Source organism: Gastrolobium bilobum, unplaced genomic scaffold (assembly GCF_033153095.1).
Source record: "Gastrolobium bilobum isolate Gb01-03AN ecotype WA unplaced genomic scaffold, APGP_CSIRO_Gbil_v1 utg31892, whole genome shotgun sequence".
Taxonomy (NCBI): Eukaryota; Viridiplantae; Streptophyta; class Magnoliopsida; order Fabales; family Fabaceae; genus Gastrolobium; species Gastrolobium bilobum.
This window is the reverse complement of record NW_026895430.1, coordinates 8,843-80,931: the sequence shown is the minus strand read 5'-3', so window position 1 is coordinate 80,931 and position 72,089 is coordinate 8,843. Positions and strand designations below refer to the sequence as shown.

At 35.7% G+C, this 72,089-nt stretch overlaps 3 protein-coding genes across 3 annotated transcripts; 1 reads left to right on the top strand and 2 right to left on the bottom strand.

Annotated features, from left to right (window-relative positions):
• Window positions 1-40,064: 40,064 nt before the first annotated feature.
• On the bottom strand, window positions 40,065-41,489 carry LOC133310812 (uncharacterized). Its single transcript, XM_061511800.1, has 3 exons — window positions 41,330-41,489; window positions 40,848-41,260; window positions 40,065-40,748 (listed from the first exon to the last, which is right to left on the bottom strand). The coding sequence occupies exons 1-3, from the start codon at window positions 41,487-41,489 to the stop codon at window positions 40,065-40,067; spliced, it is 1,257 nt and encodes a 418-aa protein (XP_061367784.1).
• A 92-nt stretch (window positions 41,490-41,581) lies between these two features.
• Window positions 41,582-53,642, top strand: LOC133310773 (uncharacterized). The gene is made up of 3 exons (XM_061511764.1): window positions 41,582-41,597; window positions 52,373-52,884; window positions 53,607-53,642. The coding sequence occupies exons 1-3, from the start codon at window positions 41,582-41,584 to the stop codon at window positions 53,640-53,642; spliced, it is 564 nt and encodes a 187-aa protein (XP_061367748.1).
• An 8,041-nt stretch (window positions 53,643-61,683) lies between these two features.
• LOC133310783 (transcription factor IIIA-like) lies at window positions 61,684-64,472 on the bottom strand. Its single transcript, XM_061511775.1, has 6 exons — window positions 64,228-64,472; window positions 63,857-63,991; window positions 62,913-63,204; window positions 62,552-62,787; window positions 62,297-62,440; window positions 61,684-62,190 (listed from the first exon to the last, which is right to left on the bottom strand). Exons 1-6 carry the CDS (start codon window positions 64,354-64,356, stop codon window positions 62,041-62,043), a joined length of 1,086 nt encoding a protein of 361 aa, XP_061367759.1. The 5' UTR covers window positions 64,357-64,472; the 3' UTR covers window positions 61,684-62,040.
• Window positions 64,473-72,089: the final 7,617 nt, after the last annotated feature.

Sequence of the window (72,089 nt, the reverse complement as noted above, 5' to 3'; positions counted from 1 at the left end):
GATGGTGGTGGAACCCACCCCACTTAAGTCAACTTAAGCCACATAAGCTACCACTATTCATCATCACCCTTCTCTCCCCTCCTTGTGCCAAAACCGCGCCCCTCCCCCAAATAACCCCATTTTTCATGCAATTTTCATTCCTTGCTAAATCCATCATTTCTTAACCAAATCAAGTGATTTTTGTGTTGAAATTTGTTGGAAACAACCTTTCCAACACATTGGCGGTATCCATTAACCTTGAAACCCTCTCATTGGTGAGTTATAGGCAATATTCAGTCACGAATTTGGTGGGAATTGTGATGTTCATGGAGTTGTTTGGAGCTCCAATGGTTTAGGATAGCTTGGAGAAGTCTTGTGCCAAGATTTTGAGTAAGTTTCCTTGTATTCCAATGGTTTAATCTTGTGATTGGTTTCAGGAACCCTAAATGGGGATTTTGTGATTTGTGTATAGAGAGCTCAATTGGAAAATGTGTATTAGATGATAATGTCTTAGAATGATATGTTAGAGCTATAAATGCAATGAAAATTATTGGTGAAAAGTATGATTTTTAACTTAGAAAATTGGAGAAGTTTCATGACTTTGAGTTTTGAAAATTTGTTAGGATTAGATTGGTGAGTTGTTGTATGATTATATGATGATATAATAGGATTGTACGAGGTGTGAAGTAGTTAGAATTGATGGAAATTCCTTGGGATTACACCATTGTGCAATTTGGCCATTAGACAAAAGAGGGGAATTTATGTTGTTGAAATTGATTGTATGATGTATTATGTGTTATATGGTAATTAGATGGGTTGTGTGGTGGTTGGAAGGTTGGAGAATCAATGAAAAATAATAAATGGTGTTGAGAGTCATAAAGGATCCTAGAGTGAAATATTAAGCAAAACGACGTCTAAAAGGCGTAAAATGAGAAACGACACTTGATATGGCCTTTTGGCAACCTAAGGATGCTTAGGAAAATGAGAAAGAAAATTTAGAAAAATAAATCTCAAAATTTCACTACTTTAGCCGAACCTACAAGGGTGTAGGGGAGGCTTTTGACGTTTTTCGCGTTTTGATAGAATTGTCGTGTACTGACGATTCATACATGGTTATTGTAAGTTGCCATACGTCGATTTGAACCTCGAACCGTGAGTCGGTGGAGTGCCCTTGGTCCTGGGCCAAGTGGGATTGAGGTAAGTGATTGAATCATGCTTGTATAATTGGTAACTGGCATGTGTCCGTATGAGTTTTCAGTAATTCGGAATGTCCTCTGTGTAGGCATTCTGTTGAGTAACGAGCTCGGAGAGTATATTGTTGTGGAGCTAAGTGAAGAGGCTTATTAAGGTAACCTCTTGGTATTGGAGCTTGATCCCCTTGTGTGTTCCTCCATACCCGTTGAGGGTGATGGTAGGAAATGTATATGAGTAGTGTAGAATAACATGATCATGCATGTAGTATGTATGTTGGTACGTAGGTACCAAGTCTCTGGCCAGTAGACAGTTTTTGCCTTTAGGCGTTTCAGACTTCCACTGGATAGGTCTCCGAGAGGGAGTTCCAGTTGATCCAGGGTCGTGGTGTGTGATCCGGATAGGAGCACACTAGGAAGTCTCGGGTGTATGCGGATGGGAGGGGTAGCTTGGTTGGATGTTCTTGGAACACGCCTTGGATAAGACCCGTAGGCTTATATGCCGAGCCATTAGGCAGGGCGTTGCGTGGTATTGGTAGCTACCATTCCAGCTTCGTCGTATTTTGTATCCCTATATTCCTCCAGTTTCTCTAAATCCCTTTCTATATCCCGTTTTTCAAGATGTTATTGTATATTATTTATACGCATCGAAGTGAACCATTGGGCGGAGTTTTCTCCAGAACCTCTAGGTTACTGAGATATATTCGTATATCTCACCCCGTCTTGGGGGCTTTATTTCAGGAGGTAGCAGTGTCACAGGAGCGGCAGGCAAGAGGCTCGTAGGATGAGTGTTGGAGGACATTTTTATATTTTTCATTTTGATGGCCCTTGGGCCTAGGCTAGACTTAGGGCATGAACATTGTATATGTGGTTAGGATGAGTTTCATGTCATATTTGTTTATGCTATTTTTGCCTAAGTCTAGGTACATGTTGTATATATCATTTTAAGCTTTATGTTTCAAGTTGTAATTTAAAGTTATGAATTTGTAAGTTGTAATATGTAATTGAGATTTTGTAATTGTACAATGAATAATTGATGTAATATAATGGAAGGGCTTTAAGCCTATTTTAGGATTATGATTATTTGTATGTTTAGAAAATGCATGTAAATGGACATTGGTGATTGAAATAAGTCAAGGATTAATAAAGTGAGCAATATGATATGAATTGTGTAATAACTATAAACTGAGTTGGGTTATAAGTTTCCCAAGGCATTGTTGGTTCTTGTGTGTGCCACCCATTGGTTATTAGGTACATTTGAGGTATTAGAAAGCATTTGCAAACTTTGGGATTTTTGTAAAAACAAAGGAAACTCTGGCGAATTTTCTCTAGAATTGGCAGAATTTAGGCAAACTTCGGGAGAACATATCTCCCTCCACAGAGGTCTGATAGGGACGTTCCATATGCCATTTTGAAGCTTGAGATGTCCTCTATCTTTTGATAAATTTTGATAGAATTATGGGTTGTACGCCGGTCTGGAGAAGGCAGATAGTGAAGACTGCCCATTTGCTCACTGCAAATGTGGCAGTTCTGGACCAGTTTTGGGAAATTTATTCCCGCTTCCTTTTTTAGTCAAATTAAGTGTATGATATGTCAAATTGAATATTGAGGTGTCTAGTTTATGGTATAAAAATTTTAGAGTAATTGGTTGAGTGGATTTTCTGCAGTAATTCGTGGAGTGGGGGATGTTTGGAGCTGTTTTGGGGTTGACTGGCAGCTTTGCTTGTCCAACTTCAAACGGCGATAACCGGAGCAAACGAGATCTAAATAATTCATGTGATAGCTTCCTAGAAGTTTAATTGAGTGTAGAATAACATATCAAAATATGGGAGGCTTGTAGAATGCGGTTTGTCGGCAGAAAAATAAAGACCGAACCATGTTCGGATAGGTAGAAAACGTAAAATTGTGAAATTAGCTAAGTGAGTTTATGGGAACCCCTTAGTGACTTGTAGTAACTAAAATAAGTTATAAAAGTAGTCTAAATAGGTATTCCGCAAAGATTTTACAGTTACGGTCACAGCTTTTGATTATTACGCTTGTTATTGTTTTAAATGCTCGCGTAATAAACGGAAAAAGTTTACTTGCCTTTTTATAAATGAATTGTTGTGATTGTAACTGCGCTTAATATCATAATTAATGTTAACAATACCGGTGTACAACGGGCTGTTACAGGATCGATGTATCTAGGTGAAAGATGGTATTTAATTGGATAATTTTGTGATAGGCTACTATTTTTGGCCCCTGTTGTGAAATATCCGGATATGATATGCGGATATTGCGACAGCAGCAAACCTATTTTAGTAAAAATTTGATATCTCGAGCTACAGAGTTCCAAATTGAATGAGATTTGAACCTATATGAATCTAACATATAGGAATATAACCCATAAAATTTCGTAGCCATTGGATCAGTGGATTGATCGCAATTTAAGTTTGAAGTTGCGACTTGGTTGCTAAAAATTCAGTTTACAGTAGTCACTTTGCGAAAAACATAACCGAGGTTATACAACTCCAATTGATACATATATATGTCGTTGGAAAGCTTGAGATGTCTAGTTTAACATATTAAAATCTTCAAATTTTTGGTAAAGAGTTGCAATTCCAGTTTTAAAAATGGTAAACAAGGTTTGTTGTCATATTCACAAATAGATTTAGTTTCGTTGGAATGAATTCCAAGGAAATGATTTAAAGACTCTATTGTGCGTGTAAGTGAGGTTTTATTGCTGTGGGATCTTACGGAGTTGAATTAGTTCCTCCACCTTGAGTTGATGTCCCTATGTAAAGAACGACTATATAAAAGACAATATTGAAATAAACGTCATAAACTAGTATATTTGCTAATTGTTGTTACATCTTTAAAATAAGTTGTGATTTTGTGAGGGCCTATGATTGTGGTCCTTTGGATACTGAGAGTACATTAGAGTATGTTGCGGATAAAGGTAAGTTTTCGGTTCTCAGGATTAATCCCAGTTTGTTCCACCAAACTCCATGAGAGGTTAGTTTATATGCATGGTATACTTTTAGAAAATGATTTATGCACTGATATTTATCTGATATACTTGGAAATGAATGATAGCATGATGTGTTGATATATATATGTCTTGTGGTAATAGTGTGTTCCTACATAAAATGGTGTGATGCCTAAGTGTAGGGCATGAAGGTGATCCTTATGCAATTGGTATGCTCCAGACATGCGTAGAGGATATTGTTCTCTATCTAGTAGACTTGACATTGCATCTATTACATACTATATCTCACATGATGCATATGATATACATATATTGATGCATTATATTGCTTTTATATTGTTCATACTTATATTATACCTATAAGTGAACTTGGCGTGGAGTAATCCTTTGAGAACCCCAGTTTACTGAGATTTGTCAAAATCTCACCCCGTCTAGGGAACATTTTTCAAGTACTAAGATTATTGATATTAATGCATCTCAAGGCAAGAGGTCGGAGTAGAGATTCTAACATGACATGAGACATGCATTGCTAGCATTGATGTTTATATACTACCATGAGATAGGATTACCTTTTTACATGATATGTGTTGTTCGTATTTTGGAAGAGCATATGGGTTGTTTATGCCTTCTTGAACAAGCTTGTTTATTTCTGTCAGGCAACATGTATAAATTTATGTTATTGAGTATTTGTAGTTTGTAATGTGATGTGTATGTGAGATGACCTAAGTAACGAATTGCTAGGTGCTAAGATGTATGCATGTATCACTTAATCCAATCCTCTTAGATATGACGACTTAGGTGCCAAGAAAGGTACTATATAGCTTAATTAAACCACGTATATGGTCAACACTTGTTGTATGTCTTATGTGAGGACAACTAAGTACAAGATGAAGTGATATAGGGCAAGGGGTTGAATGCTAAACCCCCAACCTAAAGAGAGATATTCCATTTCGTCACTGTTATGAAATATCCGGATATTGGTGATTTAATATCTGGATATTTGTTATCCGGATATGGCATATCCAGATATGGCATATCCGGATATAGGGGTGTTAACGGGCCGGGCCGAGCCGAGCTTTGATCTTAAAAGGCTAAGCCTGTGTTTAAATGTGTCGGCCTTACAAAGCCTGTTACCTGTTATGATTATAATTATCGGCCTGTGGCCTGCCTTATTTACAAAAAAATAAAAGCTTGATTTAGCCTGTTAGCTTGTAAAAAAAAATAAGACAACAAAAATTTATCCAAACAGAATATACAATCAACAACACTAGTAATTCCATAAATATTCATAAATTCAATGTATATCCAAACAACATAATATAGAACAAAATCATTCAAAAAGTCTGTTTAACTAATAAAATAGGGGTGAAATGGATTGAGAGGAGAGAGAGGGCTATTACAAATAGTATAAAAAAATATAAATAAAAATAAAAATTAATATACTAGGCCAGCCTGAGAGGCTCCAAGGCCGAGCTTTTGAATTGGAGCCTGAGGTCTTTTTACTAAACGAGCTTTTATACAAGTCCAAGCCTGGTCCCAACAACCAATATTAGGCATGTAAGCTCATGCCTTCACGAGCCGAGTCAAAGGCCCCTGGCTCGTTTATCACCTCTATCCGAATATGTCCCCTAAAAATATCTGGATATTTTGGGCGAACAGAAGCAAAAATGAACGTTTGAAAAGAAATGCTTGTAGGCCTTATGAAATTTAAATAGGAAAGTTTTAAATCCATCTCTACAGAGTGCGGTGCCTTAATAAATTTTAAGAAAAATGAGAGTAGTTAAAATAAATAAACTAAATGTGATTGGACGTTCTAGGGTGTGTAATTGTTGAGACGATACGTTGAAGAGCGCTCTCCCATAGTTCATAATTCAAGTAGTGTGTAACTAAGCAAGAAAGTAATTAGTAAATAAGATAATTGGAAGAACAAGTAACATAGAATGAAATTAACTTGACATCCCAGTAGCTATTATAAAGTAATATAGAATGAAAAAAGTTTATTCATATTTTTACATGAGCTTAATTACAAATTAAAATGATTAGCTTTCGTATTTATTTGATTAACTAGTTGCACTTAATACCATTCTGATGTTAACAAACCGGGTGGACACGGGGTGTTACAGATAGACCGCATAATACTTTATTCAAATTTTTAAAATTATTAAGTCCTAATAAAATCCAATCATGCTTATCTGGTGGGGCTTCACATGATTATTTTATTGATAAGCCCACAATGCGCCTAGAGGTTAAGTTAATTTCTTAATTTAAATCTCCTCCCATGATATAAGTTCATTCTAATAAAATTTAATCATGCATATTCGTTGAGACTTCACATGATTATTTTATTAATGGTCCTATAGTGCGCTTGGAGGTTAATTTAATTTCTTAATTTAAATCTCCTTCCATTCAACATAAGTAATTTTCCAATTTCCAAGAATTGTTCAAGTGAGAGTAACATTTGTTTGATTTCAAAAACTATGTAAGCAAGCGTGCTGATTAACGTGTATCGTTGAGCTTATCATAATTCTGAAATCAATAAGGTCCTAAAGTTTGATCTTGATAGGCATCGTGTGCTTCACACAATTATGATACATGATTGTGGTATGCAGCGTGTGTTTAACAACTGATCACTTTAGAAGACTCACAATTTTACTCGCAAAATAAACAATTTTATTAGAAAATTTTCTCAATTATTTATCTAGATTTAAATTATCCTAAATAATTGACTTCATTGTTAATCTAGATTTTAGGAATCATAATAATTGTCATTTATAAGGATAATTTGAAATCAAAATAATTGTCATAACAACCATTTACCATTAAATTCATAATAAATTAATTTCCATAATGACTATTAATCTAGTCGTTCAAACATAACAGTCGATTGTATAAAAAAAAAAAAACATAACAGTCGTTAATGTAATTAACAAGTCATGCAACAATATGACACCATTTATTTTATATGACATGTTATCACATAAAACATGTTATCAAACATATAATTCATCCATTCATAAAAATAATGCAATTATAAATTAGACTTTAATCTATGGTTCCCTAGAAAAAAAAATGAAATAAAAAATTACAAATAAGAAAAAAAAAATCTTCAGCCCTTCTTGTCCTTCCTTTTGGTCCATAGGGATCTAGTTCAAGCCTCTTTATGGTAACCATGGGTCTAAAAGCCCAAAATACCAAATTTTGACAAGAAACCCTAACATCTTTCTTGGAAACCCTAGCCGTCACGTGCACTGTAGTGTCACCTGAACTCATCTCAATACGAAACTCTAGGGAAAGGATCACCATGAAGAGACGAACACGATTGCGCTGGAACCACCAGAAACTGAGCCTCCACGTGCCGGATTTGTACTAGTGACTGAAACCTAAGCGCAACCACTTCAGGGGCGCGTGGCAGGGCATCCGGTGCTCTCTCCTGCTGTTCGTGCCATCATTCTTCTCGTATTTCTGTCCCCCTTCAGGTCATGTGGTTGGTTTCTAAGATCAGTCACCAGAAAGTCACGAACACGTCCAAACAAATCTGGATCTCCTTATTTTTGACTTCTCTTGGACTTCTTTTCATTATAATTTTGTAATACAACAAAAAATATACAAAATTTGAAATAAAAATCAAGGAAGAAACCTAATCATATGGGATTAGCCTCCTTGTTACAACCCAAGAAAATATAAAGAAATTTCTTAAAGTCAAAAATCAAATAAAGCATCATTTTTTAATGAAAAGAATTATAAGGATACACATTCAAAATACTTACAAATAAACATAGAACCCTAGGTGTCATATTTCATGAATCCTAGGCTCGGAATTTTTTTTGCATTTCTTATAGATTCATATATCATGTGAGTTTCCTTAAGTTCTATTATTGTGTTTAATCACATATTTATTTTCCTTTTGTGATTTCTACAACACAGATTATTCACACACATGATCCGGTTTTGATTCTTAATCACATTTTCGCTAACAGTTACTTTATCTAGGATTATCTTATTTTAACTTCAAATAAAAATAACTTATTAAGATATTTGACCCTATAAATAAACTAACGGTGTAAATAGTTGAGATATATACTTTTAATGATTATATGACTTGATATTGTTCAGGGAGTATATGATATTTGAATCCCAATGAGCTCGTTGTCCTAAAACAGTGCACGAAATTTTAAAGAGAAATACCATGCAATATATTTTTAATGGGGTAGGATAATCTTAGTAACAGTTAGAAGTCTTAGTAATTTGGCGCTGGCTTAGAAGGTTTGGATATGTGTTCGATTCCTGTTGAATGCTTTTTTGGGGAGGGGGCTGAACCTTTAGCCATCACTGCTCCCCCGCACTCAGGATTAGTCCCATAGCCGGCTCAAAGAGTCGAAGCTCGTGGGGATACTGGAGGGAGTCAACTCGCCTCAAAGAGGTAATTAGGGTTGGGTAACTCCAAAAAAAGAGTTAGAAGTCTTACACTCAATCTTGACCATTAATCCACTTATATTCAATGGCTCACATTACTAAAAAATTTGAACCGTTAGATATAAGTGCAATCAATGGACAAGATTGAGAGTATAACTTACAATGATGTAAAATGATCCTAACCCATTTTTAATACATATAAGTTGTTAATTAAGTAATCACTTTAAGAAAGATACAACTCTTTATTAGTGTATTTGTGTTTTGCTTCTTCTTTTCTGCCCTCGTGAACATAATCTTGTTTGTGTCGTCTAAATCTCATGACTAGTCACGCTCAAAGTCATTGCAATTTACTCCGCAAAAATGTAGAATTCAAATGAAGACTTTTTTTTTTTAATTGCGTCATAGTAAACAAAGTCCGAATTGTTTCTGTGCAAAATTTGAATTTATGGCCATTGTATTTTGGTTCAATGTTCTTATCTATTTACTGTTGTACCTTCTTACCTATTCACCAAGAAGGCCATTCGGTGGGCTAAAAAGCAAAACCAGAAAGAGTAGCGCTTGTAGATCTTGCTTTCTTTTCATCACATTGACACACATATTTGGAAAGTGTGAATTCCTCGTTTACATGCTAATTGCTATCACTTTTTATGGAACAAATGTGCATTGTTTGAAAATTTTAAATTTTATGTACTATTAGCATAAAACATTTTTACATTATTATTAAATTTATATTAGATTCTCATTTAATAAATTAATTATCTTAACAATTATTTAAAATATTAATTTTATTAAATGATATAATAATACATTATTATGAATCTATAAAAATGTTTTTCACTAATAATATATCAAAATTAAATTCACGTTTGATAACATTTACAAATAAAATGACATAAAAAATTACTCCGGTAATTAAAGATTTCAAAATTTTAAACAAAAGAATATGAACTGATGAGTAATTTTAAACAGTGCATCTTAAGGAAGCTACTAAATCCACGAATGATATTTTTTTAACAAAGAAAGCAACTATATATACAAGCTAAGACAAATGAAAGAATTATTTAGCCAAAAAAAAAAGACAAATGAAAGAATCACTCTGCTATATAGAGATTTGGTAGATAGCCATCGTGATTTCCTTTCACTCGTGTATTGAAGATGCGGATAGTGTGCGACAAAAATTCCAAATCAACAGACTAAAATTTAATCACATTTTTATACAGGCGAATACAAATCTCATGTTATAGGAGATTTGTTATCTCATACCATAGACATAAAGAATGTGAGGCTCACTCTTTTAAATAAATAAATATTAATACAATTTTTAATATATGAGTAGGAGGTGTATGTTATCTCATGTAACATGAGAAAAACATAACCTTTTATATAATTAGATTTATTTTTAATTGTATGCAAGTTATACTTCACATGCAATTCAACAACTTTATTCCTTCGTTGTCTCTGTTTGGTTCTCCCAAAGTTATATTGAATGTGTGGTTTGTGGAAAGGTAGAAGGGTTACTGATGGGACGAGAAATTTTTTCCATCTAAGCTCATTTTGATAGCAAAATATCATCTGTTTCCTCATCTGATGACTAACTTTTACATTAAAAGCACATGTTTAAATCTTTGTGACAAAAATACAGTGGAGAACGGATGATGATATAGTCATTTGAGAAATATAGAAAAAGGGGAACGGAATGGGAACATTTAATACACCTGCTCCACTAACTCAATCTCTCTGTACACTTTGCAGGTAACGTTGAAAAGAAGCTTCCATAAAGCATAAGAGGTACAACAATCAAGTAGGAAGAAACGTGCACAACAGGGAATAAAGAGTTCTGTTGGCTAAGAGGAAAGCAAGGCATGAGGGAATGCAGAAGAAAAGGAAAATCTCAATAACAAGTGTCTCATCCAACAACTTGCATCCCTCTAAGCACTGTTCACACCGCCCCTTTCATGCAGTCAAGAAAATAACTCAATGGAAATTACAATTTTTGCCACCCACTCTTCTGCCTATAAATAGGACGTTCCAACACGAAGAAATTATCGAATTCCTTAAGAAGAGATCACTTAGTTTCTTTTGTAGTTTTTATATTTCAGTGGTATAGTTTTAGCAATAGTTAAGTGACAACAACTTCTCCCCTATTCTGTATCACCCACTTGAAACTCCTCACGAGCAGCAACCATACTTCTCCATTTTCATTTTGTTGTAACCTAACTTGTTTCTGATTAATATACTGTTATTTCTCTTCTCTTCCATTCGTTATCTCTAAACTTAATCTCGGGTCTATGAGATTTCAGTTTGGAATAATTATGTTTAAAGTATTAGCCATGAGCTAAGTTATTTGTGGAACGGGAAAACTGCGAAGTTCTTAAAGAACTATTTTCAAAACTTTTGTACTAAAGCTTTTGTATTTCTCTGATTAAGTGTGCTACATTCATTGCATGTCAATGGAAATTGAACGCATACTGAGAAAAGAATTTCCATAAGGAAGGGATTTCAGACAGCTTAATCAGAGGGGACGGTAGTGTTGTGAAAATAACACTGCTGGTTGCCTTAGGAATAAGGAACCACCTCATTCACTGAAGGTCCTGTACTTAGTAACTGTTGGAGTTATGGAAACTTGTGAGCCATTTAGTCCATGAGCTGAGGAATCAGAGTTGGCAGTAAAAAGACTTGAACAAGTTCAGAAGGGTTAAGTCCTGAGTGGAGAATATAGCTATTTAAGAATGGAACATTGGATTTGTTCCTTGTGTTAAAAATTGTTTTATCTCTGCATATTGTTGTCTCTTAAATATTGTTATTGTTATTTTCTTTATTCAATCTTGTATAAACAAATATCCAATGAATATTGTCGTTCCTTCTCTCATGAAGAAGGATTTCATACATAACGACGCGATGAGCTGTTTGCTGTCAAATTGAACTTACTATTCTTGAGGAACGTTGTCAAGATAGTAGGGAACATTTGACCAAACAGATCAATTACTAACTTTTCTTTTCATTTTCATTCTTTTTAAAATAGTTTAAGACATTACTTAGAGTACTATCCTCGTGGAAACGATAATCTGGGCACTAATAGTCCCATTTATTACTTGATGCGTGCACTTGCGCACTTGGGTTAAAGTCAAGAGAACGAAAGTGTTTTCTCTTGATGAACTGAAGTAAGGGAACGTTATTTATAAGAATATTTTAAGCAACCAACAATTTCATACCCAACAAGTTTTTGGCACTGTTGTCGGGGATAGTTTCACTAAATTCTGTCCTTAATACTGTTTTAAATTCATACTTTGTATATATATTTCATTTATTAATTTTTGTTATACACTCTGTTGTTCATACTGTATATGTTTTCTGGTTTATGAGTGAAGAGTCTGAAACAGATTCTCATCACTCCACTGAAATACTTGAGTTCTTCTTTGATCCTGAATCAGAACACCAGGAAAACTACCAGGGGACACTGAAGTTCCCTCAACATCTTCCCCAAAAGAATGAGAGGTAAGTAACATGTCTAGCTAAAGACATTAAACTATGCGCTGACTGGGAGGCAACCCAGTGGTTACCTTTGTTCTCTAACAAGAACAAAGTTTTGGGGTGGTTAAATTTAACCACAGAGCTCCGAAAAAGAGAAGGAACGTCTGATGTTCACCTCTAATCCAAATAATTGAAACATGTTCCGTGGCAGGAACGTAGTTTTGGGGTGGCTTAATAACCACATGCACCCATATTTCTTTTATTTTAAAAAAATAATAGTAATAAATAAATAATATTTATTTAGATAATAATAATTATATATAATTTCTTTTTCCTTAATTGAATATTTCTGTATTTCTGTTTTACAATTTTTTTAATCCATGTTAGTTATAAGATATTCATATGATTATTAGTATATTATTTTCTTAGGGGTATAAGTTAGAAGACAACAAGAAAAAAGGAACGTTCCCTGAGCTTAAGAGATAGGGATGAAAGGGACACCTGTCCCTACTGAGTCATTCAAATATACGTAGCCGTTATCAAATCTGCAGTCATTGCAGATTTTGAAGACGTGCCTTGCAAAAACAAGTGTCCCCTCAGCCATTAATGCAACTGCTCCCCTTCTCTTTCCCTCTCTCCCACGATTCTGACCTAAATCGTTCCACCTCCTCAAACCATCATCACCAGTTGAATACCACTAACCCCTGACCATTCGTTTCGTAACGTTCCCCCTCCACTACTTCTTCAACTTCTTTTCTTTAACCTCCACGTCCTGAAAACTCCTCACTTTCCCTCCTCTGCATGCTTATTTAAACTCTTATCTTCTCTTTCTCAAGCTTTACCATTCCCTTGCTAACTCAGAAACTTTTTCTCTCCATCACTTTTCTCTGCATTTTGCCTTAACCTTTCCTTCGTCTATAACCATGACCACACTCTCAGTAACCGTCACCCCTGTGGCTAGCTATGCCCGAAATCACCGAAGAGAATGTGTCTCTCTACCCAAAGAGGAATATTTTCTTAAAAGACAAAGCCCATTTGCCATCCTTCGTGCAAAAAGCCTAAGCAAACTTAAATGGCCCTGGTTTGCCACAAACGCACGAGAGTTCTACCCTTCCTTGGTGGCTGAATTCTTGTACCATGCAAAGAGACTGTGTAACATCCCGGGCGCTGACGAGTGCGGGGAGTGATCGCCGGTGCGAAAGGGCATGGTTTGAAAGGGCACAAACAAAGAGCGGCTCCTGGCAGGCTTCTAGGGACGGGGGTACATGAATGAATTGAATCAACACCCGAAAGAGAGGGATTCCAGAGACTGTGCTGGTATGGGACAATACAGTTGGGAATAGCTTATAAGAATTAATTGGTACTACCTATACTAACAAGATGCATCTACTTTTCGGTAGCCCGGAACGGAAGAACTCCATAGTTAAGCGTGCTTGGCTTGGAGCAATTCTGGGATGGGTGACCTCCTGGGAAGTTTTCCTGTGAAGTGTGCGAGTGAGGACAAAGCACGCTGAAAAGTCTCGTGTTAATATGTGGGGACAGTCGTTGATCCTTGCAAGTTGCCAGGCGTTACAGACTGCCCCAAGGTTACAAAACTGATGAAGTAATAGTGAGAGGGAAGAAAGTCTCATTCTCCCCGCGTTACAGACTGCCCCAAGGTTACAAAACTGATTAAGTAATGGTGAGAGGGAAGAAAGTCTCATTCTCCCCTAAAGCCATCAAGGAGGTACTCCACCTTCCAGTTGTAACCAACTGCCCTTACACGGAGTACATAGAGAAGAGATAAAACCCTGAGTTCTTACTGGAAGTAAAAAACTTAATCACCATTAGTGAACCTGTCTATGCCAAGGGAGCCCTTTCCAAGGGCAGCCTGAAGGACAAAGCCAGATTTTGGGCTTTGTTTGCCAACACCAACCTCACTCCCTTAACCCATGATGCCACTGTCAAGTGGGCATTGCAAGTGCAACTATACTGCATCATGAAAAACATCCCCATTGATGCAGTACCCCTCATACATGGCAGCATGAAGAAGGAGATCAGAAAAACCACTGTCTGCCTTCCCTGCCTAATTTCAAAGCTCTGTCTAAGAGCTGGAGTAACCACTTCCGAGGATGAAGACCTGGTGGTAGGGTCTATCATTGATTTCAAAACACGGAACGTCCTGAGGAGCACCTACATTAAGTCAGACCTTCAATACCTCAGGGATCACAACATCAGGCAATATGTTGATAAGGTTGACGACGAAGTAGAGGGCCCTGAGGCCCAACAGAAGAAAACCATGAAGGCAACACTTTCAAAAAGAGCAACCACTACCTCCACCACCCAAGCAAGAAAATCCATTCATCCTCCTTCCAAAGTGAAGAAAGAAGCCCATGCTGCTACTGATGGCAAGCAAGGCAAGAAATGTCCTCCTAAATCTCCTGCTAAAGCTCCACCTAAGAAGGGGGAACAATCAAGCCAGAGGCTGAAAAGGGCATTCAGCAGCACCAAAAGACCAGAGGGAACTACCTCTGAAAAGCCCATCACCCTCTCTGACAAAGAGGAGGATAATGAAGACAATGAGCCTATTTCAAAAAGGCTAAAGAAGGGTGGTGCATCAGGAACTCAGTCAGGTATCAGGGAGACGTCCCCTGATAGCCCTGAAATCTCTAGTTTCTCTGACGTTCCCTCATTTCAAGCATCCTTTCTTCCTTCTTCACCACCACCACAACAACCCTCTCCTAGACAACAACAAGGAGAGGGGAGTAAAGAAACAGAAGCAGCATCTGCTGCAGAAAAATAAGTGGTTGAGCAAGAGGCTCAGCCACAGAAAATGATTGACAAAGGAAAGGGGATTGCTGTCAATCCCCATAAAAAGAAAAAGCCAACTGTTTTCAAACAAATCAGTCTGGGGGGACCTCTCTCTTATGCCATTAATCGTCCTGATACTTCTGGGGAGAGGCTCTGTGTAAGAACCTGCACCGTTAATTTAGGAAATTAATTAAATAAACATGAGAATTAAGAAATAATTCCATTATTGATCCTAATAATTATGAGAAGACTTAAATAATTATAGTAAGTGATTAAGAATGTTGAAAGTCGCTTTTCTGACGAAAAGTGCAGATATCGATTTTGCTCCACGGTATAAATGCGTACCGATGAAGTATCCTGGAAAATTACGAAAAGTATGTATATGTCGCTAGAATAATATATAGGACTTGCATAACAAGTTTCAAGTCGAAATAATGAGAACTGGTGCCAGAACTGATATTGGCTATGGAAAAGCGCATACCGGAAAGGTGTTGCAAAAAATAAAATAAAAATATGACAAATCTTAGAAAAATGGCTAGGTTCAGAATCTCAAGTTTGAGATTAAAATGCTAAGCCTAGCTAGTAGCGCTAATACAGTGCGATTAAGACTTAAGTGGCCTATAAATAGCCTTAGCACATGATCCTAAGTCAGAATTCTTGCATTCATACGTGACCCTTGTGCCTCCACTTTTGAGTTTGTGCCTCCAAGCTTGCCACCTCCATTTTCTTCAAGAACTAGCCCAAGTAATCACCTTTCTCCATTCTTTCTTCATCTAAACACTTGGTTGGGTGTGGGTTAGCATTGTGTGGGAGAAGGTCAGCTACTTTCTAAGTTGGAGGTACTGTGTGTGAGTGTTTTGTGGGCTGACTTCACTGTTTGTGGGGAAGGAGCCATTGTTCTTTGCTTGGGTGGCTTCAAGAAGCAACCTTTGGGAAGAAAAGACCTTGCTTGTGGAGTATTTTCGTACTCCCTTAAAGTCAGAACTTGAGGAGCTGTTGTGAGAGCTCCAAGAGCCATTATACCTTTGTTTTGAGCTTGGGTAAGCTTCACCACCTTTGATCATGAGTTTTCATTGTTTAAAGGTTGAGTCTTGGCATGTTAATGAGTTAAATAAGTAACCAATGTGATAACTGACCTAAAAGGGTTTAAAGATGCATGCTTGGACATTTTAATGGGTTAAAAACCGAACCTATGGAGTGATATGTAACGCCCGGCCACTTGCAAAAATCAATGACTGTCCCCACACACTAACACGAGACTTTTCAGTGTGCTTTGTCCTCACTCGCACACTTCCCGGGAAAACTTCCCAGGAGGTCACCCATCCCAGAATTGCTCCAAGTCAAGCACGCTTAATTGTGGAGTTCTTCCGATCCGGGCTGCCGAAAAGTAGATGCATCTTGTTAGTATAGGTAGTACCAATTAATTCTTATAAGTCATTCCTAACTGTACCGTCCCATACCAGCACAGTCTCTGGAATCCCTCTCTTTTGGGTGTTGATTCGATTCATTCATGAACCCCCAAGCTGCAAGATTTGGCATGAGCCGCTCATTGTATGTGCCCTTTCACACCGGCGATCACTCCCTGCCCTTTTCCAGCTCTTGGGATGTTACATGCCCACCAGCTTCCTCCTGGTTCGTCCTCGAACCACACCGTACTGGAAGAGAGGCCCTGCTCTGATACCACTTGTAACGCCTGACAACTTGCAAGAATCAATGACTGTCCCCACACACTAACACGAGACTTTTCAATGTGCTTTTTCCTCACTCGCACACTTCCCGGGAAAACTTCCCAGGAGGTCACCCATCCCAGAATTGCTCCAAGTCAAGCACGCTTAATTGTGGAGTTCTTCCGATCCGGGCTGCCGAAAAGTAGATGCATCTTGTTAGTATAGGTAGTACCAATTAATTCTTATAAGCCATTCCTAACTGTACCGTCCCATACCAGCACAGTCTCTGGAATCCCTCTCTTTCGGGTGTTGATTCGATTCATTCATGAACCCCCAAGCTGCAAGATTTGGCATGAGCCGCTCATTGTCCGTGCCCTTTCGCACCGGCGATCACTCCCTGCCCTTTGCCAGCTCTTGGGATGTTACATGATATCTCGTGAAATGTAGAAACTGCATTCTGTCGCAAAATATCCGGATATGATATCCGGATGTTGATATCCGGATATGCATATCCGGATATGCCCCCGACAAATATCTGGATATTCTGGGTTTTCGAGGACAGCAAGGGTACTGTTCATACAGAATGACATTTTGGGTTTGTGGACCCATGTTTGGTCAATGTGGACTTCTGTAATAATTAATCTGAGTCAGAATCTAATTGATTAAGGACTTATGGCTTTGTGGGAAGCCTAAAGACATGAAACGTAAAGGAAAGGCGTTGTCTTTATGTCTTATGCTCATAGAGTATAAATATTGATATGATTGTTGGTCTAAAATAGATTGTGATCTTGTTGTTTGTGGACTTTGAGCTTGTGTTGACTCTTGGCTTGGATAGTTAGCTTGCAAGGTAGGCTTTCGTGTCCTCGGTTTAGCCATTTTTGGTTCCACCATATCCCATGGGGGGATGGTTTATATGCATGATGTGTTTTCATGTATTGTTTTATTGAAATGCTATTGAGTTGTTAAGCGCAAATGCCTTATGATATGTATGTGGTGTTCGCCTAGACAAGATGTGATCCTGTGGGCAGGTACGGCATGAGCGCGTACTATGTGGATAATAGACGTATTCCTGCATCTCTCTGGCCAGTAGATTAGTTATAACACACATGACATGATTATCTGCTGCATTGCACTGGTTTTGAAACTTATACTGTTAAACTGCTTTTAGAACTTATATTGCACATATAAGTGATCTTGGGGTGGAGAAATCCTTGAGGACCCCTTGTCTTACTGAGATTTCTGTTTAGAGATCTCACCCCACGTTTGGGGCACCATTTTCAGGTTCAGGTAACTCGGGGGTTGACACCTCGGGCGGCAGGAGGCCGGAGCTTAGTTGATTGATGTTTATCTGCTTATGCTGATTATGTTTGGATGCTGGATTATGTCTGTTGCTATTATGTGTTTAGCTTCATCTTATGGATTATTGCGTGGAGACTCTGTTGGCTATGTTGCCTTATTTGGTGAGCATGGAGATTGTCCATGCCACATTGACTTGACTTGACTTTATGCCTTTAGATTCGAGTTGTATAATTGTATCACGATTATGTCCGGTCTACATGTTGTAGTTCCTTGACTTAGATACTCATAGATATTTATGTATTGAGGTAATTCAGTTAGCTGTCTATTTGCAATTTACATACAGACAATGTTTTGTGAAAGTGATTAAGTAATCAAATTTGTAATTGATAAGGATGTCATAATTGAAAAGAAAAAGATATTCCGCATTTTTAATTAAACGTGGCTTAATACGATGACATGTTAACAAATCGGGTATACACGGGGCGTTACACTCTAGCTAGGACTCTGACAGAAGAAGGGGGACTTGAAGTTCCTCCATTGATGGAGGGACAGACTACAACCGTCCCCTCTACCTCAAAAACAAAGGAGGTAGTGATCAGCCAGGCACCTGCTGAAGAACCTCCAGCTTCTGACCCTCAAAACAAAAACAACAACAAGAAGAAGAAGCTAATCTACCCCACTACAACAATTCCTCTTGCAACAAGGAGGAAATCCCAGATAGGGATTGCTGAAATTTTTGAAATGATGGGGAGAAAAATGGAGAAGTTGTTGCCTGAAGAGCCATTTGTTCCTCAGATTGACATGTCCAACACCACTAAAGAGCTGAAGGCTCTGAGGAACGGAATGGAACAACTCTCTTCTGCCCTCACTCAATTCCAGGAACAACAAAAGGCAGAAAGAGAGCAGTTCCTAAACTCTATCAATACCAGCATCAGAGGCATCAATGCTGCACCTTCTGCACCAACACTACAAGCTGTAAGAAATGAGATCAGAAGTGCAGCTGATGCCCTGAAGCATGCCTACTCCATGAACAACAGCAGAGTTGAGTTAAACCTCAGACGTCTCCTGATTCAAAATGCTGAGGAACGGAAGGAAACCAAGGAAGCCTTCAAGGTCTTTGGGGCATTTTTGGAAGGAAAGATTAATCAGCTGGAGCATAGAGTGCTGGACGTGGAAGGCCAATTGGTGCATATCCACAATGGCAGAATAATGATGAGGTCTACCATTGAGCACCTCACTGGAGTTATAAATGAGCTCCTGAAGGAAGCTAAGAAGTGGCTCCCTGAGGTTGAATTAAAAAGATTACTGGATTAGCTCAAGAGGAGACCATTAACACATGAGGAAATTGATACTGAGAACACCACCCTGGAGAAAAGACATCCACGCTGAAAGGAGAAAGACCCTCCTATTTTTGTTTCCTTTTGTTTTAATTCTGTTATTTGTTTCTTTTTGCAAATTTCCATTTGTTTTCTTTTTCGTTCCCTAGTGTAAACTTAAATTTTTGAATAGAAAAATTTCTTTTTGTTCAACCTGTTTGGAGCAAACATTTCAGTTATAGTATTATCGCTGTGAAAATTTAGATAACTAATGGCATGAAACATAAAATCAATGAGCAGTCATTCTTATTCTTACTCTGAATAGGGAAAGAGAAGTGAATTTAATCTTCAGATTTTTGAAGGATGCTGATCAGTGTGAACTAAACTGGTGAGGAATGAAAAATGCCAAACACTTACTCATGAGAGCGTTCCTAAGGTGTAACCACAATGAAACTTCTGAACTTGCCTTGATGTTGTAAGTACTGCAGAAGAACAGGTGAATTTCACAGACAAGGATCAACCATCAAGCACTTATCCCACCACAGTCAAACAAACACTTCCATCCCATACATACATCAACACAACCACACACATTCCTATATACCACCAGGTCAACTGAAAAAGTCTAGGAACAACAGCAACATGAGCATAAAGGACAAGAAGATATAAAACAAAGAAAATGAGAGCAGTCATTCAAAAGAATTCAGAAGAAAACACCAGACAAGATTCCTTTAAAGGAAGAAAAGAAGGTACAAAATTAAAGACAAGGTGTTCCCCAACAGAAAAGTCCAACTCTCAGCAGAAAAATGAAATGATTCCTTGATCCAAGACCTATGCTCACTCCATTCTAACCCTCTCCACAACTCTCCCTCACAGAGATCATTTGAAATGGAAGACACCCATACTTCTTAGGATTTATATTAAAAGTAAATATTTGTGACAAAAATACCCTTTAATAAAGAATTTATATTAATTTTTATAAAAATCTATTCGATCAGGATATCTAAAAAATTATTAATTTTTGTAAAAAAAAAATTCCAATATTTTAAAAAATCATATATGACTACTATATATATATTAAATTAAAAAATTAAAAAAATTGATAGTCATAATAGTAACACTCTTCGGGCTCAATCTCAGAACAATTAGCTCGCCCTGGTCCACAAGCCCAATCTAGTGCTGCCTGCAATGTCTTGGAATCAAAACCATCTATGGCAATGCAATATGTCTGATTCGTTGTATCATTTGTCAGAAAAGTCTCAATTCTTGATATATGAAGCAAATACGCAAGAAGCAGCATTAGGGGTTGAAACCTTGATGTGTTGGTGAAGGTTGGAAGCGACTAGGGCATTGTAGAGGGACTGAATAACATGAAGAATAAAAAGGGCTAAGGAGGGAACAACGGTGAGAACCTCATTGCCAACGGAGATTTCGATGATGAGCATTTGCGGGTAGTAAGCGATAACGTTTCGATCGATCCATGAAGCAGCAGTGGTATTGGAATAACCAATTGCAAGGAGCTAGTTGTTAGGGACATTAATAATGACATGAATCTTGGTACTAGACAAGGCTTTAAGGACGTCGGTGTTAGCATCGTAGATACAAACGTGTGTTATCTTCTGCAATTGAAGAAACGCCACCAGGTTCGAGGCTGATAGCAGATTCGAAGCATCTGTTCCAATGTTCATCCTCTCCTCTTGATCCTACTCCTCCATAAAAGGGGGAGAAAGGGGAAGAAGAAGAAGAAATGGGGGTTACGGTGGGAAAGAAAAGGGAAGAAGAAGAAAATAGGTAGAATGGTTATAACGGGGAAAAGAAAAATGGAAATGAATTAACCTAACACATCAATCCCTTGTCTGGCATAATCTCACCCCATTAAATAATACATCATTTCAATGTATTAAGAGATTTTACTATATAAGTTTATATTATACGATGGTCATACTAAATAACTAAAAATATCATAATGTATAGTATACGCTTATACTATCAGGCCTTCTACATCACACCAAACAGACCCTAAATGAGTTCATTTCTTTGTGTCAACTTTGACTCACTCTTACTCTTTCTTCCTTATTTATTTGAGTTTAACGAGTCAAAAAGATTAATTATGTCCACTCTATTTCGATTTTGAACGAATAAAATTGAAGTTTTAAGTGAAGAAAAGAGGAATAAATCCTCTCAAATTTCTTTTTTGTTTTCATATATTTATATTTAACAGCTTTAATTTATTAATTATGTAAATTATTAAGACACAAATAAGATCAACTCTTAATCAATTTAAATGTAACTTAGACATTAGATGAAATGATCCTCGTCTAACATAACTTATTCTTTTTTATGCGTATTATTATTGGGATATGTTTTTCTCATGTTACATAAGAAAAAACATACCTCCTACATACTCATCAAAAGGTGTCTTTTAAGTTTTTTTTTTTTTTAAATGTGAACCCCACATATTATATGTCTTCAACATAAGAGATGTTATCTTATGTAATATTTTCCCCTTGCGCATGTTTTTCTGCATCATAATTTTGCCACTTGCAAATTAAAAAATTTCAAATGTCTGATAAATCCTGGCTACCAAGCACGTGCAAATAAAGAGCATCATCCTTCCCCGTAAACATTAATCTAGCGAATCAAATTAACTTGGTTATACTTTTACCAATTGTCGTCAACTTCCGTCGGCTTTTTATGACTATTCGTTACACATGCTTCCTACTTTGTGCAACTGCGTCATCTGTGGCCAGTGGCAATCAATTCCTTTATAAGGAACATATCATTTGAATTTTCCTTCTCTTTTTTTACAAAAAGTTATAATAGTAAAGACAAATTACGTTGTTATCAAAAAAAAAAAAAAGACAAATTACGTTAATATTATTAGCCAAGTGGTTAATGAATGTGCTTTTGTTAAACATTATTTCTACGTTACTTTCATTTTGGCATAGTGATTGATCTTTGTTTTTTCTGTAAGTATATTAGTTGATTCAATTTTGTGAAAGAGACCCAAAAGTTCACGAGTCATAAATTTTTATGAAAAAATATTTATATTAAAAAGAGAAGGTAAAATGATCATTTCAATTGCCTGAAAAGGATAGCTTGTCCGAAATTGTACAGAAACGTGAATCTAGCAAATGGCATTAACCTTGTTGAACCATAAAGTTACCCTCCGTTAACGCGTTTTGACACACGTTTTAATTATGTTTTTTTTTTTCTTTCTTTCTTTCTGCTATGGCTAATAAAGGATTACGTGAGTCGCCTGACATTTCAATTACCAAAATTTTGCTAACGTGTTAGCCACCTAAACTACATCTTTTATTATTAAAATAGAAAGGATGATAGAATAAAGAGAACAAATACGAAATAATGCATCTTATTATTTTTCATTTTGATATTGATCTATTCAAAAATTGGGGGAGTAGATTTGTTTCCTTTAAGTAGTGTAATATATCAATGTAATTAGTGAGATAATAATATGAATGTTAGGAAGATATAATATAAATGATTGAAGATCTATCACTTATAAACTTAAGTTGTTAGGTGAATTTGTTGCTTTATCATGGTATCAGAAATTATGAGATCACAAGTTCAATCATAATCGCCTCCACTTTCCAGTGAAATTAAGTTAATAGAGGTACGAGCCTGATCCATTGTCCATGCTTCAAGCTCATGTAAGAAGGTGTGTTAAATAAATATAATTTGATGGATCATTACTTAACAGTTTGAGCTCTTGGATGAGATGTTGCTTATTATAATTGGAGAGCCAATATGACAACGAAATCACAAATTCGATCCTCAACCTACTCTCAGATGTCCTTGAACTACATTTCTATGGGGAAGAGCCTTCCTAGGGTAGACGGGATCAGGTTGGAGAGGAAACATTTATCTTAATTATTTCAAGCATATGTGTGTTTAGCCTACATATTAGCCTTTGTGGGTTTGTCGATAACAAATATAATTATATAATGTGAATTTTTTTAATTATTCATTAATAAATTAATAACCAGCAATTAAAATAATATATTTATTTTATTTTATGAGCATTATGTTGGACTTCCTCCTTCAATGTTAAGCCCAAGCTCATTGAGGGATTTCTTAAAAACCCTAACCCTAGATCTCACCTCCTCTATATATTCATTAGTTGTGGGTGGAGGCTAGGTTAAGAGATTAGAGAAAAAAATTGAGAGAATTATTTGAGAGATTTGAGCAAAGCTTTATGCTTTTTATTTGAGAGATCTCTAGAGAGTTTGAGTGAAACATCTCTAGGGAAGTTTGATTATCACCATTGTTGGAAAGGTTGAGTTAACCACCACATTGGTGAGTTTGATTATTTGTAACCATTATCTTTATAGTGGATTTTTGATCTGGACTAGGTCCCGTGGGTTTTTACTTCTTCATTGAAGAAGGTTTCCCACGTTAAAAATTGCTTGTGTTTTCTCTCTCTCTCTCTCTTCCTGTTTTTCATTTTGATTTTTCCGCTGCGCTGCCCGACCTAGTGAAGTTCAGACTGAGGTATTGCCGAGATCCGAGATCAGGATCTTGTTGATTGACTTCTGCATAAAGGCTGCTTAGCCGAGCTTGAGGGAACCGAGTTCCCAACAGTGGTATCATAGCCCGAGTTCGACGGGTTCTGAGGGAGACGAGATGGAGACCAGTGGCATATCCAATGATGGAGATATGTTCCAGCTGACCGCAGACAATTTCACATATTGGAGACCGATGATGGAAGATCATCTCTATTGCAAAGATTTACATGAGCCCATTACCCTTGATAAGAGACCGGAAGGAAAAATCGATAAGGAGTGGCAGATCCAGAGTCGTAAGGCGGTAGCTACGATCAGAAAATATATTGACAAGAGCCTCTTTGAGCACGTGTCCGAGTTCACGAACGCGTATAAGTTGTGGAAGAAGTTGGAGTCCATGATTCAGAAGAAGACTCCCAAGAACAAAGCACACTTGGTTCGCCGACTTGTGAAGCTGGAATACAAGGATGACATGAGCATGATAGAACACCTCAACACCTACAAAGGTATTGTGAATCAGCTGTCAAAGGCTGAGATGAAAATTGATGACGAGATGCAAGCGTTGCTGCTGTTGAGCTCGCTGCCAGAAAGCTAGGATACTCTGGTGGTGACCTTGAATAATTCGACTCCAGATGGAAAATTGAAGATGGATGTCGTGACAGACAGCCTTTTAGGCGAAGAGGCCAGGAGAAGAGAACGAGGTATTTTGAGCACGTCTGATGCCAACGTTGCTGAGAACATAGGGAAATCCGACTCCCGGGGTAGAAGTAAAAGCCGGGGTCAAGATCGTGATAGAAGAGGAAAGTCCAGAGGTCGGTCAAAGCCGAGATATGAGTTAAAGTGCTTTTACTGTGGAAAGACAGGTCATAAGAAGCCAGACTGCTGGACCCTGCAGAATGACGAGAAGAACGGCTTTGTGAAGCCGGATCAGATTATTCCCAAGAAGAGGGAAGACAAGAGCACCACTGCGGTGGCTGCAAACCCGGATGCCGAGATATTCCTCATTGGTGAGGATAATTATTTGAATGTTGCATATGATGACTGCACCTGGATTGTTGACTCTGGTGCCTCCTTCCACGTTACTCCACACAAAGGTTTTTTCTCCTCTTTACCGAGCTTGTGATTTTAGAGTTGTGAAGATGGGAAATCAAGTGACCAGTAAGATTGTTGGTGTCGGTGATGTGACCCTGACCACGGATGTTGGGTGCCGACTTGTGTTGAAGGATGTGAGGCATGTACCTGACATGCAATTGAACCTAATCTCTGTAGGGAAGCTTGATGATGTCGGGTTAGTGAACTACTTCGGTAGTGTAAGATGGAAGCTGGCCAAGGGAAACTTGGTCGTGGCCCGAGGTAAGAAGGAAGGCTCCTTGTACGTGATGCAAGGAAAGATCAATGGCGGAGAAGCCAATTATGTACGAGATGAACCTAGCTTGGAGCTATGGCACAAGCGCCTCGGCCACATGAGTGAGAAAGGGCTCCAGATCCTGAACAAGAAAGGATTACTGACCGGGTTGAAAGACCAAGCGTTGAAAAGTTGCACGCACTGCCTAGCTGGAAAGTAGCACCGAGTTTCTTTTGTGAGACCGGATCAACCCAGAAGACGCAGGTATATTCTTAACCTCGTCCATACTGATGTTTGCTCCATGTCGGAAAGATCCCTTGGAGGAGCTTAGTATTTTGTTTCATTTATTGATAACCATTCTCGCAAAGTGTGGGTATATTTGTTGAAGTCTAGAGACCAAGTACTCCAATCCTTTAAAGAATTCCATGCAATGGTTGAAAGGGAGACTAGCAAGAAATTGAAGGTGATCCGATCTAATAATGGTGGTGAGTATTGCGGCCCTTTTGATGCATACTGCAGAGCGACCGAGATCAGACTTGAGAAGACGCCCCCCAAGACTCCACAGTTGAATAGACTGGCTGAGAGGATGAACAGAACTATTGAAGAGAAGGTACGAAGCATGTTATCCAATGCCAGGTTACCGAAATCATTCTGGGGAAAAGCCGTCAAAACTGCTGTTGACTTGATCAACCTCTCACCATCACGGCCACTTGAAGGAGAAATTCCAGAAGAAGTCTGGACAGGTCGGAAAGCGGCCTATAATCAACTGAAGGTGTTTAGATGCCGAGCCTTCGTGCATATCACTAAAGATGAAAGGGCAAAACTCGATGCGAAGACTAAAGAATACATCTATCTTGGTTCGCCGAGATGTGAGTTCGGGTCTCGACTTTGGGATCCAATCAATAAGAAGATAGTGAGAAGCCGATATGTGATCTTTCATTAAGATGAGAATATTCATGACATCTCGAAGCCCAAAATCCGGGTTACTATCAGAAGTGAAGAACCCAACCCTTCTGTCCGAGCTGAAGCAGGGGGAGAAAATCATGAAAATGAAGAAATTGATGACCAGCAACCAGCTGAGGATGACCAAGACATTGAGGTCTTAGTTGATGATGAGATCTGGGATGAGAATGATGAACCAGGTTCTCAAGCTGAAGAACAGCCGAGATATCCAACTCTAGAAAGAAGACCCTCTACAAGATACCTATCTGATGAATACACCGTTGTTGCAGAAGACGGTGAGCCTCAGAGTTATGATGAGGCTGTGACGAGCTCAGAGAAAGATGAATGGGAAAAGGCAATGCAAGACGAGATGAAGTCTTTGCACTAGAATCTGACTTATGAGCTGACCGAGTTGCCAGAAGGAAGACGAGCTCTAAAAAACAAAGGGGTCTACAAGATTAAGAATGAAGAGAATGGGCAGAAGCCGAGATACAAAGCCCGGATTGTAGTGAAAGGCTGTAATCAGAAGAAAAGAGTAGATTTTGAGGAGATTTTTTCTCCTGTGGTGAAAATGACCTCGGTCCGAACCGTGTTAGCTATGGCAGCTTCGATGGACCTCGAGGTAGAACAAATGGATGTGAAGACGGCATTTCTTCACGGTGATCTAGAAGAAGAAATATATATGGAGCAACCTGAAGGGTTCCGAGCTCCAGACCAAGAAGACTTGGTATGTCGGTTGAAGAAGAGCCTCTATGGCTTGAAGCAAGCACCTCGGCAGTGGTACAAGAAGTTTGAATCATTCATGACAGATCACAAGTTTGAGAAGACAGAAGCCGACCACTGCCTATTTGTGAAGAGGTATGAGGCCGTAGATTTTCTGATATTGTTGTTATATGTTGACGACATGCTTATTGTAGGGAAAGACAAATCGAGGATAGCCGCCCTAAAGAAGGTGTTGAGCTCGTCCTTCGCAATGAAGGACCTCGGCCCTGCAAAGCAGATTCTTGGAATCAAGATTATCCAAGATAGACAAAAGAAGATACTGTGGCTGAGTCAAGAGAAGTATATTGAGAAGATTCTGAAGAGATTCAGCATGGACAAAGCTAAAACAGTGAGCACCCCCTTAGCCGGACACATAAAGCTGAATCAGAAGCAATGTTTGAGATCTGATGAAGACAAAAAGATGAGATGATGAAGGTCTCGTACCAATCCGCCGTCGGAAGCTTGATGTATGCAATGGTTTGCACTAGACCCGACTTGGCGTATGCTGTTGGAATGGTAAGCCGGTATCTGTCAAACCCTGGCAAAGAGAACTGGGAAGCAATGAAGTGGATCTTCAAGTACCTCCGAGGTACGACCGACTGCTGTGAAGGAGCCGGGCTGATACTGAAGCCGACGCATTGAAGTCGAAGGGGGAGATTTGTTGGGCTTCCTCCTTCAATGCTAAGTTCAAGCCCATTGAGGGGTTTCCTAAAAACCCTAACCCTAGATCTCATCTCCTCTATATATGCATTAGTTGTGGGTGGAGGCTAGTTTAAGAAATTAGAGAAAAAATTTGAGAGAATTATTTGAGAGATTTGAGCAAAGCTTTATGCTTTGTATTTGAGAGATCTCTAGAGAGTTTGAGTGAAACATCTCTAGGGAGGTTTGATTATCACCATTGTTGGAAAGATTGAGTTAACCACCACATTGGTGAGTTTGATTATTTGTAACCATTATCTTTATAGTGAATTTTTGATCTGGACTAGGTCCCGTGGGTTTTTACTTCTTTATTGGAGAAGGTTTTTCCACGTTAAAAATTGCTTGTGTTCTCTCTCTCTCTCTCTCTCTCTCCCCTGTTTTTCGTTTTGATTTTTCCGCTGCGCTACCCGACCTGGTGAAGTTCAGGCCGAGATATTGCCGAGATCCGAGATCAAGATCTTATTGATTCACTTCCGCATAAAGGCTGCTTAGCCGAGCTTGAGGAAACCGAGTTCCCAACACATTATGATTAAAATTATAATTATTATTTTAAATAATTAAAATTTTCACATAATGTAATCGTATTAAAATGGAACATTAAAATATTACCCAAAAAAAAAATGGAACATTAAAAAATTCGTTTTCATGAAATTCCAGCATGATACGGTAGATATATTGCAAGTGTTGGATTAGTTCCTCTCCAAAATTAAATCTTTCTCTCCAAAAAAAAAAAAAAAAAAGTGTTGGATTAGTTTGAACATGGGAGATTATGTTATCCTCCCATAACGGAACGTTTGGTACATGAGAAATTTTTATTTATTCGGGAATCTCGATTTTTAAAAATATAATTTTTACATTCAGTTTACGAAATACCTGAAAATTTAAAATTTTAAAAATTTGAGTTTTCTGAAAATTCAGAAAAAATCAGTGTACCAAACGGCTCCTAAAAGGAAAGTGATGTTACCACCTACTAGGGTGAGGTCGATGTATGTTCATTTACGTGCATAACCCATCAACCTCGGAAACTTTTTCTCCTATTTTTTGCATCAAACCAGCTAAATAGAAAGTCCAACAGCATTTGTGTCAGATGTTCACGTAACAAAATTTTAAAATCATTATTTTTTAAACCAGCTAAAAGGAAGTCCACTAGCACCTGTTTCACATGATCACGCAAACAATTTTTTAAAATCTATAGTTTTAATTTCTTACTTTAAATCAATTTTGTACAGCTATAGTAGCTAGGTAAAGTTATTACCAAACATTTTTATATACATACTTAGAGGTAGGATATTTATATTACTAATTTTTTCTATTATCACTTTAATTACAATTGCATTCAAAAGTTATTTTCTTTTTTCTCTTCATTCAACTTTTTCTCTAATCCAATGATAATTAGAGTGGTAGTAGAATGGAAGTTGAAAAAATTGGTAGTAAGAATATCTTTCCTCACATCCTTATATATACTATATATGTCATTTTTTAAAATATTAAAACTTTATGTTAAAAAATGGAAATTTTATTCATAAATTTGCAACTAAATCTTGACTGTTATAATTATATTTAAAATTTAATAATTATATAAAATAATTTTGTTTTATTTATTTTTAGCTATATTTAAATATACTTTTAAATTTTATGTACTTAATTTAAATGAAAAAGATCATTTTGACATGTTATTTTAATTCTTTAAGAACATAAACTTTTTTTATAATTATCAATTTTTTAAAAATAATTTTCTAACTCTATATTAATTACAATTTGATAATTTTTTCTTAAAGATATCATATTTTGTAAAATTTATATTATTTATACTATCTCATATTCGTAAAAAGAAATTGATGCATCATATGCTAATATAATTAAAAATATATCATCCTTAAAATATATGTACGTATAATAAAATTATATTATTATTTAGACATTTTATTTTTTATTTTTTTTGATAACAAGACATTTTATTTTAGTCAACGGAAGTTTCACCACACAAGTAGGTTTTAGAGAAGCCTACACTATGGGAAAAGGGTAGCAGAGAAAAAGTGACACAACATTGACAATGTAGGGGTGTTCGAGGTCTGGATTGGATCAATTTTGAAAGCAGAATTTATCCGATCCAATCAAAAAAATTTCGGTTTGGATTGGATTGATTTTTAATTTTTTGAAAATTCTAAAATTTGTTTCATAATTATTGTGCAAATAACATCTTTTGTATATATTGGCTTTGTAATTTTTTTTTTTAATACAAAAGCATTAGTAAACGATAATATAGTTTTTTTTTTTTGGAAATGAGATATGAAGCTCTATACAAATGAAATTTTGTTGATGAGATGTGACTAGGTTTTTTCTTGGGTTAATGGATCTTAGGTTTAGAAATTTTTGGGCTATGATTGGGGAAATGCCCAAGTAAGTAAAGGTAAATTAATATATTGGATCGGTTTGAATTGGATCGGTTTTCATCAACCAATCCGAAAATCGATCAAATCTAATTAAAATTTGGGATTTTTTTCGGTTTTCGATTTTTAGGTTTTCGATTTATTCGATTATCGGCATTTCGGTTCGGTCACCGCGGTTTGGATCGGTTGATGAACATCCCGAATTGACATGATGGTTGCCCGATATCTATTTTCTGGTTGAATCGATTCTTGAAAATTATAGTAATTCTATTATAAATAATTAGGTGTATAAATGGGTCAGACGACTTGTTAGGGCTTTAACTTGTCTCGTTTTAAAAATAATACAGGTTTGAGCTAATTAAAAAACTTATTTAGAATTCAAGCCACAAACCTATTGTAGCAAGTCTGACCTCTAAGCTCTAGGCTTGACTCTTATTTTTTAATAAATAATATTTTATTTTATAATAAAAAATAATAATATCTTAGTATTTATCAATAAAATAATATATTCTTGTTTTTCAATAAAATTACATCTTGTTATTTTATTTTTGAATAAAATAATATCTTGATATATTTTAATAAAATAAAATATTATGATTTTTTAATTTTTCTAATTTTTTACAATCTTTTCTCTTTTCACTTGACAAATATTTTTCTTAACCTTAATTTCCTTCGCCGCCACCGTTATTCTCACTTGTGGGTATTGTATGCATTTACATATCTTGTTCTTCTTTATAGGACAAATGTTTATGTTTGTCATTTATTATTTTTTTTGATTCTCTTTATTTATTTAACTATTTTTTATTGGAAAATTTTATATAAGTTGGTGGGTTGATGGACATCTTCAGCGCTGAGTTGCATTATCGTTATTTTCCTTACATGATTTGTCTGGATAAGTTTTGAATTGTAATGTACTTGTCATTTTAAAAATTGACTTCTAAATATATTTGTATTTATTAGTCTAATTTGATTGTCTTTCACTTGTTTAGTGGTTGCTTCTTTTGTGTTTAAATATTATGGTTGTTTAACATTAAAATAAGTACTATGTGCTCATTTTTTACATACAAACACATGTGTGTATGTGTATGTCTGCGTGCGTGTGTGCGTGCATATATAAATTTTTAATTTATTTTAAATTAAATTAAAAATTTTAATAATTAAAATAATACAATTTGATTCGATTGATTGCTTTTTATTTTCAACAACGTAGTTAAATTGTCAATATTTTGAATTGTGTTCAGCCATTGTACAAAGTAATTATAACCTATAATTTACACAGTGCAATATATTATTTTTGAAGGTTTGATAGGTCAGACTAAATCTTGTACTTTTCAAAAACAAGATAGACCAAGTTTAAAATTTGAGTTGTATTAGGATAAGAAACTAAGCCTGGCCTAAAATAATTTATATATGCTTAGCCCATTTATGCAAAAATCTACCTTAGTTGCCTCATTTACAACGCTAATCACAATTACATTATTGGGACTCCAACCTGGCATCTAAGGATAGTAAAATGCTAACCACTAAGTCACATCACATAGGTTGTCATATTAGTTCTATTTGTGTATTTATTTCATATTTTTACATAAATTCAATTCAACCAGTTACTTCGACTGAATTGATGATCAGTCGGGTTTAAAAACATTGCAACATTAATGTAGCCTCATCTAATCGATTAAACTTTTGGGTTGAATTAGTTATTTACATTGTATCAGAGTCTCGCTGTTCCGAATTTGATCCTTGCCACCCACCATTTTTTTGTAGAATTTTTTAGCATAGGTAGGATGAGCCTGATGCGTCATGTACCTTTAATTTCAAGTCCAATGGGCTCTCTTGTGAGGAGATGTGTTAGAGATATATAAAACCATTAATGTAGCCTTAACCAACAATTTAAATTTTTGGGTTGAATTGGTTCTTTACAATATTTTATTTAAAACAAAAAGGTTCTTAACAGCAATACTTAAATAAAACAAAAAAGAGAAAAAAGTGTATCATTTTGAACGACACAAAGTTATCTCATTTTAAGTGAAAGAAAGAGATAAATCATGAAAGAGAGTGAATGGAAAAAAAATTAAATATATGGATGCCACATTTTTGTGAGAGTGAGAGGATATAAGGTGTGTCATAAAATGACACACATTTTTTTCCAACAAATAAATAAACAAACATTTGCAGATAAGTTAAAGAATTATTTTTTACTTTCTGAAATCAAAACCGTATCATGGCCTGAAAGACCATAATTCCCTATTCCCACAAAAATACACAATCCCATGCTTCCCGTTACATGCAAGCCTATGAGTCAATGCATGCAAAAGATTGAGATTATATTCAAAGATGCTTGCAAAACCCAAGATTGCTTTGGGTTGGAAAGTGAAGAGTGCCAACCCAAGAGACAGAAAACAAGAATCAATATTGGGATGAGAGTGAGAGTCTTGTGTAGATGAGATTGCTATCTCTGAAACCATGGTGGGTATGGTCAATTAGGCAGCGAGGTTGTTCAGTTCATTGCACTTCGTTAATTTGTGTCAAAATTGAAATGGGTTTGCGGCTTTTTGTTATTATTGTGGATATGCATCCCTTTGGTTCAAATCAAAGCTGGCGCGTCAGAGACAGAGCATCACATTATGATGATGCATTGCAATTGTGCAAAATGCATGGGATGGCATATTAGTGTAAAAAGGAAGAATATATCATATGCAAGTTGGTTCAAATGCATCATTATCTGCTATGGCTTTGTGCAATGTATCTGACCATGTGGGATTACCTATCCCACGCGCCAACTCTTTTCTTTTATGTGGTTACTCTTGCTTTTGCTCTTGCCCAGTCGTGCTAGTTGACCAATATAAATGCGTGTCTGCAAGGCACCCCTGTTTTTATTAAAATCAAACTTTTGCTTCATTATATCATTAGTCTTGTAATTAAAGATGTGTTTTTAAGTTGATTGTATATGTTTAAATTTTGAACTAATACTTGGGTAAGTTAATTAATTTTCTGAAATGCATCCAATCCATAAATATATACGAGATGGGTCTTTAAAAGTTGTATGCAAAAAATAATCTTGATTAACATGAAAGTAAGCTTTATTCATCATTAAAAAATATAATAAAATTTATCACACTTGATATATACATTTTCAGACCAAGTATGAGCTCTTATTAAAAATAAAATAAAAATCATGTGAGTTGTTCAACTTTCGTCAGAATGAACTCAACCATCTCAGCCAATCAAATGTCAATGAATTTTTTATCCAATTTCAAGTCTAAAATTCAATTGTTCGTACATCACCTGGCTTGTGATGATGCCTACATATCGGGTTTTTGACCACTATAGCCTTTTTTTAATAATTAATTACCAAATTGACCCTATTTATAAACTATTTCAAAAATTTAACCTCTCCAGAAAACATAACACCAATCTGCCCCTGTTTGACTGTTGACCATGAAGCCTACCCGGGTACACCCCTACCTACCCGGGTAAATTTTAAAATTTTTTACCTACCCGGGTACACCCCTCCCTACCCGGGTATATTTCTTGAATCTGGAAAATGTTTGAATTATTTACCCGGGTAGGGAGGGGTGTACCCGGGTAAATAATCATAAACTGGTTGTGTGCGCCCATCCTCTTTGTGTGAACAACAAATGAAAATCTCTAAATTGAAGGACTAACGCATGGAGAACAAAATCTGAAAACAGGTTATTGATGAAAGATATTCCACTGGATCATATGCCTGAGATTAGTGAAGCAAATAATCAAGGTTCTGCTCCAACAAAGGATGCTATTACATGTCACCAGTCAGACAATTCAAAAAAATGTTCAGAATTAGAGGTGAAGGAATTGGGCGTTGACAAGCTTGAGTTGTGGAAAACTGTAAAAGAGACAACTGAAGATGGCAAGAGGAAGATGTTGGAGAGGGTTGTCTCAGATGCTCAGAAATTGGCCATTCTTAAAATGACTCTGCAAGGTTTGAAAAAGAAACCAGAAACAAAGAAGAAAAGCAAGAAGAGAAAAGCTTGAGTTATGATTATTTACCCGGGTACACCCCTCTCTACCCGGGTAAATAATTCAAACATTTTCCAGATTCAAGAAATATACCTGGGTAGGGAGGGGTGTACCCGGGTAGGTAAAATTTTTTAAAATTTACCCGGGTAGGTAGGGGTGTACCCGGGTAGGCTTCATGGTCAACGGTCAAACTGGGGCAGATTGGTGTTATGTTTTCTGGAGAGGTTAAATTTTTGAAATAGTTTATAAATAGGATCAATTTGGTAATTAATTATTAAAAAAAGGCTACACTGGTCAAAAAGCCCCTACGTATCCTTTAATGGAAGCGGTTGTCGGTAACAAATTAAACCAAACATAAACGAAATATGTATAATTCTTATCAGGTTTGTCCATTTATATAAAAAAAAAAAAAAAAAAAAAAAACTTAATTACTGAACCGATTGCCGCAACCTGTGACAGAAAATTTTGTATTTATGGGCAGTTGGACACTTACTAAGGCTTAGATCCTAGCCTGTAGGCACTGTGCACCCGCCTGTAGGCCGCTTAATGTGGAGTGAAGTTAACATGCTCCCGAACCGAAAGAGATTTGGTGGAACTGGAAAGAGAGAAAGAGAAAAAAAGTTGAGGAGAGAGAAGAGATAAAAAAAATTAATTCAGGTGTCAAATTTTTAGTGGAAGGATCATAGTAGTCATGGATCACATTAAAAAATTCCCTTAATGTGATTAACACACATGTGCACACACCTATGCAAACACACTTGTGCACGGATATACACATGTACAAACACTTGCGTATATATTCACACATACATGCACACGGCACACATACGAACACATGTAATATGCGCATACACATAACCCTATCAAATTCTCTCTCACACACAAAACTCTCTAATATTATATGAAGATGTTGTTCATGATTTTCTTTATTCTTTGAATATACTATAATATTATCAATGAACATTATCACAAATTGATTTATGAGTAAATATCATTTTTGGTCATCAGCAAATTTCACATTGCCCGTTTTAGTCCCTAACAAATAAAAAGGCCCATCGTAGTATCTAAGAAATTCAAAATGGACCAATTCTAGTCCTTTTAGGGACTAATATGGGTCTTTTTTGAATTTGTGAGGGCCACGATTTCAACTAAATAGGTCCATTTTATGGGTCTTTTTTGAATTTGTGAGGGACCACGATCTCAACTAAATGGATCCATTTTGAATTTTTTAGGGACCACGATGGACCTTTTTATTTGCTAGGGACTAAAACGGATATTGTAAAATTTGTTGAGGACCAAAAATGATATTTACTCTTGATTTAAAAGTTTAAATACTGGATTCATGAAGTCCATCAATTTTGTTGGAGCATTTGTTAACTTAAGGGGACGTTTGGTAGAGGAGAAATTTTATTTTACTAGGAAAATACAATTACTAAGGATTTGATCGAAAAATGAGTTTAATAGGAAAGTCCAAAAAAAGTTGTTTGGTTGGCCAAAATTTTACCGAAAAAATTGGATTAAATTTACTGAGTCTATGTTTTCTTGAAAGTAAAAAAACTGATGAGAAAATAAGTTCAAATTACGAAATAACCCTTAATATTTGAATTACAACTATTGTTGCCTAATAAAGTAATCGTTGTGCAGCATGGCTCTTCAGTTCCAATGATGAAGAAGAAGGCAATATTTTATACAAACTTTCAATTAGATTCCCTTCTACATCTATAAAAGAGATGCTCTTGAAGAATTTCTAGAAATTAACTTGATCAAAGCCATGAGAGCAGCCTCATGCTCACTCCCTGATGTTGTGCTAAGCATGTCAACCAATGACTGAATGACCTGTTTAGCTAATTCTGAGTCCCTAATGTTCTTAGCATCAAAAAGTTCATGAAGTGCTCTTGCTGCATTATATGTAGCCTTTTCTTGACCCAAGACGCAAAACAGCTATCATTTGGTTCAATTAACTTGTTGACGCTTCATGTTTAACAAGGTCAGAATTGCAAAATATTATTCTCAACAACTCTAAAATAGTGGACTCGATTGAGTCTTGAGGTCTTAAGGACAGGTATTTTTTCAAAGCTTCCAAAGCTCCAACTTCAGCCAGGATAAATTTATTTTTATCACTTTCGTCTGTAATGGATATTAAGAATCTAAAATTCTCTTAAATTGCCTGCAAAGCAAGCCATGACGTCCATTGACACATGAAGCCCTAACATGTTTCAAGATAGAGGAGTTATTCTTTGTTTATCTATGTAGATATTGTTGAGTATAGATAAATTTGAAAATAATCTTTCTTTTAGTTTAAAGTAATGAAATGTAAAGTCATCTATGAATGAGCGAATGATTGTAAAGTTGTGTATTCTTAATGGAACTTCAAGATCATGATCAGCTTCCATTGTTGCTATTACCATTTTCAAGTGGCACAATATAAATGATGACTACATTTCCAATGAAGGAATGTGTGTTAACGTATACAAATGAAAACATGGTATACAAAACTAATTTCATTACATAATATTTTTTTGGGAAAAAATGTAAATATATTAACCCAAAGAGATATACAAAATAGACGGGGCATACCCCGCGGAATCAAAATAAGACATATGCACACAGTGCAGGAGCCTGAGCTAGTCCACTAGGAGCACGTGCCTGATACAAATGGGACAAGTGAGATTGCCTATAAACAAGAAATTTGACCTTGTTAATTACATCCTCAACCAAAAAGGGAGAGTGATCAAAAACCAAAATGTTTCTGCCCAACCAGATACTGTATACAGTCATTGCTAGCACCAGACACCTGGTCTTTCCCAAGGTGCCAGAAAAAGCTTTGGCACGAATGAGATGGTTGATGCACCCCTAAAGATAAATAAACATGCGGGTAAATGGAGACCAATCACGAATTTCCTTCCAAATGCGGGTGGTCTGAGAGCAAAGGAAGAATAGATGTGCATGAGATTCTTCAGTCATGTGGCATAGGGGACAAGCCGAATCAATATCCAAGAATAGAGCTCTATCCAATGTGAGAAGCTTTCGCTTCACAGCCAACCAAAAAATAAAAGCTACCTTGGGAGGAACTGCAGGATTCCAAACAACCTTGTGCCAATGTACAATCTGTTTTGGTTGTCTGAAATAATTGTAGGCTTTGCTAGCAACAAGAGAATCAATAGAAGTCCAAGAGCAAATGACTTGGATCGCCCCTTCCTTATGGTGCTCACGGTTCAAAAGAAGATCTCTAATCAAGATGATTTTCTTGAACAAAGGATAGTCAGAGTGGGAAGGGACATGTTCCCAAATATTACCTTCTTGGAGATAGTGGCTGTGGACCCATTTTATCCATAAAGAGTCTTTCTTGGCATGAATGTCCCATAGAATCCTAGTAAGCAAGGCAAGGTTCCACTCCTTAAGACTAAAAAGGCCAAGGCCCCCTTCTTGCTTCGGACAATAGATTTTCGCCCAAGAAACCAATGGTTTAGACATGCTGTTATTTGGTTTACCCCACAAGAAATTCTGGCAAATAGCGTTAATCCGACTGATGACTGAAACAGGGAGAGGAAAGATTCCCATCCAAAAATTGGTAATACCCTCGATGACTGCTCTAATAAGCACAAGTTTCCCTGCATAAGAAAGTGTCTTTATATTCCAGCCTTGAGCAAGGCTCATAATCTTAGATAAAAGCGGGTCATAGTGAATGACACTTAATCTAGAAGATAGCAAAGGCACTCTGAGATACCTGAAGGGGAAGGAACCCAACTCAAACCTTGTGAGGCGCTGCACCTCAGCTAGGGAATCAGAATCCATACCAGCTGAATAGATGGCGGATTTATCAGCACTAATGGATAGACCCGAAACTGAGCAAAAGTGGGAGAGCCTAGCAAAGATAGTAGTAACCGAAGGCACGTTTCCCCTAGACAGGAGCATAATATCATCCACGAAAGCCAAGTGAGATATTTTCAAATCACAGCAAGCAGGATGAAACTGAAAGTTAATATTGTCCTCGAGGCTACTCAAATCTCTCGATAAATACTCAAGACAAAGAACAAAAAGATAGGGGGAAAGGGGATCACCTTGCCTCAAACCCCTACCCCCTTGAAAGTGACCATGAATTGAGCCATTCACCACAACGCTAAAGGAAGTAGTTGAGACACATTCCATAATCCAGTCGGTGAACCTGGAAGGAAACCCAATCGAGGCAAGCATCCACTTAAGAAAACACCAGGAAACAGAGTCATATGCCTTGTGGAGATCAATTTTCAGTAGGCACCTGGGAGAGATCCTTTTCCGAAAATACTTTCTAAGAAGCTCTTGAATGAGGAAAATATTATCTATCATATTCCTATTCTTGAGGAAAGCAGACTGAAAAGGGCTAATGATGTGCTCCAGGACAGGAGCAATACGGGCTACCAGGATCTTAGAGATAATCTTGTACAAAACATTACAACAAGATATAGGCCGAAAATCTTTTACTTGATTGGCATGATCCGATTTAGGAATAAGAGCAATAAACGCATGATTAATTTGCTTGAGCAGTTTCCCTGAAATAAAGAATTCATTCACAGCTTCATAAATGTCATCACCCAAAATGCTCCAAGATTTTTTAAAGAACAGGGAGCTGTAGCCATCAGGACCCGGGGATTTATTATCATCCATGGAGGATAGAACATTCCATACATCTTGCTTGGAGATTGGAGCCAGCAAGATGTCAAAACTAGAGCTGGGGACCTTCGGACCTGCCTCACAGATAGCAGAAATAGGGGCATAATCAGTATTAGAAACTTGAAACAACTTACTGAAGTGGAGGACAAAAGCCTCAGCTATCTCAGACTAGGAGGAGGTAGGTTGCCCATTTGGTAAGGCAATAGCTGCTATAAACCGAGCATGTTTTAAACGCTTGATATAGGCATGGAAGAAACTAGTGCATCTATCAGATTGAATCAAATACCGGTTTTCAAGATCTGAGCTGTTTGGACATGCTCAGCTTTGCGCAGATGCATTATCTGATGCCTGCTATTGTCAGCAAGGCACAACAAATTCGGATCAGTGGGATGCTGCTGGAGAGAAAGAAGGACTTGATTATATTCAGATTCTGCTTGATCAATCCTAGAAGACAGCTTGTTGAGTTCCCTGCTAGCAAGTGTTTTAATAGGTCCTTTGAGGGCATTTAATTTCTTGCAAACAACCCACATACGGTAACCAAGAAGATTTCCCTCCCAACCAGCGGATACTACATCTAAGAATTGGGGAAGAGAAGCAACAACATTATTGAACCTGAATGGGGCTCTTGCCTCTCCTAAGTGTGTTGTTGGTGTTGACAATTAAGGCAGCATGATCGGATACAGATTCAAAATCCGATATTTGACAATTAGAATTTTCAAAATGAGCATTCCAGCTGGTGTTACATAAGGCCATATCAATCTTGCTCCAGATCCTGCCATTTGTCCAAGTAAAAGTAGACCCATGAAAATTAAGATTGGATAAACCCAAATCTGTGCAACACTCATTAAAATCCCTGATTTCATAAGCGGAAACATCAGCCCCATATAATCGTTCATTAGGAGATAATACGCTGTTGAAATCCCCTAAAATTAGCCAAGGGGAGTCATTGGTGGGAGATAAACTAGCTAGACTGGACCACATAGCTCTTCTGGCAGAAATGGAGTGCAGTCCATATGTAAAAGTGACCAGAAATTCTTGGTTGGTTTCCTTGCAAATGCATGAGCAATGGATAATTTGAGTTGTACAACATATCACAGATAAAGTAGATTTGTTAGCTTTCCATAACAAAATAATACGACCAGCATTGTGGGATAATAAATTGTCAGAAAAATTCCAATCTTTGAACTTCTTGCACATAATATTGTTTACAGAGACAGAATCCAGCTTTGTTTCCAAAATAGCCATGATATCAACTTCTTTAGTGCGAAGAAATTTTTGCATTGCACTATGCTTTAGAGGCATGTTGAAGCCTCTAATATTCCAAGAGGATATGATCATATAGATGGAGAGGGGATAAGATCCCCAGCACCGGTCTTTGAATTATTTTTTGATCTTATCTTCATTGCCTTCAAAGGCTGCGGGCAGTTTTTTTTTTCCCTACGCAGAACTGGTTCCTTCAGATTAATTATCTTCAGATTTAAATCTGACTAATTGGCTGCAGCTGCACTATCCATTATTGAACCGAATTGACTAGCTTGAGGGGCATTGGAGGTAATAGGTTGGGCAGAACAATTAGTGCCAACTTCTTTGGCAGAGGACGTTGGCAGTTTTGATTTCCCAATATCTCCAATTAAAGGCTTGGATGACCGATCAGTACCCACTTAGAGAGATTTATTCGCTGGAGAGCTGATAGGACATATAGAGGGGGACAAAGGCAGCTTTGATTTCCCATCAGCAATATTAGGAGCAGATGCTGCAACATTCATGATAGGAGGAAAATCGTACACCTGGACAAGCTTCTTCACGGTTTTGAAAGATCTGCCTGGCAGTTTGGTAGACTGCAATTTCCTCACCGTAGCTCTAAGTTTCTTCCTTTTAGATTTGGAAGAAACAACAGTGAAGCCCCCATTGGTAACTGTCAAAGGAGTACCTAGGGGGAGATGAATCTGACCCTCAGTCAAAGTTTTCCCAAAAGGCTGGTCCAAAGCTTCCAATGCTGGTTGCAAGACTGCCTCGGTTTTTTTAGGTGCCTCCACCGAGCCTTTTGTTTTGGGTGCATAAGTGCAAGAACCCATTTCATGTCCTATAGTTTTACAGTAGGAACAGAAAGTTGGTTCATTTTCATACTCCACCGGTTGCTTAATCACATTACCATCGGGTAGTTGGATGAACACCACCTGAGTTAAATCTTTGGATGCATCAACCTCCACTAATGCATGGGCAAAAGAGATTGAACCCGTAGTGGCTATTAGGTGATCGGTTCTCAAAGGTTTTCCTATCTTGCTAAGAATCTTGCCAAGAGCCTTTTTCCTCCATAGCTCCAGAGGTAGGTTCCTCAGCCTAATCTAAACTGGAATTTTGCTAAGTTCCTCATCACCAAAGTGGAAAAAAGGGGGCACTGGTTTCAAAAGGAGAGGGCTCTTAAAAACAAAGTAAGGACCAACTTGGAGGACCTTGTTCATGTCCTCCTCGGTAAGAAACCTGAAGATTAGCCATCCGCTGGAATGAGGAGAGTATGAATACTTCACTCCCCATTTCCTACAAACATTAAGTAGAGCTTTGAGGCCCGAAAATTTCCCAGCTATATACCCGATCAAACAAAAGCCAATAGTTTCATCAATGGCTTGCACATCTCCAAGTTCGACTATGAGCTTGTCATCTGAACTTGAAGGCTCAATTTCATCGCTCCACTGGTGGCCTTTATTTTCTGATCTATTGTCTTTGAAAAGATTGGCCCATGGAGCAATTGGGAGTATTGGCTGCTGAATTTTGGATTCACCCGCTCCATTAGAGTTGCCCTCCACTTTTTCAGTGACGGAATCGTCCACTCCTAGAGTTACAGAAAGTTCTGAGGATACTGCTTGTTAGGAACTAGGAGTCACATTATGGGAGTTCAAATTCGCTGAAGAATCCTCAGAATCAGAACAGTCTTCTGGTTGGAGATTTTCATCAAACACTTGGTCTGCAACCGGCAGGATGCTCGAAGGGCTGGGAACCTGTACTGTGGGACTAACCTCTACATCCTCAGCGGCTGCAGTGACACCCTGCACAATGGTGCTTGGTTTTTTCTTTCTGTTCTTCCCCATTTCGGGGACAACGATATATCAATTATACCCAGACCACAAAAAGATACAATAAATAAGTCACCAACCGAAGTAAATGTGACTAGAAAGAGACAATGACCCCACCAGCAGGTTTTTCTCCAAATCAAATGAGGGTGGACGTGGCAGACGAATAAACAAAGTGAGAAGCTTACCCACCGAATAAATGCCAAAAGACCCCACCAACAACCTCCTTATCCTTCGTGATAAATAAAACTGAATGAAAGCTGCTCACCCACCGTTTACAGGTCAAGGTGGCCCCACAACGGACCACGAAACTGTTCACAAGTGTGCCACAAAAAGCGATCAAGCAGAAAGCCCATTAACTGCAGAGTCAACAAGAAAAGGAATAAGTTTCAATGTGAATTAGTAGCACAACACGAGCAGAGGAACTTGCTACACGTGGCTGAAGCTGAGATTCAGAAGCCAGCCCATGTGTAGCAACCTAGAACCAGGAAGCCAACAGTGCGTTGAACCAAACCGAGCAGAAAAAATCGAGAAGAAGCCAGAGTCAAATCGATGCAATCACAAGAAACAAACCGACTTCCCTTCAGCAACCAAGCTACACAATGGAGAGGTTACCCACCCACAATGGCTGGGCCACAGGGGATCTCCCTATGGTGGGTTGGTTCTCCACGGATGAGTGGCCTAGGGTTCGAAAAGGAAAAAATCCTTTGTATCTCCTTGCCTAATTTCATTACATAATCTTCTCATACAAAAGGGATAGCCATGTCTCAAAATGTTAATAAAAAGGAGGTGACAGAGTCTGTGTGATTGACGGGTCAACATTTAGTGCATCACTATTAAGCATTCTTGAAGCCACTGAGATGATGCCTGACATTCACAATTATATGGTCCAAATGACTAAGCATCTCAACAACCAATCATATAATCACAAATAGTAACCAAATCATGTTGTAATATATATAATCATAGTTGGGTTTTGAAGGAGAATTAGGCAACAGGGAATATGTGAATTTCACAACAGATTGTCTAATCTTGTATACTTCATAAATAAAATTTTGCTTGTAATATTAAAAACTGGATAATGTCAAGTGCAGATCTGTTGAGGCACATGAGGCCAAGAAATATGTTGTAACTCAATACTACGACAAGAGATAACTACGAAAATATTGAAAATATTTCAAATAAACAGGAGAAAAAAGAACTTTGTATTGTTGATTCAATGTCAGACTGGTGCTTGTAAACTTGACCACAAGCCAAATCGTCAACAACTTAATCACAGAATCAAGAACCATCCATTCGGATCTCACTACCATTTGGATTACGTGGATTTGCATTATATAGGCTTCCATTTGGATTCAGTGTGTGGTTTAGAACATGCAAAACCACTTGCAATGATCGTTTGGAGATCTTGTGCAACCCAGAAACGAAAAAGTGAGTTCTTACAGTGATAACACACAGATTTGGCAATGGAAATTATCACTTTCACGCTAGGTTAAGAGAGGGTATATTTGTTCGGTCCTTCGTCCTTTATCCCTCATTTAGCTGGTTATCGTGAAATACCACATGAGAAGTGGGTATCTAGCACAATATGTTTTGACCATTTTTCCACACAATACTGAAAGGCTAGGCAACTAAGTTTGGTAGGAAAATTTTGTATTCTCTTTTACCAAACATGGACAACACATAATACCACTCTCAGATGCCTGGGTATCCTCTAAAAAAACTTGTACCAAACACCACCTAAAGGATATGACCAAGAATTCATAATGTTCAAAATGGAAACGAAAAACGGTCTTTGGTATATATTAATCCCTAATTCATAGTTAGTGATATCTTGATCACAAATCAAATTTAGAGAAAAATTGTGCACCTTGGAACTAATCAAACAAATAATCAATTTGTTGAAGAGGATATTTTTTGTGTATTGTCACCTTATTTAGTTGGCAATAGTATATGCATAATGGCATAGTCTCGTCTTTCTTCTTAGCGAAAATGATAGGGACTCCTCAATGTGAAGTACTTAATCGAATAAGACCTTTATCTAATAATTCTTGTAAAGTTGGACTTTCAGCTCTTTTAATTCAATAAGCCATTTGCTAAGGAGGAATAGATATTGGAGAGGAAGCAACAACTACATCAATACAAAACTCATTCTCACGGTGTGGAGGTAATCCAAAAAATTCTTTTGGAAATACATCTAGAAACTCCTTAACAACCAATATTTGTTCTAATTTAATCACTGGTTTATCAACATTTGTAATTAGAGCTAAAAAACCTCGACATCCTCTATGTAACATCTGTCATGCACATAAGGTTGATACTACACGTACTGGATCTAAGCTGCAATTGCCTTGGAATTGGAATGGTTCACCTCTTAGAATATCGAGAAAAAAAATCTTCTACGACAATCAGTAGTAGCATGGCAAGAGGCTAGCCAAACCATTCTAAAAATTATATCAAACTGCAACATATCCAATAAAATCAAGTTTGCCATAGACTTTTTGTTGGTAATAGAAATCTCACCATGTTTACAAATATATTTTAATAAGATGAATTTTTAAACTGGTGTGACTACTAGAAAATATTTTCTAATAGAGTGGGATCTCTACAAAATTGGATAGAAAAACTCGGAGACATGAATGTGTAGATCTTGAATCAAACAACACACGAGCATTTAATGAGCATATTAGAGCTTACGTGATATCACTGCATTAGATGCTTAATCTTGCTACTTCCTGAAAAGTGCATAGAAAAGTAGTTAAACAGAAAGTTAGGATTTCATAAAAAGTAAAGGTGTGTTTGAAAATGTTTTAGTTTTTTTGTTTTCAAAAACTGTTTTAAATATGAATTTTAAAAACTGATTTTGAGAGTAAAAAAACAAAAAAACTTGTTTGAGTGTAGTTAAATTAAAGTTATAAAGAAGTTGTAATTATTTACAAAAATGTCATTCATGAAATTTTAGAATTACAAAAATGCCATCTAATATTTACGAAACTGCCATTAATAAAATTTTAGAATTACAAAAATGCCGTCTAATATTTACGAAACTGCCATTAATGAATGCTGATAATTACAATTTTGCCACCGCCTAAAAAAAATCGCAAACAGCGCTTGAGAACATCCTCAAGTTGTTTTGGTTTTCTGGTTTTAAAAACAAAAAAAAAGTCATTGTTTTGGGAAGCATTTTGCAAAACAATTATTCCCAAACAGATTTTTTTATTTTTTTGTTTTAAAAACTTAAAAACTGTTTTTAAGAACAAGAATCAAGCAGACCCTAACTCTTCAGTTCTCAATTTTTGATTATCAAATTAACAAAATTTAACTCCTACAATAAAGGTCATAAACAACTTTTTATAGACTAATTACAAATTGATCCGAAATTCTAAATTCTAAAATCCTAAAAATAAGGAAAAGTCCTAAAATAAATATAAAAGTAATTAACTTCTAAATCATGCCAAATGTGTTGCTTTCCTTTTCTTGCCAAATGAATCAAAATTATATATGCTTCTTCATTTGGACTTGGATTTGATCATAATTTGTTATATTTCAAATTAATGCTTCTTTTAACAATTGGGCTATACTTATTGGACCATAATTCTGGTTGACTCTGGCTTCTTAAATTAATGATTGAGCCATGTGCAATGGGCCAACTGTAAGTGCATCATTCTCCACTGCTAGAAAAAGATTCATCCTCAAATCTTCTTTATCTTCTTTGATTTCATTCACTTTAGGTAGAAACTGAAATGGCAATTCTTCTTAAATTAAATCTTCATCATCTAATTCTCCATTAGATTTATTATAAACTATATAATCATCGTAGATTGGATAATCATCATAAATCAGATAATCATCAAAAATTGAATAATTATCATAAATTGGATAATCATCATGAATTGGATTATCATCATAGACTTCAAAGTCACGAATGTTTAGTTGTATCTCGATTTCTTGAAAAGTGGACAGATTTTCAGGTCGTACTCCCTAATTTCGTCCCTGGTTTAAAATCCTCAAAAGATTGACATCCTTCTTTTCGTTATAAGATGCACCCTCTAATTCAATTCCTTCTTCGGATTGAATGTCCAACTTTGTCCATGCAAGTCGCTATTCCAAAAATTGGATTTTCATGCTTTGCGCCTCTATAAGTTGTCAAACCAAAACTTATATTTTCTCGCTATGTGTTCACTAGTCGTCGCTTCAAATTTTGGATTTTTTTGGCCTGCGCCCGCACAAGCACTCCAAAACTTGGATTTTCTTGTCCAACACTTGCTCAAGTAGCCACTTCAAATCCTAGATCCGTCGTTCGTGCTTTTCATTTTCTATATCTTGCAGGTTCATATGACGTTGTTGTCTGTCTTCTTTAGGAATGAATCTGCATCCCTTGCCATCAGGACTCCGCTATCAATGACCTCTATGATTATGTTCAGCCATTGGTTGAAGGAAACATAGTACTCTGATACCTAATAATGCTGAAAAATGCATAGAAAAGTGGCTAAACAGAAAGTTATGATTTCATAAAAGAGTTATCCTCCTGTTCTCAATTTTTGGTTATCAAAATAACAAAATTTAACTCCTACAATAAGGGTCATAAGCACCCTTTTATAGGCTAATTACAAATTGATCCAAAATTCAAAATTTTAATTCTAAAATCCTAAAAATAAGAAAAATTCCTAAAATAAATATAAAGGTGATTAAATTCTAAAAATAAATAAATCATTCTAATTAAATCATTCAAAATACATCCCAAATCTTATATCTCAAATCATGTCAAATGTGTTGCTTTCATTTTCTTGCCAAACAAATCACAATCATATATGCTGCTTCATTTGGACTTGAATTTGATCGTAATTTGTTATATTTCAAATTATTATTTCTTTAAACAAATGGGCCATACTTATTGGACCACAATTCTGGTTGACTATGGGTTTTCTGAATCAATGATTGAGCCATGTGCAATGGGTCACTTGTAAGTGTGTCACATATGGTATTAGGCGCAACATACATAAATAATAAAGCGAAAACTACATATTAAAGTGTCATAATTAGTCTTAGTTAATAATGTGAACTAATGTTTTGCTTTTTCGTTATGTATTGCCATACACTCTATTTCTTGAATATCCACTCAAACTATATCAGGCTCTTCTATACCTCACATCTTTTACACTATAAACTTTACAAACCATAAGTAATGGTAAGTAACCACCCGAGTATGATAATCATATACCACCTCGGTTAGAATCAAATGGACATCATCTAGGCTGTATTTTGAGGCTCTAGGGATTCATCCCAATACAACAATAATACCTAATATACAATTTATCAAATTACATCCATGAAATCCAAACTATCCACTAGGCTAAACCTAGAATCCATCCATGAATTCAACATATTTGGCTCTGTGCCCTTACTTTCTATCCATTGTATAATCATACATCAATAATCATGCAAGTACCATAGGATCTACAAATCCAATACCCAAATAATAAAATTACACTAACATGTAATTAACTAAAGAAAGGCAACACCTGCCATATATATAAACCTTAATCCAAACTACACAAGTGCTTCCATAAGCGTATAAGGCTTTACAAAATATGCCGATACATATAATCCATCCTTAAAATAACAATATATACATCATAAGCAAATCTTCAATTGCATAACATAAACATATCAAGTCTCCATTAAAGCATGTGGGTCTCTAACTATGTGTGGGTCTCTTTCCCTGTGAGCTACCACCAGTCTCAGTCTAAGTACCTGAAATATAATCCTCAGAAGATTGAGATAAACATCTCAGTAAATCCTAGGTTCTTGGAGTAATTCTCCACCCAAGAGTTCTCTTCCTACATGAAAAAAGATTAGTACACATGGTATAAAAGCAATATATATATATATAGGGATGTATAAATGACTATCGATCCATGCAACTAGTCCACCTTAAATCCGTGAAACAAGTACACCTTGGATTCGTTCAACTAGTCCACCTTGGATCCTTGCTCCAAGAGCACCATGCTAACTCCGTTGGATGCCTCCCAAAAGTAGTAGACTTCCAAGGGGTGTTCCTTAATGGATGAAACCCCGGGAGGAAAGTTCATGTTCTGATTGGTCAAAGAACTAAACAATCATATCACATACATTTCACCACTAGTGTTTGTCCAATGTTGCACTCACCAATAACACAACAACTCTATATGAATGCATCTATACCATAAGACTAATATACAGCAATCATCTAAACATACAACCATCGTCCCATTGGACCATGGAGGAACAACCAAGAGGGATAAAAATCCAAGAACAAGAGTTTACCTCTTGTAGTTACTTCTTTCCAAACTTTCTTGTAGTTTAAGTAATCAACTCCACAAGACTTTCACACCAAAAACACCTATTTAAAGGTTAAAAGTGTGATCAATATACTATCAAACATCAAATAATCAAACCAATACTTAAATATACTTCACAAACATGGATTTAGAACTCTCACCATATTCTTGACAATTCAAGAAGCAAGGTTTCCACCAATGGATTAATCCCAAGCTTGATCCTCTACCAAGTTATCACTTGGTTCAAACCTATATCACCAATCAAACATGAAACCACCATCACATATTCAATTCCAAGGCTTAAATCACAAAACCCTTACTTTGTTCATGATTGAAAATTCCAAAAGTAGTTCAAAGGGTGATTTTCTTACATTTCCTTTATCAAGAACATTTTCCTTGAATATCTTACAAACATGTTCATATCATAAATCACTATTTATATATTCTACAAAATCTAAGTAACCTTTATTCATAGACTACATTTCCATAGTATGTGAAATGGTAGTTTTCAATGCTTTTTCACCATTAACTCCAATTCTTTAACATTTATTCCAACATAACTCATGCCCATTTCATACTCTATTACCCACAACATGAATCACTATTAATCAAAGAACCTAAATTATGATCTGCAAGAAAGTACAAAGAAAGTCTAGTTTTCTTACCAAGAAACTCCATAAAAGGATGAAAGAAAAGTTTTCCTAGCTTGAATGCAACCAAAACTCCTCCAACACCAACAACTCTAAAAGTGGCGCCAACTTTGGGTGGTTATATCTCTCAACACAAAGCTCCTCCAAGAAAACTAATTGGTAGGTTTTGTTAGTTATGAAAAACTAGATAACTTTCATCATGGAACCGAGGTGTTTTATGGCTTAATCAAAACGTGGATTTCAAGCTCCATCCATGGAGTCTCTCGGCCTAGGGGCTGTTACACGAAGGAGATGAAGGAAAATGAAGGAAATGTTTAAGTGTTAATTCACTTAATGTGTGGTTTGATAAAAGTCAACACTTTATCCATGGAAATTATCATTTTGTCCTTCAATAATTCTTTTTATTCCACTAAGTCCTACCCAATGATGCAACAATTTTAAAATGTATTTTAAACCCATAAAATTTCAAGAATTCTCTTCTTATGACATCATTTTTAAGTTTAGGATAACTTTTGCATATTTGTAGTTTGGCCCCTATATTATCATTAATTGCACTTTGGTTCCTAAAGTGACTTAAATGGCAAGAATTAAATTCTTTATCATATTAACCTCCTTTAACCAATAAATAATTTTTATTTATTCAATTTAACGATGCGGGTTATTATACATAGCAAAAATACGGGTATGTTCTCTTATTGGCTGAGTTTGTCCTCTGCTTGTATGGGGTCGCCCCCACCTCTAACTCCCAAACTATGTTGAACAATGAGGAAGGATACCATTTGAAATTCTGATCCTTTGCTTGACCCTCATATCAACTAAGGACCATTCTTCCTCAAATGATTAATTTGGCCACAATGAAAACAATCAGCTTGTAAAAAACATGGCCTTATGTGGAATCTCCCCTAGCATTGACAAGGAACTTGGGTCCCACTGTAGTTCTTAAAACCCTATTGATGATTATTATTCCAATTGATCTTTGTTGGGAAGCACTGACTGAGGATGATACTCTAGGTCATTGGCAAGGTTAAAAGGATCTTTACTACCAAGATTGCCTAAGTGCCCCAAATTACTGCAACTGCTTTGATCTTGGAATGATCCATCATATTTAACTTTCTTTTGCTTGTCTTGGAAGGCTCCATCCTTGACTCTCCTAGCTTATATCCTTCTAGAACAATCAACAATTGAAATGTAAGAAGGGAAATGGTTCTTTTGGGGGCACATCAAGTCAAATAGAGACCTCTCCAAACAATCTAAAAATCTCTTGATGTGAGTTGCATCATATATATAGGTAACTGTGTGAAGCTAATATCATATTTCATCACGATCATGCTAGGATTTTGTCTTAAAACTTCAAATTCCTAAGCTTTTGCCTCTGTGACGCTTTCAGGTAGAAAGTGATCCATAAAAATTTCTCTAAACTCTTCTCGTGTCATAGGAGATAGGTCCAAAACTCTCCCTCTTAGAACATTATCAAACAATACCTTAGCCATATTCTTCAATTTAAAGACAGACAACTCTACCATCTTATGAGCAAAACGCCTAAAAACTTTGCAGCATTTGTCTATCTCATGGACAAACTAGTTCGAATACTAGAACACATTTAACCCAAAAAAAATTGTGCCTTTAATTCCTCCACAATAACCTACAGGTGGTAGTCCCTTATTTCTTTGACCACTAGTATTCTGTACTACATAGTTGCGAGAAATATCTTCAGTTGTGTTAGGAGCAACGATTCCACGACCACACATTCAAAACCTTGGCAGCATACTCTAACAAATCAAAGTGTATAAAAATTAGAATTGGGGATAATTTGGTGACTCACAACAAGAGAAATTGAAAAAAGAATTATAAAGAGATTTGACAATCCTAAAGATTTTTATTTGGACTTTGAGTCTTGAGAATGCTCAGGTACATAATCACAGTCATGGTTCAATTAAAGAACAGTTGCACCATAATTTCTACGAGTAGGTTGTATTATAATTTGATAAACCTTATGTATATTAGTTCAAATTAGACTTGTCAGATTGTTTAATGATAATGTATGTGTCGGTTATGAGATTCAGAATTCGGATCGTGACAAAACCGATAAAACCAATCAATATTTTTTAAAAAAATTATTATTTATTAAAAATACTAGATATAAATGATGTTAGGAAATTATATTTTCTAATAATCATTGTGGGTCACATATTATAGTAATAATTATATTGTGCTATTTATATATATTGGATAAATTAAAGTAATCAGTTAAATATTCCCAATAGATTCCTAAGTGAGTATGGGCTGAATGAGTGGATACCGGTGTTGGGCCAACTAGGTATAATGGGAACTTATTGGCCCAACAATAAAGATAAAAAAACACTATAAGGGTTATGGTCCCCAAGATGTCAAATTAACAACCCTAGTTTTTCTTCCCCATCAAGAGAGAGACGGCACACTAAGGAATCCGGTTTTCGGGTGATTTGACTGAGGAAGACTACAAACCCCAAGAGACGAGATCAAAGTTATTCCGCTGCAATTGAGATAGGCATGCCTCCACCTTTATGTTCTTATTTCTTTATGATTTGGTATGATGGAGTTTGGCTTGTAGGGGATAGTTATCACCAAAAGGTTTAGAGGAATTAAAAATTCCAACAATTGGTATCAGAGCCATAATCATACTGAATCATGAGGGAATTGAGTTTTGTGATTTTTATATATGATGAATCATGAAAAGTTTTGTTTTATTGTCTTTTGCCATAAAGTTTACTGTTTTTTTGAATGTGGGTTCCATCTCATGTATTTTGTATTAGCTATATAGTGTTATTTTTGTTCCCTGACGGTAATTTTTGGTTTTGGAACAAAAGTTACAATCTTTTGAAAATCTAGAATTCGCAGTTTAATAAGGGTTTATTATTTAAACTTTTGAATCTTCTTAAAGATGGAATGTTTGGAAATAATTTGGCTTTATAATTAGAGTTTGTTGTTTGAATTGCAAATTTAAATGAACAATTAATTCTCATAGAATGTTTTGGACTTATAGTTTGAAAGAAATCGAATGTTTAAGGTCTTTGGTTTTGGGATTTTTTTTCTTAGATTTGATATTCTTTGTCAAAAGCCAAATTTAAATTTTTGGGTATTGTGTGCATCATTTTCAAGCTTTCATTTGAAAAGGCTTACATGTGCGTCGATTGTGCATTAATTTTTAAGCCTTATAATGAAAAGGTATTTATTGTGCGCATCATTTTCAAGCTTTCATTTGAAAAGGCTTACATGTGCGTTGATTGTGGATTAATTTTTAAGCCTTATAATGAAAAGGTATTTATTGTTATTGATATAATGATATAATGATATAATGATACAATATGTATATATATATATATATATATACACATTGAGAATTGATAAAGAATACTTTTCTTTATTGTTGTTATTTTATTTTTAAATGTGTTTATTATCCCTAAAGGTTTCTATTTGAAATTGAATATGATAGATTTGTTAGCCGCTAAAGTGGCAAAATTTATAAAGGTTAATTTGATTTCAAATAGGTTGATCATATAAATATATTTTATTTATGAAAATAATAATCGGCCCACAGGAAGGTTATTGTTTGGTCAAATAACATATGTTGTGTGATCATGTGTGTGTTTATTGCTTATATGGATAGTGATCGGCCCATAGGAATGTTATTATTTGGCCAAGTAACAAACATACCTGTGGTAATAAATATGTGACAATTATCAAGAATTCTCCATGTAATTCATAGTCGGCCCACAGGAAGGCTATGATTTGACAGGACTTATTGTCAATGTTTGATTACTACATTAAGAGTACCACTTACAAGTTGATATTTTTGTCCACAGACTAAATATTAATGTTGTGCTAGGTATCTTATAATAAACTCATTTTACTTTGGATTATTTGTATGTTATCTTTTTTGTTTTCTGTATAGTTTCTACTATCGCTGCCAATTATGTTGCTCAAATTAATATGCTTCCAATGCTTAATGGGGCAAATTTCAAGATGTGGAAAGAGAATGTGGAAATTGTTCTCGGCTGCATGGATCTCGACAATGCTCTAAGGACTGAGAAACCCACTTCCACTCAGGAAAATCCAAACACGGATAAAATTGAGAAGTGGGAACGCTCAAATCGCATGTGTCTGATGATCATGAAATGTTTCGTTCCGGAGGCGTTTAGGGGCTCGATTGTTGAGACTACTGATGCCAAGTTGTTTCTGAAGGAACTCGAGCAATACTTGGCTCGAAATGAAAAGGCTGAAATTGGTCAAACCTTGTCCAAACTCATAAACATGAGGTATAAAGGAAAGGGAAACATAAGGGAGTACATTATGGAAATGTCTAATCTTGCTGGAAAACTAAAGGCATTAAAGTTAGAGCTGCCCTCTGAGTTGCTCATGTACTTAGTTATTATCCATCTTCCTGCACAATACAGTCAATTTGTGGTGAGTTATAACACTCAAAAGGAAAAATGGACTCTTAATGAGCTCATTTCTCACTGCGTGCAAGAGGAAGAGAGGTTACAGCGAGAGAAGACTGATAGTGCTCACTTGGCATCAACCTCTCAAGACAAGAAAAGAAAGAGAGCTAAGGATAATGCGGATGCTTTTCCAAAGAAGCAAAAGAAGCAGGACCAGGAATTCACCTGCTTCTTTTGTAAGAAATCTGGACACATGAAGAAAGAGTGTTCCAAAAACAAGGCATGGCGCGAAAAGAAGGGTATGACTCTCACTTTAGTTTGTTGGTATTGGTTCTGTGGCACAAGCGTTTAGGTCATATCTCTAAACAGAGAATTCAGAGGCTTGTGACTGATGGAATTCTTGAACCCTTTGATCTGGATGATTTTGAGGTGTACATTGAATGCATAAAGGGAAAACAGACAAACATAAGGAAAATAGGTTCCAACAGAGCTTCAGACGTCTTAGAATTGATTCATACGGATATTTGTGGACCATTTCCTATAGCCTCTTGGAATGGTCAACAATACTTTATCACATTCATAGACGACTATTCAAGATTTGGATACCTATATTTGATTAGAGAGAAGTCACAATCATTGGATGTGTTCAAAGAATTTAAAGCTGAAGTTAACTTCAGTTAGGAAAGAAAATTAAGGCCATTAGATCTGATCATGGTGGTGAATACTATGGTAGATCTGATGGATCAGGTGAACAACGTCCAGGGCCCTTTGCGATCTTCCTAAAGGAGTGTGGAATCGTCCCGCAATACACAATTCCAGGTAAACCTAGCATGAAAGGTGTCGTGGAAAGGCGAAACCAGACTCTTAAAGACATGGTGAGGAGTATGCTTAGTCATTCTTCATTGCCAGAATCACTTTGGGGAGAAGCACTAAAGACTGCAGTTTATATCCTTAATAGGGTTCCCAGCAAAGCATTGACAAAAACCCCTTATGAGCTATGGAATGGAAAGAAACCTAGCATAAGGCATTTACACATTTGGGGTTGTCCAGCAGAAGCAAGGCCTTATAGGCCAAATGAAAGAAAGTTGAACTCAAGAACAATCAACTGCTATTTTGTTGGATATGATGAACGCTCTCGGGGCTTTAAGTTTTATAATCCCACTACAAGATCCTTTTTTTGAGACGGGAAATGCCAGATTCCTTACGGATGTTGAGTTTGGGGGGAAGATAAAATAAGGAATATTGTCTTTGATGAGGAAGAAAATTATATTTCTCTTCCTAATATTCTCATCATTCAAGATGCAATTACGGAACAAGCAATTAATGATCAGGTCCCTGTTCATGACATTGTTATGGAACAGGCTTTGGTCCCTGACATTGCTTTGGGTCAAGACAATAATGAACCACCCCTTATGCCACCTATAGAACAAACTCAACAAACTCAAGAAGTGCCATTAAGGAGATCCACTAGAGAAAGGAGAAATGCAATTCCAGATGATTATACTGTGTTTCTTCAAGAGCATGAAAATATTTTAAGCTTGAAGGAAGATGATCCAATCAACTTCCAACATGTCTTAGAAAGCTCTAATGCTTATAAATGGATTGATGCCATGAAAGATGAGATGCAATCTATGAAAGACAACGACGTTTGGGATCTTATTGAGTTGCCTTAAGGTGCGAAACCCATTGGTTGTAAATGGATATTTAAAATCAAAAGGAATTCAAATGGCAACATCGAAAGATATAAGGCACGTCTAGTTGCTAGAGGTTTCACTCAGAAAGAAGGCATAGACTATAAAGAGACTTTCTCTCCGGTTTCTACGAAGGACTCCTTTAGGACAATAATGGCGCTTGTGGCTCATTTGGATTTGGAGCTACATCAGATGGACGTAAAGACAGCGTTTCTCAATGGTAACATTGATGAGACAATTTATATGGTGCAACCAGAAAAATTTCTATTGGGAAATTCAAAGTCTATGGTTTGCAAATTGAACAAAAAATCCATTTATGGCCTTAAGCAAGCTTCTCGTCAATGGTACCACAAATTTCATCAGGTTATTATCTCCTATGGCTTTGAGGTGAACTTAGTGGAAGATTGTGTGTATCACAAGTTCAGTGGTAGTAAATTCATATTCCTGATACTATATGTTGATGATATCTTACTTGCCAGTAGTGATATAGGCTTATTGCATGAAACCAAGAAATTTCTCACTAAAATTTTTGAGATGAAGGACCTTGGTGATGCATCTTTTGTCTTAGGAATACAGATACTTCGAAATCGCGCTCAAGGTATCCTACGGTTATCACAAAAGGCCTACATTGAAAAGATTTTGGATAGATTTGGCATGAAGGATTGTACGTCAGGAGATACGCCTATATCTAGGGGAGACAAGTTTAGTCTCGCCCAATGCCCTAAAGGTAAGCTTGAGATGATAGAAATGACAAAGGTACCTTATGCTTCGGCAGTAGGAAGCCTTATGTATGCCCAATTTTGTTCTCACCCTAATATTAGCATTTATAGTGGGAGTGTTAGGAAGATACTTGAGCAATCCAGGAATGGATCATTGGAAAGCAGCCAAGAAGGTTATGCGGTATTTAAAGAGAACAAAAGATTATATGCTTACATATCGGAGGTCAGATGAATCAGAGATCGTCGGATATACTGACTCTGATTTTGCTGGATGCCAAGATAGTAAAAGATCCACGTCAGGTTATGTCTACATGTTGGCTGGAAGAGCTATTTCTTGGAAGAGTGTTGAACATACACTCGTAGCTTCCTCTACTATGGCCGCTGAATTTGTAGCTTGTTTTGAGGCATCCAACCATGGGGTATGGCTGCGAAACTTTGTCACAGGGCTGCATATAGTGAGTGGTGTTGAAAGGCCACTGAAGATTTATTGTGACAATAGGTCAGCAGTGTTGTACTCCAACAACAACAAAAGCTCTTCAAAATCGAAGCACATCGATATAAAGTTTCTGGTTGTTAAAGAAAGAGTTCAGAGTGGTCAGATTTCCATAGAACACATAGGGACGAACTCCATGCTTGCGGATCCGCTTACTAAAGGCTTAGTGCCTAAGGTCTTTCACGAGCATATTGCTCATATGGTGTTGTTTTGTTCGATGACACTACGGTTTAGTGGGAGTTCTTTATGTTGGTGTTCTATGTAAATAAATAAATGAAATATTCTTATTTTTGTTTTCTGCAGAATAAAGAATTCAATGATATTTTCCCTCTGAATGTATTATATTTTGTGCTTGTGTTTCTGCTTTGTGTATGCAGAAAATTTAGGATTGATCTCATAAAGATTAAAGTAGGACCAGTTGGAAATAGGCATGATAAGATCACATTGCATGTAATTTCCATGCCACTCATCCATACTTGATCTATGTCATTGAATATATTGGTGCGATGACCATGGAAGGTTTAGTTACGCTTGAAAGTGACAAAAGCCGCCATGATCTCATATTGATATAGGAGGTGGACCAGATTGTATCTAAGGAGGAATCTAAAGAAAAATAGCATACAGTTGCGCACTAAAGATATATGATATAATTATCTCAAGTTAATATGTGGCCCAAGTGGGAGATTGTTAGGAAATTATATTTTCTAATAATCATTGTGGGTCACATATTATAGTAATAATTATATTGTGCTATTTATATATATTGGGTAAATTAAAGTGATCAGTTAAATATTTCCAATAGATTCCTAAGTGAGTATGGGCTGAATGAGTGGATACCGGTGTTGGACCAACTAGGTATAATGGGAACTTATTGGCCCAACAATAAAGATAAAAAAATACTATAAGGGTTATGGTCCCCAAGACGTCAAATTAACAACCCTAGTTTCTCTTCCCCATCAAGAGAGAGACGGCACACTAAGGAATCCGGTTTTAGGGTGATTTGACTGAGGAAGACTACAAACTCCAAGAGACAAGATCAAAGTTATTCCGCTGCAATGGAGACAGATATGCCTCCACCTTTATGTTCTTATTTCTTTATGATTTGGTATAATGGAGTTTGGAAAATTCTAACAATTAAATGAATGCATGGTAGTTAATATTAATGTAATATAAATACAAAGTATATATGAATCAACAATTATATATAAAAATTTGGATTCGCTTTTTTTGGAGTTGCTGCAAATAAGTTATCTGCTATAAGTTTAATACGACGTTGTTTTGGGGCGAAAATCATGGTATTTTTGTAATTTTAATTTATTTCAGAGTTATTATAATTTTTATAATTATAATTTTCCAATCTTTCAATTTCAAAACGACGTCATGTTGCAAGTAAATGCAGATAAATTATCTGCATTAACTGCAGAAGTATTTTTATGTAAAAATTATACTAAAATATTTTTTGATCTTTTTTATATGTACAAATATTTTTAATTGTCTCCATCATCTGTTGCAATTCTGTAAGACAGGCATACAATTGTTGTGGAATCTATAGGGACGAGATCTACAATAATAATTATGCGGCGTAAATATTAAAAGTATAACACTTTTGGCCATTTTATATGACAATTATTTTTTTTTATTTTTTTTATTTTTTTTTATAACAATTATTTTTATTTTAGTCCGTACACTTTATTGTGTTATAACTTTATTAAATAGTATTATAATAACAACAGATGCCGATGATTAAGTTAAAAATAATTACAATTAAGTAGAAGAACCAACTTAAAAATATATTTGAACTAAAAAGTCCCACTTGTCTTCCTAAAAGAAAAGTGGTGTACTGCTATACATAAAAAGTGATGTACCACCTTTCTAGGTGTAATTAATTTTGTCCTAATAAATTGGACAACCCTATTATAATTGAAGTACCTTTTAAAATACATTCAAATCTGAGTGAATCAGGTGCAGGTATCGTGTTCAAATTTACCTTTCCTGCTCAAATAAATGTAATTAAGATGTCTATTATTTTTAATCAAAAAGTTTAGCACTGAGTTTGGAAATTTCAAACGGAGATTATTCAATATTGTTGGGAAAAACTCGGTTCTCTCATATCGGCTCAGGGGCCTTTGCGGAAGTCAGTAAATGAGATCCTCGATCTCAGATCTCAGCAATACCTCGGCCTGAATTTCACCAGGTCAGGCAGCGCAGCGGAAAAATCAAAACGTAAACACGGGAGAGAGAGAAGAAGAACACAACTAGATTTAACGTAGGAAAACCTTCTTCAATGAAGAAGTAAAAACCCACGGGACCTAGTCCAGATCAGAAATCTACTATGAAAATAATGGTTACAAATAATCAGAATCACTAATGTGGTGGTTAACTCAACCTCTCCAACAATGGCGATAATCAAACCTCCCTAGAGATGTTTCACTCAAACTCTCTCTAGAGATTTCTCAAATGCAAAGCATAAAACTTTGCTCAAACAATCAAATAATTATCTCTCAAATTTTCTCTCTCTTTTTCTTAACCTAGCCTCCACCCCCAATTAATGAATATATAGAGGAGGTGAGATCTAGGGTTAGGGTTTTTAGGAATCCCCTCAAATGGGCTTTGGCTTAGCATTGAAGGAGGAAGCCCAACAAATCTCCCCCTCCGACTTCAATGCGTCGGCTTCAGCATCAATCTGGCTCCTTCACAGCAGTCTTCAAATTTCCTTGTTGGAACCGGCTTTGTCATCATGTCGAACCAATTTTGGTCAGTGTGCACTTTGACGAGTTCGAGCTCTCCACCTTCCACCACATCCCGGATCCAGTGATACCTCACATCAATATGCTTAGTGCGGGAGTGATAGGTCGAATTCTTCGCAAGATGGATTGCGCTTTGATTGTCACAACTCAGCCCGTACTTGTCTTGATCATAGCCGAGTTCCATGAGGAACTTCTTCATCCACAGCATCTCTTTGGTTTCCTCAGTAGCGGCAATGTACTCAGCCTCAGTTGTCGCTAGTGCAACACATTTCTGAAGTCTTGATTGCCAAAAGACAGCTCCTCTGGCAAATCTCATCAAATATCCAGTCGTCGATTTCCTCGAGTTGGCGTCTCCCCCTAAATCAGAATCCGAGTAGCCTTGCAACTCGGCTTTGCCTTCTCCAAATCGGAGGCATAAATTTGTCGTACCTCGGAGGTACTTGAAGATCCACTTCACTGCTTCCCAGTGCTCTTTGCCGGGGTTTGACAAATACCGGCTTACCATTCCAACAGCATACGCCAAGTCGGGTCTAGTGCAAACCATTGCATACATCAAGCTTCCGATAGCGGATTGGTACGAGACCTTCATCATCTCATCTTTGTCTTCATCAGATCTCGGACATTGCTTCTGGTTCAGCTTTATGTGTCCGGCTAGGGGGTGCTAACTGTTTTGGTTTTGTCCATGTTGAATCTCTTCAGAATCTTCTCAATGTATTTCTCTTGACTTAGCCACAGTAGCTTCTTCTGTCTATCTTGGATGATCTTGATTCTGAGAATCTGCTTTGCAGGGCCGAGGTCCTTCATTGCAAAGGACGAGCTCAACGCCTTTTTCAGGGAGGCTATCCTCAATTTGTCTTTCTCTACGATAAGCATGTCGTCAACATACAACAACAAAATCAAAAAATCTCTGGCCTCATACCTCTTCACAAATACGCAGTGGTCGGCTTCTGTCTTCTCAAACTTATGATCAGTCATGAATGATTCAAATTTCTTGTACCACTGCTGAGGTGCTTGCTTCAAACCATAGAGACTCTTCTTCAACTGACATATCAAGTCTTCTTGGTCTGGAGCTTGGAATCCTTCAGGTTGCTCTATATATATTTCTTCTTCTAAATCACCGTGAAGAAATGCTGTCTTCACGTCCATTTGTTCTATCTCAAGGTCCATCGAAGCCGCCATGGCTAACACGGTTCGGACCGATTGCAGCCTTTCACTACAATCCGGGCTTTGTATCTCGGCTTTTTCCCGTTCTCTTCATTCTTAATCTTGTAGACCCATCTATTTTTCAAAGCTCGTCTTCCTTTAGGCAACTCGATCAGCTCATAAGTCTGATTCTCGTGCAAGGACTTGATCTCGTCTTGCATTGCCTTTTCCCATTCTTCTTTCTCTGAGCTCGTCACAATCTGTTTAATCAATTTCATATCTATCTGCTTATTTTATATTTATTTATTTATTCAGCCTTTCATGGCTTAAATTATCATCCAAATATTGATTATATCATGTGTAAAATATTTTAAAGCAACCCATCTCTATATATTAACTTGAAGTAAATTATTTTAAAAATAATTTAAATTATTATTCTAATCTCTCATAAAAAGATTCATGTAATTCTTAACCTCTATTCTTTTAAATTTTAAATTCAAATTGTTTTGAATAAAGAATACATATCTTATTTATACTTTTAAATATATTTTTATTTTTATTTATATTTTTTAAACTCTAAAAAATTTATTATGCATACTTTTATAATTTTATAATCTTTTCTCTTTTTTTTAATTTAATTTTTTAAATTTTACTTAAATTTAAAATGTCTATCCAATATACGAAATATTTACTACTAAATTTTAAAATTGAAATTCTATGGATGTACTAAAGAAAAATAATAGGAGATTCCGTTAAGGATCTTTAAGTTTATTGCTTTAATTATAGTAAAATTGATTATTTATTCATTTCTATAAAATCATGAAATATAAGGATTTAATGATTGTTACACAATGTACTCATTGAGTATATGAAACATCATGTTCAATTTTCATATACATTGTATATATTAAACATAATGTTACTATATCAGTTTAATTTTTCGGTTTTCATTTTAATTTTTGGCGAGTTGAACAATTAAATTATTTTTTGACCCATTTTTATTATAAAATACGCTAGTCTAGTTTGACGTGATGCACACTACATTCATACCACTTTTATGTTTTTTTATGTTTCACTTTGACGGGGACATTTTGAACTTATGTATGTTTAATTAAAACAGATTTTAATTAAAACAGGGACTCTTATAGTAAGTAAATAAGAATATATTTTTTATTTCTCATTTGTTTAATTTAAAATATATCATAATCTTAATGCATGAAAAGATAAATAGATACTTATTTAATTTAAATACAATTCCATTTCAAAGCAAAATTGTTTTCTTTTTTTCAATTTAAGTACTTTAAGACTATCTGTTAAAAATTTACGATACTATTTACCAAATAAAATTACGATACGGATTCTTTTATTTTTATTTTTTTTGTCTGCAGTCTATTTTTTTTTTTTTTCACTTTTAACCTTTAACTATTTAGTCTAATTTTTTCTTTTATTTTTTTTCTTCATTTAGACATATTTAATTCTTATTTTTAATTTTTTTTAAATTTATTTTTTCTTGTAAATATTATAAGTTTTCAATATATTTAATTTTTTTTTCCTATTTTTTTATCATCAATTTATTTTCTTCTTTCAAGATAAATTTAATTAATTAATTAAATTTATAATGGTATTAAGGATTAGATTTGGATGAAAATGTATAAGGAGATCAATAATTCAAAACAAAACCGAGTTTTAACTCTCTCTTTTTAAACTTAAGATCTGTGGGGTTAGCATCGAATTAACTTTCGCATATTATCTCAATAAATTTACTTTTTTAAGAGTTAAATGCACTAATAATTTAACTTGTCATCCGTTTAGGTTTATTAATGTACGGCCCATATTGTTCTATAAAAGAAGAAATAGATTAAACTGCAACAACTATACTCAACAAAATATTTATTGTCCTAGGCGTATGAACTGCAACGTGTCACACCCAACCTCAAAAAACACTATGGCATTATAGCAAGTTGCAATTGCAAAAATATATAGATATATGATAAAAATAATAACAAAAAAAAACATTTTTTAAAAAGAGAGATAAACAGAAGAGACAAAAAGAGATGCAGATAGATTAAACAACACAAGGCAGAGCACCACAACGCTCATACAACACAGCTCATACAACACAGCTCGCGATGCTATTGCGGCTCAATTAACTATGATATCTGTAACACTAATCTCCTAATCCCAAGTATATATTTGTACTCAAAATACACGGTAGAAATAGTTATTGTCCTAATCCTATACCCGTAACACCAACACTAATCCTTGTCCCGAAATATATATTTACACAATTTCTACTAAATGCACATTGTGGTAGCAGTACAACGTGTTTGATATTCCTTGTCTATTTTTCTAGGGGCAGGGTTCAGAGCACACAAAGCTCAATGCATCTTAGTCAGTATCCAGCATAAGTAACCAGTTCTCCAATTGACTAGGAGGTGTAACTCTCTTCCTGACAAACATTTCAACAGTAGGACACTTTCTCTTCATCCCTCCCCTCGACCTTGACCTGAATTCTTCGTCAGCTGCTTCAAAATCCCCCTGTATCGAGGAAATTTCAATGAGTATATATTAATGCAAAGGATAAGCTATCATTCATCAGGAAATTTTCCACAAGACTAAGGCAAGGCAAGGCGAAAGAACTTACAAGGGTATAAACATGTTTCCCAGTTTTTTCATGGTTATCTCTGACATGTTTGTAAGCAAAGCTCATGCCACATTCAGGAAAGCAACACACAAAAGGTTTTTTTTGAAAGTGCACAGCCTTCTCATGCTTACGAAGATTAGATTTCTGTTGATGTATAAACCACGAGAGAAAATTAAAAGAAAGTTCACAATTGTAACTGAATTGGGAATTCGGTTAGAAAGTAAAACAAGCAGTTTTAAGACTAAGGAATCTTACGGTTGAGAATGTGCAGCCACAACCCTTAAATTCACATTGAAATGCCTCTGATGAAGTGCCAGCTTCATGTGTACGGAGGTGCCGCTTAATATTCTTCTTCAGTTGCTTGGTCCCACAAGTGTCACAGGTAACATATTGATGGCAGGAATTTATATGGGCTTTAAGGCATTGGGCATTAGTGAAGTGTTTCATGCAACCAGGCTCTAAGCACACTACATCTACTGACTCCAGCTTAACTGCAGAGTAAGGGCTTTCTTCAAAATTGGGCACATCATCTTACAGCAATCCATATAAAGAACGACTTTACAAACATCAAATGGAAAACATGTTAATTCATATTGAAAATTAAAAGGAAACTTGCCATGAGAATCTTCATGCTTTCGTAGCTTTGATTCAAATCTGAAAACCTTTCCACAGCCAATTTCTGGACATACATACTGCTTCTGACTTTGAACACTAGTTGAGGTAGTAGAACTGTCATCATGCAACTCACTGACATGTCTTTTCATATTGCTCAGGATAGAGAAGTCAAGGTTGCAATTCTCAATAGGACATTTAAAAGTTTTCCCTTGATGCTGTAGACTGTGACGAGTCAAGTGATCCTTTCTTCTGTAACTAGCCTGACAATCATTGACCGTACACACATATGGTCTCTGGAACCATTACAAAAAAGTGTTAAAGCTAGAAACAAAAAATCTGACAGGAACACCATAGTACTTTGACAAGAACAATACACGAGAACAAACTGCCAACCTCATTTTGAACAGAGCGTGACCGAGGCATCCTTGATGGAGCTTCACAGGAGGTCTCCCAACCTGATACTGATCCATCAAGTCAAAACATGCTGCCTCATGCATTTTGGAGTTCTTTCTCTGGGATCCAATGCTTCACACTATAATATCCATTATTTTCCAAAGATTTTTATGTCTTTTAAATTACTTTCCTGCAAAAACATGTATCTTCAGTTGATGCAACAATTAACAAAACCAAGTGTTTACATATAGCTATTTCTAACAGAAAACTAATATCTTTCCAAGGAAGAGATCACTCGTGCAAACATAAAGACATGCAGATGATTTTATACATATTTAGCTACATATATCAAGGGTTGTAGACCACCCAGCTCAATTTCTCCATCCACACAAAAATATTCAAATATATAGTCCCTATGACCAGAGTTTTAAAGTATAAATCATACGAATTCAGAAGTCCCAATATACATGTAATCCAAACACTTACATAATGATAACAAAAATATGGAGATTAAAAGATAGAACAATGTCAGGTTTATAATTAAACAAATACCTCAAACGAATGACATAGCATGTGCTGCAACAAGTAGGCATGCTTTTTGAAACTGGCACCACATTCCTCGCAAGTGTTGGATTTTACACCCTCTACTTCAGGATCTATTTCAACTCCTGTCTTTTCCACCTCCTCCTAAAATACATCAAAAGTCACAACAAAATCATATAAATATAAAATACATGGTTAACTTAGAGATTGAAAAACAGAAAAAAAAATATTTGGAATTTAAGACACTCTTAACCCATAAAAGAAAAACAAAAATCCCAAAACCATGAAATTTAAAGATACCACGTACCCCATATTCAGGTTGCTTAAAAAAGATTTAATTTTGAAGCACACAAAGTAAAAATTATAAGGAAAAAAAGTACCTTATGGTTAGAATTGATGTGAGAGGTGATGAGGGTTTTTTTGGACCTGCAGACGCCGCAATATTTGCAAAAATAGCGTCTGATATCTCTGAATTTGGGTCTTTCTTCACTTTCCACAGATACATCCATTTTTGGAGAAAGGTTAAGGGATAACTAATAAGAGACTGCAACGATTTCACTCTCCGATGTGAAGATGTGGCTCTTTTGGGGAGGGAATAGTTGCGGCTGAGTGATGCTGAGAATGCGAGAGAGGCTAGGGTTCTTAGCAATTGCGAGGCATCTATGTATATATATAGCTTTTAAACGATGTCGTATTGCCCAACGGTTCATTTTTTTTTTTTTGATTTTTTTGACATGACCCAAGATTCATTTATTTAAGGTGATGTAAGCCCAACCCTTCGTCAATCCCATAACCCAATACCCGACCCACAACTCACTTAGACCCAAAGTCCATAATTTTTTTTTTGATTTTTTTGACATGACCCAAGATTCATTTATTTAAGGTGATGTAAGCCCAACCCTTCGTCAATCCCATAACCCAATACCCGACCCACAACTCACTTAGACCCAAAGTCCATCCTAAAAATTAAAATACAAGAAACAGTAGCAAACACCCTAGTTTCCATGGCACCTTTACATGCGTTTACATTCCAATCGCTAGCCACAACCACGAAGAAACAAATTTGCTCTGTTAGAGTGTTATTGGTGTGACATTATTGTAAATTCGGGTTAATCTCGGATGTGGTAAATTTTCTTAGACTCTCGGGGCCTGTTTGGTGTGATGTATAAGACTTGATAGTATAAGCTTATACTATACGTTATGACATTTTCAATTGTTTGGTGTGACCAACGTATAGTATAAGCTTATACAGCAGGACCCCTTTATACATCAAAATGACGTATAACTTAATCCGGCCTAGGAGTGGTGGATTAGGCCTGATAAATGATTGATGTATTAATATTGCTTACAAGTACAATTCTCAAGAACTAATATATCATTTCAATATTTATATATTAAAATAATTTTTTTAATATACTAATTTTTAAAATATTGGAGGATATTATCTTATACAATATCATACCAAACGCTGAATAGTATTAAAATTTAATCAGGTCTTATACTATCATGTCTTATCTTATACTATGCACCAAACATGCCCTCAAGGCTTATTTAGTGTGACGTATAAGGCTTGATAGTATAAGCTTATACTATACGTTATGACATTTTCAGTTGTTTGGTGTGACCATCGTATAGTATAAGTTTATACAGCAGGATCCCTTAATACATCAAAATGATGTATAACTTAATCCGGCCTAAGGGGAAGGGATAAGGCCTGATAAGAGGTTGGTGTATTAACATCGTTGACCAGTGACCAGTGTAATTCTCAAAAATTAATATATTATTTTAATATTAATATATTATTTTAATATTAATATATTAAAATAAAAATTAATTTTTCAATGTATTAATTTTTAAAATATTGAATATTTTTATTTTTATAAAAATTAATTTATGTTTTGTACACACTGATCAATAAATTTTTATAAAAATTAATATCATATGACATTTTTTTTGAAGAATTATATAAATTCTTTATTAAAGGATATTTATTTTTATCCTATATAGTATTATATAGTGCATTATCAAATACTAGATGATATTATCTTATACAATATATTATTTTATACAATACCGTGCCAAACGCTGGATAGTATTAAAATTCAATCAGGTCTTATACAATCAGGCCTTATACTACCAGGTCTTATCTTATATTATGCACCAAACATGCCCTCAAGGCCTGTTTCGTGTAATGTATAAGGTCTGATAATATAAATTTATATTATACATTATGATATTTTTAGTTATTTTGTGTGATCATCGTATAGTATAAACTTATTCAACAGGATCTCTTTATACATCAAAATGATGTATAACTTAATAAGGCCTACAAGGGTAGGATTAAGCTTGATAAGAAATTGATGTATTAAACAATGTAACTATCAAGAATTAAAATAATATTTTAATATTTATATATTAAAATAAAAAAAAATTCAATGTATAAATTTTTAAAATATTTGAGATTTTTTTATTTTTATAAAAGTTAATATATTTTTTGGTTACGCTGATCAACATATTTCTATAAAAATTAATATCATCTGATAAATTTGGGAGAATTATATAAATTCATTATTAAAAGGTATTTGTCAAAAATATTTATTTTTATCCTATCTAGTATTATACAGTGCATTATCAAATATTGGATGATATTATCTTATATAATATCATGCCAAATGCTGGATAGTATTAAAATTTAATCAGATCTTATACAATCAGGTTTTATCCTATATTATGTACCAAACATGCCCTAAGGGCCTGCTTGGTGTGACGTATAAGGCCTGATATTATAAGCTTATACTATACGTTATGACATTTTCAGTTGTTTGGTGTGGTCATCGTATAGTATAAGCTTATACAACAAAATTCCTTAATACATCAAAACGATGTATAACTTAATCCGGCCTAAGAGGGAAGGATACGGCCTGATAAGAGGTTGGTGTATTAACATCGTTGACCAGTATAATTCTCAAAAATTAGTATATTATTTTAATATTAACATATTAAAATAAAAATTATTTTTCAATATATTAAGTTTTAAAATATTGAATATTTTTATTTTTATAAAAATTAATTTATATTTTGGACACACGGATCAATAAATTTTTATAAAAATTAATATCATATGACATTTTTTAAGGCTTTTTGACCCTTTTGCCCCTCATTAATTAATTAATAACCAATTTGCCCCTGATCCAGAACTATCCACCAACTTGCTCCCTTTTAGTCGACTACATTGCTTTTTTAGTCGAGCAAATGGTCAAAATGCAGAAAGTGGACTACAGCAAATTTAGTCGACTAAAAAATCATCTTAATCGACTACATTTTTGGGATATTTAGTCGACTAAGTAACGATAGTTAGTCGACTAAATATCGACGGATTTGTTTTTTAAAAACCCCCCATTCGGCAGAGGGGGAGTAGGATGACCTAATCGACTAAGGAGGCGGCCCAAACCCCAAATCCGCATGAGCAGCTCCCAAACCCTTCCCTCAGGCGTGTGGATTGCACCTTATACATTTTGTTCATGTATTTCCTTTAAGTCGTTGATGTCCCGTAACTTTTTTTAATGAATGCAGAATTGTTATGTTTTTTGGATCTATGTTATGTTGTGTAATGAATTGAATTCCATTTCAATATTGTATAACTTATGAATGGAACCTTTTTAGCAATTTGATCATCACGGCACAAAACAATATTGAACAGGTCACATTCGTCCATAACACATCACATCAAATCAGTATATGTGTTTAAAAAGGCTACATCTTGTATTGTTAACCGTAAACAAACGTTATGACAACATACGACTTCGTTTTAGGAATTTAATGTCCACATGGGTTTTTTGACTCGGAAATTATGCTCCCTAAGTCACACTCCCTTAGTGGATCAGTGTAGAGTGGAAACCAAGGGCAAAAAACATGTGTAATTCGGATTTGGGGTCCTAAACCAGCAGTTTAGTCGATTAACCTGTACTGGTTTAGTCGATTAACCTGATCCTGTGTTCTCAATTGCACAAATTGATAAGGTATATGATGCACATTGGTATCCAATGGGCAATGAGTTGTTGATTCCACAAATTGATGGCCCAACCATTATCCCAAATGCATCTTTGGTACGTGCACAAGGAAGACCCAAATCGTCAAGGATACAGAATGAGATGGATTGGGTTGAGTCTCAACCGACGAGCAGTCAGAGTAGATGTAGCCTGTGTAAGCAAATTGGTCACAACAAACGTACATGTCCTATGAGGATTCCCAATACAAGATGAATTTATGGGCATTAATGTTTTGATGGTTTAACATTATAGGCATTTATGGTTTAAGATGCTTGTATTTGATGTAATGTCATGTAACTGAAAAAAATGAACGGGTTGATGTAATGACGGTGCTATGTTTGTATTTGATGTCATGATATTTGTATTTGAAAAATATGAACGGGTTGATGTAATGATGCTTGTATTAATAAATTATATGTGTTTAAATTGTTACAACGCAGATTTTTTGACTCGAAAATTATGCTCCCTAAGTCACACTCCCTTAGTGGATCAGTGTAGAGTGGAAACCAAGGGCAAAAAACATGTGTAATTCGGATTTGGGGTCCTAAACCAGCAGTTTAGTCGATTAACTTGTACTGGTTTAGGACTAAACTGCTGGTTTAGGACCCCAAATCCGAATTACACATGTTTTTTGCCCTTGGTTTCCACTCTACACTGATCCACTAAGGGAGTGTGACTTAGGGAGCATAATTTCCGAGTCAAAAGACCCATGTGGACATTAAATTCCTAAAACAAAATTGTATGTTGTCATAACGTTTGTTTACGGTTAACAATACAAGATGTAGCCTTTTTAAACACATATACTGATTTGTTGTGATGTGTTATGGACGAATGTGACCTGTTCAATATTGTTTTGTGCCGTGATGATCAAATTGCTAAAAAGTTTCCAATCATAAGTTATACAATATTGAAATGGAATTCAATTCATTACACAACATAACATAGATCCAAAAAACATAACAATTTTGCATTCATTAAAAAAAGTTACGGGACATCAACGACGTAAAGGAAATACATGAACAAAATGTATAAGGTGCAATCCACACGCCTGAGGGAAGGGTTTGGGAGCTGCTACTGCGGATTTGGGGTTTGGGCCGCCTCCTTAGTCGATTAGGTCATCCTACTCCCCCTCTGCCGAATTGGGGGGGGGGGGTTTAAAAAACAAATTCGTCGATATTTAGTCGACTAAATATCGTTACTTAGTCGACTAAATATCCCAAAAATGTAGTCGATTAAGATGATTTTTTAGTCGACTAAAATTGCTGTAGTCCACTTTCTGCATTTTGACCATTTGCTCGACTAAAAAAGCAATGTAGTCGACTAAAAGGGGGCAAGTTGGTGGATAGTTCTGGATCAGGGGCAAATTGGTTATTAATTAATTAATGAGGGGAAAAAGGGTCAAAAAGCCCATTTTTTAAAGAATTATATCAATTCTTTATTAAAGGATATTTTTATTAAAAATATTTATTTTTATCCTATATAGTATTATACAATGCATTATCAAATACTAGATGATATTAACTTATACAATATATTATTTTATACAATACCGTGACAAACGCTGGATAGTATTAAAATTCAATCAGGTCTTATACAATCAGGGCTTATATTATCAGGTCTTATACTATCATGCCTTATCCTGTTTGATGTGATGTATAAGGCCTGATAGTATAAGTTTATACAATAGGATCCCTTTATACTATCAGGTCTTATACTATCAGACGTTATCCTATACTACGTACCAAACATGCCCAGTGATAGTGTTTTGGAGTGGGCTAGTTTATGTGTGAAGCAAGAATTTCAAACGAGTTGATATCCGTTACTTTTCGAAAAATTTGGGCATCCTGATGTTAAATATCTGAATATCTAGGAACTATGTTGCACCGACACTGACACGAGATACAACACCACATGCCGATACATTAATTTTAAAAAATGACATATTTCAACACGTTAGGACACGTTTTGATATTAAATAATATTTTTAATATATATATATATAATATAGTTTATATTTAATACATATAACATCTCATAATAAGTCATACAACCAATCAAATATTCAAATTTCATAACATAAATATAAAGTAGAATAATTTTTCGTACCTTGTTAATTTTTTATTTCAAATTTTTTGACAGAAAAAATTGATTTATAAATTATTATTTTTATGTTTAGTTAACAAAATAAAATTTAGACCTAAAAAAAACATGTCGGATGCGTGTCAAAGCATTGATCGCGTGTCGAAAAAAATTGACTGCATGTCAGAGCATGTCGGATGTCGATATCCGACACGTGTCTGACACGCTTTTTAAAAAAAAATTGTGTGTTCGTGCTTCATTGTCTAGGAAAGGATATTGGGATATTCTCGTAAGAATATTTTGGGGATCATGACCCTCTCATGTGGAGTTTTCATGTAATGTGTCAAGTTAATCAATCCCAGCCATTTATTATTTCTAATAATAAATCAACCGTTACTTTTTTATTTTCTCTTATTCTCTCTTCTTTCCCTTCTATTTACTTATTATATCTTTCTCTCTACTTTACCCTCCCACATTTTCAGCTATTCAACAAACTCATTTAGAATTGAAAAATCTATTTCTCTCCTCTACTTTTTGCCTCTTACGTAGGCCATATTTTTAAGTGAAGCATCAAAAGATTGCTCAAGTTGAAGTGCTACTTTCTTCTATCTTTTGTGGTCAAGCTTTTGAAGCCAAAAGATTCAAACTTTTGGGCCTTACGATGCAAAGGACAATAGTAGTAACTTCGACTTTTATAACATTCTTGCGGCTCGATCTGAGGAAAATATCGGTCCTCTTTTGTCAATAAGAAGATATTGCCACCGAAGTTTAAAGTTAAAAGAAGAAGAAGATTTGCCACCGAAGCTTAATCTTACGTACTTTATTCGCTTCCTGATCTCATGGCACAATCACTGCTACATTCTTCACATCCCTATCAATTATTTCCTTGTCTTTGTGCTTCAGCTTGGAATCAAAGGCATTACTTTAGGAGCTGTTTGGACAAATTTCAATTATTTCCTTGTAGCACTTGTGCGACTCTGTTTAAGTTTCATTTTTGGATTCTCAGTGTTTTTGTTTTGCCAAACTTAAAGTACTAATTTTAAACCATAAAAAAAAACTCAACATTTGAAGGTGGTGCCTTTTGCCATGTAAACTAGTTTATTTCCCTTGATCTTTATGTGTTATGAGAATCAACTAAGGAAATGATATGATCATGTTGAGTTCTAATCTAGTCACTTTACTTTTCATGGTAACTAAAAGATACAAGGTTTAAAAGACCAAATAATGAATCAGGCAAAAGCGAAAACAAAACTACAACATGGATATAACGACTTATATCTAGCCCTTTCTGTAGTTACTTGGCATGCTTGCAGCTTAGCGATTTAGTGGTACTTGGTGAAATGTTTCATTTCAATTTATGTATTATATTGATTAATCAAATATCAAACTAATTTAACTAATAATTTAATCAAGTCTGATAATGTAGGTCAATTGTTAATTCACTGTAAATAAATTTATTATATTAATTTGATACTTAATCAATATAAGGGCTAAATTGAAAAACTTCTTCAGTGGTTAATTATGTTTTCTTTTTTTCTACCAAAGAATTGTTTCCTTTTTAGGTTAAATTATGTTATTGTTTGGTTAAAAAATAAACAAATTAAAATGGAAAACATCTTAATTAGCCAAACGGTTGGGTCTTGAAAGTTTTCTGTTCAAATGTCATGCTTTAGATGACAACTTGCTTCGGCTGATAGTGAATCACCTAAGTTACAATTTTCCAACTAAGTTAGCATTAATCACTATTGAAATTTGAAACCAGTACAAATTAATCCATAACAAAGCTTGATTTATTACAGTAAATAAACTAAATCTTGAAGCTAAAAGAGCCAAAATAAATATTGATAAAACTTCACCTACGAGTCTGTACAAAATCTTCCAATTCAATCTACAATCTCATCAAAAATATAGATCCGGATTTTATACTGCCCCGTTATTATCCATGTAGTTAGTCAAAATATAGTCAATTCGAACATACTAGCTAGTACTAAAACAGCAAAAAGCCAACAAGTTCATATTCATGGTGTCTTTTTAAACTTCTTTTGAAAAACTGACCTACCATAATCTATGATAAACTTTGCGTCAAAGGAATTGGTACTCGATGGATACTCAGT

Coding starts and splice junctions, on each gene's coding strand:
- LOC133310812 (XM_061511800.1), bottom strand. CDS start 41,489: ATGGGGAAGAACAGAAAGAAAAAACCAAGCACCATTGTGCAGGGTGTC. Junction 41,261..41,329: donor AAATCTCCAACCAGAAGACT/GTTCTGATTCTG, acceptor CCTAACAAGCAG/TATCCTCAGAACTTTCTGTA. Junction 40,749..40,847: donor ACATGAACAAGGTCCTCCAA/GTTGGTCCTTAC, acceptor ATTCCAGTTTAG/ATTAGGCTGAGGAACCTACC.
- LOC133310773 (XM_061511764.1), top strand. Junction 52,885..53,606: donor CACAATACAGTCAATTTGTG/GTGAGTTATAAC, acceptor CTGATGGATCAG/GTGAACAACGTCCAGGGCCC.
- LOC133310783 (XM_061511775.1), bottom strand. CDS start 64,356: ATGGATGTATCTGTGGAAAGTGAAGAAAGACCCAAATTCAGAGATATC. Junction 62,788..62,912: donor AAAGCATGAAGATTCTCATG/GCAAGTTTCCTT, acceptor CTTACTCTGCAG/TTAAGCTGGAGTCAGTAGAT. Junction 62,441..62,551: donor GTGGCTGCACATTCTCAACC/GTAAGATTCCTT, acceptor ATACATCAACAG/AAATCTAATCTTCGTAAGCA.